Here is a 60,948-nt window from a genome sequence, read left to right on the forward strand (position 1 = left end):
TTCGCCACCTTCAGTAGAAGGATTGCGCCAATGTCTACATCAATGGCTCCTTGAACAACCCACTTCCCCTCAACTTGGCTCCATTGAAGAGCTTCTTGTATGGGAATGAGTTTCGCAGAAGCTCGTCCCCGGTGAGCAAATCCTGACAGACAAGCATGGTGGCGGCTGAGTCTCTCTCGGATCGCTCCAAAAATCAGTATCCAAAGCGCAGGAGAAGATGGAGCGGTGAGAGCTACTTTCTTAAGCATATTTAAACTATAATATTTCAGTTTTAACTCAGTTCATATTTAAACTTTCTTCCAATAAAAGTTTATTAATTTCAAACTTTCTTAATTTCCGTCTTTATATTTTCAATTTCTGTCTATTTTTTTATATTTATTTAAAGAATTTATTTTGATTTATAAATTGCTTTATGTTCCATATGGAAGTGGTATCAAAATTAAGTGTTACTTAAGATTTGAGTAATATATACAAGTATAAAACAATAGCAAATATTAAAGTCCATAGAAAAAGCAAGTGTGTACGAGTTCAGGAGAATGTAGGTGTGAGGGTTTTTGTAAGTATGAGCATGAGAGAGGGAGATGGATTGTACCTTTAGCAACTCCATTTCTTCTTTTGTGGAATGAAATTTACTGACATTCTTGACCTGGTCAATGTCAGCAAAGAGAACTTAGTTAGGCAGAGTTTGATATGCAAAGTATCAAAAGCATTTTTGCATTGACCAGCAAGTTGAACAATTCCAGGGTTTGCCTTATGCTGAATATTATCTTCTTTATTTGGCTAATTGCAATATCCTCAAATTCTTTACTTGGCTGGTTGTGGTATCCTCAAATTTCTAAAAGAAGCCATATTGAGCATGGGAAAGGAAAACAAAAAGTGCATTTAGAAAACCAATTAACTAATATTTCTTGAACAAATCATATATCACCGAACAAAACATTTAATAAAAAATTTAAATATTAATCATAATAACCAAAAATAAAAAATAAAAAGAGAGAATTTTTATAATTTAAGATCTTTGAAATCATATTCATTATATATATATATATATAGAGAGAGAGAGAGAGAGAACTTAAATTTATTAGTTTATATAAATATGCACATATTCCATCACAAAATCAAATATTACTAATTCAAGAAAGAAGAATCTAATCAAAATGAATTTGATAATCAAAATAAATGTCTTCTGATTCAAAATATTCAATTGTATCTTCTACTTCTTCTTTGTTAATCATTAAACTAATCATTAATTTTCTTAGTTTGTCACTTATTTTTAAAGAATTTATTTTATTTTTTAATTGACAATATTTTGAATAAAGTCCTACTTTTCTGCACTTATAACATTTTGGTGTTTTCTTTTTAAAATTTGATTTGACAAGGTTTTTGATTTGTTATTTTTTTTATATCTTTCTTTTGAACTTTTGTTTCATTTGATGACTTAAGACTCTTTATATTATTTGGTTTATTATTTTTGTTTTTTATTTTTGAAAGGGCTACTAAAGTATCGTATCCATAATATGAACAAAAATTTCCCAATTCCTTTTTACTATCTTGTCTTTCCTTTTTCATCTAACTCTTGAGTTTGAGATCTGTACAAAGAGCTAAACCTTCATTATTGATGAATATAATTAATTCTTCATAAATTAATGATTTATAAGGAATTCTTCCATTATGTAAATATCTAATTCTTTTTCTAATCTTTTCTATAAATAATGTGGGTAATCCTAATATAAGATTTTCGTTCCAATAGTGATTTCTACAATATGATCTTGTCATGACTTTGACTAAAAATATGTCTTTATACCATTTGAAATTTTGAAGAGTTGGACATCTAAGATTATTGAATATTTTTTAAGTTCCTTCTTGAAAATAAATTGGATCTCTTATGAAATGTTTATTGTTATTACAAATATTAAAATATTGATAACATCTTCTTTAATAATTTAAACAAATGTTCCTTCTTCCTTAACTACTATTTTTCTTGCATTTAATATTTATTCTATTTTATTTTGATTAAAATAATAATACCACCATCCTTTGAGTAAGCTAGTGAATCATATAACTAAAACACCAGCAAGAGATGAAATTGATAAAGATGACATTGTTGATGTTGTTGAAGAGACAAGAGATGAAATTGATAAAGATGAAGTTATTGTTGATGTTGATGTTAATGTTTCTCTTGATGTTGATGTTTCTCCTACCTTCTTTACCAAAGTAGAAGAAAATAAAACTTGAGAAATTTTTGTTGTTTATTGACTAAGATGTTGGAGAGTATGATTGGTATAATGTAATTGTTGTTGGACTTGTTTAATATCTTTGTAAATTATGGGACTTTCCTCATTTTTAATTCTGAGAATGTTGAAGGGTGAAGTAGAGATGGAATTATTGTCAAAATTAAATTGACAATTATTTAAGGGTGATTGTGATCCTAATTTTATAGTTATGGTTGCAATTCATTTTTTTCTTGATTAATAGATAAATGATTTAATGATTGTTGTACTCCTAGTTCTACTGTTACGGTTGTAATACATTTGGAGAGTTTCTTGAATTTGAAAAACCAATGGAAAAAAGAAATTGTCATTTTAATTTGTTACATGTAATTTCCATATTGTTAATGTAAAGCATTTCTAGTATGAGGAGAAAGAGTTTTGAAATATGCTCTTTTGGCGTCATTGTAAAGTGAGAAAAAAAAAATCATGTTTGATAAAAGCAGTATAAAAAACAAAAGGATTTTCTTATAATTTCTTTTTTTGAATAACATATACTTGGAAAGTACACATATTACAATGAGTAGGAGGCATAGATGGAGATTCTTATTGTTGATAAGTAGGAATAGGAATATTTGGAATAAAATTGATACTATTTAAAATTATATTTGAAGTAGAAGGTCTTGAAGAAAGAAATTCTTAAGAAAAGAGATATCTTGGAGATTGACCAAATTCTATTTAAATAGTATCATATGTGTGTTGTATAATTTTTGAAAGATTTGTTGAAGGTTTGATGGGTTTGAGATTTGTTAAATCTTTTAATTCCCATTGACCTCCATGAATAATTTCATTCCATTTGAGATTTTCAGGAACAAAAAAGCTGGAGTATTATGAAGATTATATTGTAACAATAATGTTTTATCTTTGATGGATTGACATATAACTCTAACATTAAATTGAGTAGTGATTACTTTGTAATATATTCTATATATTATTGCTATTAATTGATCTTGTTCTACAAAATTCATATTTTTTTATCTTAATGTTTAAAGTTAAGCTTGACAAAATACTTGTTTAATTTAAATTCATTAAAAAATTTGGAAAACAATTGAAATAAATATGACTATTTGCAAGGTTTGAATCAATCATACTAAGAAAAAAAAAAGTTGTTGCCCTAGCATCTCTTAGGTAGAAAAGTACACGAATATCTAAACCTAAGTGAAATAAGGGTTTGATGGCAACTTGTACTAATCTTATGTGGACATAATTAAATTTTCTTTTGCGTTGATTAATTGTGTTGACTCAATAATTGTACTTTCTAAATTTTGATTAAGATAAATAGTTTGTTCTTCAGTTTTGATTACATAATTTTGAAGCAATTCAAATTTACTTTGTTGATAAATTGTATTAATTTTCATATGGGATATTGGCCAATTATGTAACTATTTATGATATTTTGACTAGATGTTGATGTGTATGAATATGCAAAATTATCATATGCAAACTATTAGACATAAGAGATTTAGATGAACTAGATGTTGATGTGTATGAATATGCAGAATTATCATATGCGTGTAGAACTATTAGACCTAAGAGATCTAGATGAACTAAATCTGCTAAACTTTTTTATTTTATTTTATGATATTACTCATTGACACATAATACAATCACAATCTTATCATTTATTAAATTCAAATGATTTTTTGAATAAGGACCACCCAATCGATCACAAAAGGACTTACTCTCTTTTTGCCCTTCAACAACACCTTCGCTCACAAAAAATTTAGTTTGAACTAACTTCAAACTTAATTAATGATTACAAACTATTCCAAATCATAATATTACTTACATCTATAAACAAAATTTGGCTCTGATACAATTTCAACCCAAAACATAAAATAATTCATAAATCAAAATAAAATTCTAGAAATAAATATATAAAACAGAAATAAAAGACATAAATAAAGACACAAGCCAAGTTTTGCATCTAAAGTTTTAACTGATTTCATATTTAAACCTTCATTCTTCTTTCATTTCAAATAAACATATGTATGACTTAAAAATCGAATAGCACCCGAACATCTAAAACCTTAATAATTTTTTTTATAAAAAACAAACAAGTATTAAATTTTTAGTTAATAAAAAAAATTATTAAATAGCATAGAGTATTTTATGATGCATGCAAGACATTAGAAGTGAAAGGTATATATTAGAATCCGTATGACATATTAAGAATTTTTAGCGAATAAATTATTTAATTATTTTTTCTATAAAAAAGAGTAATATATATATAAAATATATATATATATATGGAAAGGCAAAGTTTTGAGAAATATAAAAACATAAAAATAATTAAATAAATAAACTGTTTAAATTCATTGTAAAAAAGAATAATATATATAAAAAAAAATGAAAAGAAGATTGAGAGGAGTATGAAAAGAAGAATTTTTAACAAATGAAAAGTATTTTATAATGCATGGATATATATATGGAACTTTCAATATGTGAAAAGAAGTGTTTAGGGATGAAAAATTCTTCAAATACTTCAAAATTTTCAAATTTATAAGTACTATAGATTTTTTTTATAAAAAAAATAGAAAATATAAATAATTTTTAATTATATTTTAATTTTTGAAAATTTAAACATATTCAATGATTCTAATTTTATTTTTTGTTTGCAAAAATAAAAAGTATATTTAATAATTATATAACAAAAATAGTAAAAAAATTGACATCTTTTCATATTTTTAGAATTTTTTTAGTAAATTACAACAATATTTTAATATATACTTATGGTACCTTAATATTCTTAATGTGGAAAAATTATGAATGCAATACTTTCTTGTTTTTAATGATTTTAAAAGGAAAATCTTCTCTATTATACCTTCATTTTTTTTATTTTTTGAATATTTCTATCAAATTTTGAACTTAAAAAAATAAAACAATCCATTAAACACGTTTTTTATAATTATTTTTATACTTTTAATTAAAAAAAAAAATGCAACCAAACATACCGTAAATTAATGGTGGTTACTTCAATGGGAATCTGGAAGCTGCACCCAATAGATGGAAGCATAGGAGCCTTGATGGGGGATCACTTGAAGGCCAAGAAAAGAGATTATTTTTGAGTTTTCTTGTTAATTTGCACTCTCTTTTTTTCAGTGTCTTAATGCAATCATACGTGTAATAACGTGGCTTGTATTCTAAGAAGTCACATTTGTCAAAACTAGAGCAAGAAAAAGATGGTTGTGTATTTTTTTTTAAATCAATTCATATAATAATATAATGTGACAATGATTTATGTAACCTGACCCACAAAAATGGTTGGTATGGTTCAATCTTTTGGCACGTCATTCACGTACGTGGTCCCTAATGTTTTTCCTCTGTTTTCGATTTTAAACGTGATTCCTTGCGAACGTGATTTCAAATGAGAGAGAATCTGAGTAAGGTACAAACCCACCTGGCTGCATAGAGTTGGAAGCTACTTTTGTTTTGCATGGACCTTTTCATTAGTCTGAATGGGTAGGGCCACTTCACCTAAATTATTCAGATATTTAGAATGTTGTGTTTGAATCTTAGAAAATATCAAGGAAAAAGGAAGTGAACTATTATAAATGAATTTAATATATATATATATATATTTTCATTTTCACATACCTTAGGGTCAAATGTTGGAGTTGTCTTCGGGTGTCCAAGTGGGCTCACCCATCTAACCCAATAAATAAGAAAATTGGGGTGCAGTTGCTGGAAGTGTTGAAATTACCCAAAAACTATCATTATTAAAAATAAAAAAGATTTTTTTTTTTTCTAAATCAAATGTTTTCTCTTTTAGTTTTTTTGAGTTTTCTTTGTGAAAACAAAAGTCGAAACTCTTATGTTGTTGAAAAGAATGATTCTCGTATTTATAATTTCATTTATGATTTGAGGCGAGAAAATTGGTTAGTGAAATAACTAATTGAGATTTCTTAAATATTTTAGAAAATAATCCAAAAGTCTTATTTTACATCACCAACAATCTTCCCTACTTTTTTTTTTTTTTTTCCCTTTTCCAACTCATTGTCAAAAAGAATTTCGCCTAATGAACCTATATTATGTTACTCATCATCAATGGTACTTTGATTTTTTTTTTTTTTTCATTCAACCATCAAATTCTTCAATTCTTTTCATCTTTTTGCATCTTTTAATATTCCATTTTCTTTTTACACCAAAAATTCCTATATACTATGATTTTGTAGAAACAATATATAGATTATGGACAAACTTACTATATTTTGAAGGTATTGGGGATTTTTCTTTCAGTACACAATACAGATAGACAAACATAACTTCATTGTATCTTAGAGACATATGTGCTATACTATTGTGCATAATAAAATTGGTGGGGATAAATAACATCCTAAGGAAATCGACATTATATCATGCCTTGAAGCACTCTAGTTTCCAATTTTATTATTTATATTATATGCATCATACCTTCACTATGTGCTACTTCAACTTCAATATTACGATACTCACAATTTTTCTCTAACATTATGAAGACATTATTATGGTAAAATGCCATCATTGTCACCTCTTTGTGAGTTTTCTGTTGATTTTTTTATGGAAAATTTTATATTGTTTGCTTCAAGGGTCAATATGAAAGGCTACATTTTTTGCTAGCAAGAAGAAATTTTTGCAGAAACTTGTGTGTGGCATAAATAAGAGCAAGATGACTACGAAAGTGATACAAAATTCTCTGGAAGATGCATATCTAATGAAGGATTCCATAAGTAAAAAAGTCTTGGCTTTTAAGTTTTATAATTACAAAATGGTTGATACAAGTCATGTGGTAGAATAAGTTCATGAGATCATGCATATTATTAATCAGTTTTGTAAACATAATATACATATGGATGATTCAATTATTGTATCTTCTAGCTATTATTGATAAACTTCTTGCCTCCTAGAAAGATTACAAAAAAAGTCTCATGCGCAAAAAGAGAACATTACTCTTGAAGAGTTGGGTCAATACCTTTTGAAAGTATGAATCTTGCATCATGGAACTAGCTATTAGAGGGAGGGTGAATAGGTAGTCCTTCTTTTATGGCCCAAAAATTATATTTCTAATATTTTTATTGATTCTTTGATCAATACGTGTGTTTAATAATTAAAACAAAGAACAATCCCACAATTAACATATGATATGTATGGAAAGCCTGTTGGGATTTTGTTTATCCTAGACCTTCGGTAACAAATTGAAAATGTGATTCGGAATGTGGTCCACATTCATTCCATCAATTTAGGAATGGGGATTAACATTTGGAACCACACTCGCATCACTACTCCATGTTTTGTGCATGCTCAAAGCAAACTCTGTGATGGAAAGAGTCTTTAAAAAGGGTAGAGCACTAATGGGTTGGGTCCCTAAGCCTTCAATATCTTTCAATCTCAAAATACACCATCTAAGAAGAGGTTGAGAAAGGTTTAGAAGCACCTAAAACCAAAATAAAAACAAAAATAAAGACATCGTTTTTAACCTGTGAGTATGTGAGAATGGCAATGATGAGATATACATTTTCAATCTGTTTTCAAATTCTGCTTATGATCTAATTGTTATTTAAGGATTGTTATGATCATGTTTAGTTAATTTATGTCTTACAATTGGTATCAGAGCCTTGTATGCCTTAGCCTTGTTCGTTTTTGCAATCTATGTTTTTTAATATAAAAAAATACAATAAGTTTTGGTATTTTGGAGTTTATGGTTTTTTTGAAGTTTTTGATGAAAAATATGGTTAGAAATCATTAGGAAATAAGATTTCTAACATTTGACTACATGGGGCATGTCATTTTGACTATAAAGAAGGAATAAAGAAGTAAAAAGAAATAAGAAAAGGGGCAATAGCTTGGTTGGTCTTAGCCTTACCTTCTCCTAGTCGTTGCCCAAGTTTGACTCCTTCAGTAGCAAGCTTGATTTTTTTTTTTTTTTTTTAATGGAAATTCATAAAATTTAGTGTTTTAAGATCTTTTAATTTATAGACTTCTTTATGGATATTTTATGTTCTAAATTATTTATTTTTGTTATTTGTATGTATATTTTCTATGGTTTATAATGCATGCAACATTTAGTTAAATAATTTTGCACGCTAAATTAATTTTTAAAGGCTCTTTATGGATTTAATTTTAAATATTTATGTGCTAATAATATTTATTTCATGATTTTGTGTGTACGATTTATTGTTTTATTATACATGCAATATTGAGTTGAATAATATTAGTACATTGATATTGAGTTTTGTGTACATTACTTATGGTTTCATGCAATTTATATGAGCTTTTCTTGTGAATTAATTAAATGTCAAGTGATCCATATAATTTTAATTAATTAGGGAGTAGCCCCAACATCTTTAATTATGCAAAATTATATGTTAAGTGTTTTAGGATCACATATAGAAAAATGACATGTCGGGTAATTAATCATATTTGATATAATAAAATTTTATCCCACAAGAATTTTTATTATATTTGTATGATTAGTTAGGATGGAATATCAAATTATATTTCTTAATTACCCACGAGAATTAGGAAAGGGAACATAATTTGATAGTTTTATCATAAGGTTCTACATAAATCTAATTGAATTAGAACTTTAGCCCACAAGCAAGTTTCATGTCACTAGATTCATAATTTTGGAACTTGGTTTACATTGGTAAAACATGATATATGGTTATTAGTGTCAATTTTGAATTATAAGCATGTATGTTTATTTTTATGCAGTCATGCAACTTGTGAATTTCTTTGATATAAAATGTGATATTCTCAAATTGAAAGGTGATAACTATGAGGTTTGGAAGGCAATAATTCTCCTTTATTTGGGGTGCATGGACATTGATTATGCTATCAAGAAAGACAAGCCAACCATTACTGACACTAGCACTACAGCTAAAAAGGCTCTTTGTGAACAATGGGAGCGATCAAATCGCCTTAGTGTGATGTTCATAAATACCAAAATCTCTACTGGTAATCGTGGTTTTGTCGATCAGCACGACAATGTCAAGGCATTATTGATGGCTATTGATGAGCAATTTGTGACTTTAGATAAGGCACTTGCTAGCACCTTGATAATGAAGTTTTCATCCTTAAGGCTCACCGATGTGAGTGGTGTGCGAGAGTACATAATGCAGATGAGGGACATTGTGACACAATTGAAGACACTTGAGGTTGAAATGTCTAACTCCTTCCTTGTGCACTATATTTTGAACACTCTTCCACAACAATATGGACCCTTCAAAATATCTTACAACACACACAAGGATAAGTGGTCAATTAATGAGCTTTTGACCATGTGTGTTCAGAATGAGAGAAGACTGAAAATGGAATTGGGTGAGAGTGCATTAATGGCAACAAAATGAAATGATCAAAATCAGGCCAAAAAGAAAGAGAAAGGTAAAATACCGCCCCAAGGTGGAATCAAGAAGGCAAATAAGTGCTTATTTTGCAAGAAGAAGGGGCACATGAAGAAGGGTTGCACCAAATTCTAGAAATAGCTTGAGAAGATAGGTAAACCAAGCTCATTTGTTTGTTATGAATCTAATATGGTTGATGTTATTTATAACACATGGTGGATTGATTCTAGTTCTACAATCCATGTTTTGAATACCTTGCAGGGTATGTGAAACTTAAGGAAGCCAATGCCAAGTGAGCAATGCATTTATTCAAGAAATAAGATGTGTTCACATGTGGAGGCTATTGGAACATGTAGTTTAGTTTTAAGTAGTGGTTTTATCTTGAATTTAGAAAAGACATTTTATATTCCAAGTTTCTCTAGGAGTTTGATTTCAGTTTCAAGAGTTGTACCTTTGGGTTATTTCTTTAGTTCTTATGAGACATCTTTAAGTTTGTTTTATAAATTTAATTTTTTGTAAAATGGTACATTGTTTGATGGTCTTTTCTTTATCAATTTGCAAAACGATACCACTAATAACACTATGCATGTTCACACTGGTACAAAATGATGTGTTATGAATGAAGATACCTCTATGTTGTGGCATCGGAGATTGGGACATATCTCCATATAGAGAATTAAGAGATTAGTAAATGATGAAATACTCAACACTTTAGATTTTATTGATTTTGACACTTGCGTGGACTACATTAAGGGAAAGCAAACAACAAGTCTAAGAAGGGTGCCAAGAGGAGCACATACATATTAGAGATCATGCATTCAGATATTTGTTGTCTAAACATGGATACGTATGGTCCAAAATCCTTCATCTCCTTCATAGATGATTACCCACGATACGTGTATATCTACTTGCTTCATAACAAGAATAAAGCACTAGACGCCTTTAAAGTTTTTAAGGTTGAAGTAGAGAAACAATGTGGAAAACAAATAAAGATCATGAGAATAGATAGAGGTGGAGAATATTATGGTAGATACACCGAAGATGGACAAGCACCTAGTCTGTTTGCAAAATTTCTTCAAGAGCATGGGATAGTTGCTCCATACACCATGCCTAATTCCCCATACTAGAATGACGTGACAAAAAGAAGAAATCAAACATTAATGGACATGGTTAGGAGTATGCGTAGCAACTCCAAGCTTCCTAAATCCTTGTGGACTGAAGTTCTTTAAATGACAGTGTATATATTGAATCAGGTTCCAACAAAGGTTGTCCCTAAGATGCCATTTGAATTATGAAAAAAATTGGAAATCGAGTTTGTGACATATACGTGTTTGAGATGCCTGTCTGAAGTAAGAGTTTACAACCCACAAAAGAAGAAACTAGACCCAAAGACCATTAGTGCGTATTTCATTGGATATGCCAAAAGGTCTAAATGGTATAGATTCTACTGTCCATCTCACAACACTAGGATTGTGGAGTCAAGAAATGCTAAGTTTCTTGAGAATGACTTGATTAGTGAGAGCGATTGATTTCAGGACATTGTTTTTGAAAGAGATCAGATTGATGCTCAACCTTTCACTTCAAGTGATAGATTGATTGTCATTCACAACACCCCTCAAGTTCAAACAGGTGATGGACAACCAATCATTGAAGTTCCACAAACTGTTGATGACAATCTAGTAGATCAAGTTGTTCAAGATTCACCAGAAATTGTTGACCAATCGATTGAGCAGCATGATCCTCAAGAAATGTTGATACAATATTAAGAAGATCTATCAAAGCAATAAAAACAACAATACCTAGTGATTATGTTGTGAATCTACAAGAATCAAACTACAAAATTGGAGCCAAATATGATCTTAAAACATTTTCACAAGCCATAAGTTGCAAATAGTCAAATTTATGGTATGATGCTATGAAAGATGAGATGAATTCTATGGCATCTAACAGAGTCTGGAATCTTGTTTAGTTGTCTGATGGTGTAAAAGCCATTTGATGTAAATGGGTCTTCAATACAAAGAAAGATTCATTGGCTAACATTAAAAGACACAAAACAAGACTCGTTGCTAAAGGATTCACTCAAAAGAAAGGAATCAACTACAATGAGGCTTTTTCTCCTTTATCTAAGAAAGATTCTCTTCGTATCATTGTGACATTAGTTGCATATTTTGACTTAGAGTTGCAACAAATGGATGTGAAAACAGCCTTTCATAATGGAAATCTAGAGGAAGAGGTTTACATAAAATAACCAGAAGGATTTTCCTCTAGTAGTGGTGAACATCTGGTATGTAAGCTTAATAAATCCATATATGGATTGAAACAAGCATCCCATTTGTGGTATTTGAAGTTTCATGATGTTATCTCTTCATTTGGTTCCATGGAGAACATTATGGATCAATGTATGTACTAGAAGGTCAGTGGGAGTAAGATTTGTTTCCTTATTCTATATGTGGATGACATTTTACTTGCAACCAGTGAAAAGGGTTTGCTACATGAGGTGAAACAATTACTCTCTAAAAACTTTGACATGAAGAATATGGGTGATATGACTTATGTCATTGGCATTAAGATACTTATAGATAGATTTCGAGGCTTTTTGGGTCTGTCCTAAGAAACCTATATCAACAAGGTTTTAGAGAGATTTCAGATAAAGGATTGTTCACCAAGTATAGCTCCCATTGTGAAGGGCGATAGGTTCAATTTGGACCAATGCCCGAAGAATGATATTTTGTGGGAACAAATGAAGAACATTTTTTATGCTTATGTTGTTGGAAGCTTGATGTATGCTTAGGTCTACACAAGCCTTGACATTGCATTTTTGTTGGGATGTTAGGAAGATATCAGAGTAATCTAGGTATAGACCATTGGAAAGTTGCAAAGAAGGTGATGAGGTACCTTCAGGGGACCAAATACTACATGCTTATGTATAGATGGACTGATAATTTGGAAGTAATTGACTACTCTGACTCGGACTATGCTGGCTGCATTGATTTGCGAAAATCAACTTTAAGATGTCTTTATGCTAGTTGGTGGAGTTGTTTCTTGAAGAAGCATAAAACAGACTTTGACTACAACTTCCACTATGGAGGCTGCGTTTGTGTCTTGTTTCGAGGCTACCTCGCAAGGTGTATGGTTAAAGAGTTTCATTTTTGGGCTTAGAGTTGTGGATTCAATTTCTAGGCTATAATGGATATACTGTGACAATTCAGCTGTAATTTTTATGGCTAAGAACAACAAAAGTAGTAGTCGAAACAAGTACATCGACATCAAATATTTAGCCATAAGAGAACGTGTTAAAGAGAAAACAGTGGTTGTTGAACACATTAGCACTGAATTAATGATTGTTGATCCTTTGACTAAAGGCGTTCCACCGTTGAAATTTAAGGATCATGTGGATAGATCGGGAATTGGTTCCTTTGTGTGACTTTCATTGTAAGAATGAATGTTATTTTTAATGAAACTCTATTTGTGATGTTTTCTCATATTTGATTTTCTTTGTCTACACTTTTATTTATTTATTGAGAAATATCATTAATGTTTAGACCTAGAATAAACATAGGATTTATTCATTAAGTTGTATGAGCTAGTGTTTAAGGGACGTGATGCATTGTGATACATGGAAGATAATACTCAATTTTAGAGGAACTATCGCCTGATTCATGTGTTTTGTTTCTTGCTATGGTGAATGATGGAATATATGGACCAGGTGGGAGAATGCTGGGATTTTGTTTCTCCTGGACCTTCAGTAACAAACTAAATACGTGATTCAGAATGTGGCCCACATTCATTCCATCAATTTAAGAACGAGGATTAACATTCAGAACCACGTTTGCATCATTACCCTATGTTTTGTGCATGCTCGAAGTAGACTTTATGATGGAAAGAGTCTTTAAAAATGGCAAAGCACTAATGGGTTGGGTCCCCTAAGCCTTCAATCTCTTTCAGTCTCAAAAAACACCATCTAAGAAGAGGTTGAGAAAGGTTTAGAAGCACCTAAAACCCAAAATAATAATAATAATAATAATAATAAAGACACTATTTTTAACCTACGAGTGTGTGAGAATGGTAATGTCATTCTCCCTTTTCAATATAGAGAGAAAACCCTAGTCTCCACCATCTCAGTGCCTGCACACAAGGAAGAGTCATCGAACGAAAAATCTTGGGTGTACGAGAAGCACACTAGAATTACATAGGTCGCACACACGAGAACTGCATGGGATACACATAGGTTGTGTGCACAAGAATCGCACGTGATGTGTACAAGCCATGTGCATGGGAATCTCACGGGATGCACATGTGGATAGCAACATGATAAGAGATTCTCCGATTTTTCTAGGCATGTTCTTCACCACAATGAATTGATCTGGGAACATCCAAATCCATGTATGAGCACATTTTCTTTAGATCTTTATTTTATAATGGTTTTTGAAGCCATTATTTTCCATTGCGTTAGATCTAGAGAGCCTTAAGGATAGATGCATGCACTCTATGAGATCTAAGGCATGGGAATGGAGTAATACAGGGTTCCAAACAAGTACAACCATCAATCTTGAGATGTTAGATGGGAGAGGGTGGTTATACTTCCCTTTTTAATGTGACAACATGGTGATGTGGAGAAATCAATCAAAACTCCAAGAGCACCAAGTGTGTGTTCTGCCTTGATAAGTGTAGACTGATTAGAAGATATAACATTAGCACAAGGTGGAGCGATCAAGGTATTGCGTTGAGGTAGATGTCATTTGAGGTGCGATTCATTGTTTGATGAGAGAAGAGGGCATTGAGAAAAATTGTGTACTTAAGGTTGTTAGGGTGTGCTTGAGTTGTGTCATCTTTCCCGCCTTCTTAAGGAATATGAGTTTTGGCTTGTTTCTTTATTGTTTGATGAATTGAAACTACCTTTTCCTCAATTGTCTTGGCCACATCCATGATTGCGTCCATAATAATTTTGACTTCGATCTTTCATTAAAATTTTCTTTATTCTCTTTTAGTATTACTTTTTGTTTGAAGAACTTGTTCTCATTTTTCTTAGTATTTTATTTTTAATCTCTCTTCATGAACTTGCAATGATCCCACAAGTTGATCAATGATCATAGAATCTAAATCTTTAGATTCTTCAATGGCCATAACAATATATCAAACCCCAAATCTAATTAAAGATTGAAGTATTTTTTCAATCACATGAGTATCATTTAAATTCTTACCATTTCTTTTTAATAAATTCCTAGTAGTCAATACTCTAAAAAAATAATTGAAGATTGATTCTAATTCCTTCATATTTAAACCTTCAAATTCTCTTCTAAACTTTGAAGATGATCTTTTTACATCTTATCAACTCCCTTATGTGTAGTTTGTAATGTCTCCTAGACATCCTTAGAAGTCATTGCACTTGAAATGTTCTCAAAAGTAACTTCATCCATTTCTTGATGGATGATGGTGAGATCTTTCTTGTCTCTTTTCCTCATATCTTTTCAAGAAAATATCCTTTTCATTTAGTGATAGAGTGGTTTCATCTTGTAGCTCTTTATAGCATTTCTCTATAACCTCCCATGTACCTTGTAAACCAAGCAAAGCCTTCATCTTGATACTCCAATTGTCATAATTGTTTGTATTGAGTTGAGGGACTTGAAACAAATAAATCCCACTTGCCATCTTTTTGTATGGCTCTGATACTAATTTGTTAGAGTAATAGCGTTGATAGAGAAACACAAACAATTACAAAGAAGATAAAATTGAGGAGAATTAAAAATTTATTGTATTCTACCACTCTCTCTTATTCACATATTACATAATCACTTATTTATAAATACTCACACTTAACTAAGCAGAAACTTCTAATAATAAAATATAGAAATCTTCTAGAACTTGACTACCCAAAAATAGAAACTAAAATAACCACTCAAAATAAAATATTCTACTTGATTTTTTTATAAACTAATCTAATTGTAATATTTAGACAATTTCTAATCAAGTTTAACCTTTCAATAGATCTATGAAACAAAACTCCTACAAAGACTCCAATCTTCTTGTAGTAGTGGGAGAACTATACCTCTATGTAAAAGTTTGGCCATCATCCTCTGGAAGGTTAGGTTGGTGCATGGTAGAATATTCCCACCCTAATGTGGCATAGTCGGCAACCCAAAAGCTTTAGCAAGGGACTCCTTAGTGACTACTCCTATACTACAACTAATAAAATAGTACAATATCAATCCTCTCTAATGTAGCATAAAAATCTCTTACTATTGCTATATAGAAAAATTCAATAGGATTCATCAAATGCTCTATCCCATACCTTCTTAATATATGCATAGAGCTCCTCATCTTTGACAAAACATTGAATTTTGCCATAACATAATCATACTACATAGAAAACTCTTTTCTTTAAAAAAATATGTCTTGATCTTTTTTTAGCTAGAGCAAGTCTCCTAGGCACTAGAATATTAATCTCTCAACTCGACATAAATTTTCCTTTTTCCCTCTCACTTTCCTTTCTCTATTGATTTTTTTTCAACCCTCTTAATAGTTGCTAGGTCGAAAGTAGGAAGCATGCTTCTAGATCCTAGGCCTAGCAAAAATATATGTCAATTTTAATTTTTCATTTTTCATTTTTTTTATTATTTTTTTTTAACTTCTAACGTGTTTGAAGACATACCTTAGATTAATGGATGTTCTCAAATCCTTTTTGAAGTTCATGAAGAGTACTTCAAAGACTAAGCACCATCCACCAGGTGGCTCTCCCTTTAAATCTTGGCACAAAGAAAAGTGTGGGCTTCTCTTTTATCTTGAGAGAATGGTAGGTAGGGTTCTCTCTATGCAAAATGGAAGATGAAAAGTTATCCTAACCCTAAACTTTAAGATGGTTTACATACACTACTAATGTGCTTAATGACTAGGGTCCATCATATAGGCTTAAATCACTTAATCCAACCAATTATGGCCTATTTAATTAGTTGACCCATTAAGTGAGATCTAATTAATTAATGAAATAGCCTAAGTAGAAACCATAAGCCACTTAATTATAATCGCTTATACAACCTTGTGCTTATGTGTAAGTATTATTATATGCACATATAATTAATTAAATAAACCTAAAAAACATGTATCATTAAAGGATGTGAGCAAGCTTTAATGAATTAAATAGCTCATGTAGAAACCAAAAGCCACTTAATTATAATCACTTGTATGAACCTTGTGCTTATGTGTAAGCTCTCTTATGCTTATACTGAAGCCTTATTACACACGTATATAATTAATTAAATAAACCTCAAAAACATGTATTATCAAAGGATGTGAGCTCAAGTGGGGACCACTAAGATCCAAAAGAAAATATTAGTTCCCTTAGAATCAAATTCTGAAATTAAATCAACATTTCATTAAAAAGAGTGAATTGCACTCCAACATCTTTTGAAAATAAAATCAAGATAAAATTAATTAATTATCAATGAATTAATTTTTAAGGTTTGTTACCTATTTCATTGCAATCAAGTTACCTATGAACCAATGTTTGTAATCTAACAAGAAAATAGCTATCAACATCTCAAGATTACCTCTCCTATCGTTGAGTCTCAAATACATCTATATCATGATCAATTGACATACTTTTGTTCACAAAAGACATGTGTCAAATTCCATTGAAGGAATTATAATGATCATGAATTTCATGATCACAAATGCTTAGGATTACCCAAGTAGACATACTATCTCAAACCCATAAGATATCATGATACCTTTATGGAAAATATCTATTACTACTTTAAACAATTAGTCGCCTAATCCATAGGGAATATATGATGACATGAGGATCTCATCCATAGGTCAAAATCATTAATGACCTATGCACTAGTTCAATACTCTCTCAACATTTAGAGCCATGCAACATACTAGGTTGGAGAAGTCATAACAATTCGATAACCATCTATTCATGACTCGTCATAGTTCCATTCAATGTTTATCCACATACACTAGTAAACTCACTATAGAAAAATTATGGGAAAACTATCTTGGTGACCAAGACAAGTCACCCTACCACTTTGGATGTAGTGCACTACAACTGTTGATGGATTGCAAAATTTTATGAACCCATTGTGAATAACTTAGCACCTTGTAAGGAACCCATTACTTGAATCTTTCATGCAATTCCTATTGTACTCAAGTTATGTGCAATACAACTAATATAGGCATGAATGTTCATATAAATTAGATAAATAATGCAAGTATGGTAGAAAATAAGTAATATAATATATAATGAATCAAATCTTAATATCATGTCAATGTTTTTAAGGACTCTATTATAAAAATACTAATTTTAAGAGTTATCTCAACCTCAAGCTTCTTTTCATTGTTTGTATTACTTTAGATTTCTTACTTGATCTGTTAGTTATAGCCACTTTCTTCACAAGTGACTTGGCTTGAAGATGAGCTTTAGCCTTAGATAGGACCTTCTAGGCCCCAAAATTTGTCCTAACTCATTATAATGTAAGCCCACCACTACACCCCTACACACATGGTTTATCTCCTTGGTTCATGCTATGTATCTTAACCCAATTTAGGCTCACACACTCTTATCCAAATACAATTTAAGTCTTCTTACTCTTAGCCCATGCACTTCTTTATTCTAGTTTTATCTTTATCTTTATTTTATCTTATTTTCACCCTTGTTTTTTATTTTGCATTTTCAATTTGCAATTTAAGAAATCATGTAGAAACAAAGAAAATAAGAGAAGGAAATATGTGTTTTGATTGAGACTTTTAAGGAAGAAAATCAATATTTTTAAGAGAAACAAATCATAATTTTGAGAGAAGAATCAAGATTTTAAAAAAGAAAAATAATTTTTTTTTAGGAACAATATAGAAATTTTTGAAGTGAAAAATCATAATTTTCAAAGAGAAAAGACATAATTTTTGAAGAAAAAAAAATTAAAATTTGAAATGTAAGTTAGGATGCAAATCATAATTTTAGAGAATTCAAATCATAATTTTAAAAACCATAAAATGGCACAAATAAGAATTTTTGGTAAGCATAAAGAAGGAAAATTTGAATTTTGGTTGGGAAAAGGCACAATCAGAATTTTTAGGTATCATGGTAAGACTTTCTTGGAAAATCAGTAGAATATTTTGAAAATGAAATGCATTGGAAACCTTCCATCATGGTTGTTAAACCAAAACTTGGTTAATCATAATTTGATGATTACAAAATAAGGTTTGGAACTAATAGTTTTATTCTAAGTGTGATTAGACAAGAAGATTTCTAAAGAGACAATTAAGAGGATATATTAAGATAAAAGGAAATCAAGAAGAAGAAAACCTAAAAAATATGATATTCTAAGTTAATTTTTCTAAGATCATTTTGTAAGGTTCTTAGTGCAATAGTTTCATATTGCATTGCATTTTTATTTAAGCACCTAAAATCCTCCAAGTGTTTGAATCGGATTTTTCTTTTAATAAGTTGGATGAAGAATCTTTATAAATGAAAACCATATTTGATTAATGTTATTCTTGGTTAAATAGGTTTTCAAAATATTAAGGAGTTTATCTACTTGTATTTCTCCACAAATATTTTGATAAAGATGCAAAAGTTCCAAAAACTATAGATCTCATTTATACTTTTTTTAATGATTTCCATAGAAAAAATGAGACTGATTATTTCAAATATATAACCCAATATTTTGACATGCATTTCATCATTTAAAAGGTTTTTCAAATTTAAGTTTTCATATTGAAATGATTCAAGCCATTAAAGGTCACTTGTGTATCATTTCTTATATTTTCGTATGTTTGATTCATATGTGATCAAAGAGGTCTATTGGTTGGCCCAAGCATTTGATTGGTTCAAAACAATTTCCATGGTAGAATTATGTTTCAATAGGTTGTGGTGGAACCTCAACCAATTGAGTACTGATTGAATTGATTGCTCAATTGGATGAGCTTAGCTATTAGTTGCTTATTGTAGCTATTAGGAACCCAGGATTGCTCCATTCCCAAGCCTTAAAGCAATAGGGTGCATGTAATTCTATTTTAAGCTTCTCTAGATCTAAGCACAATGGAGACATAGTACTAAAAACCAAAATATATACTAAACATCTAGAGATAGAAACTCAAATCTATGATTTGGATGTTCCTAGGTCAAAACCCATCTGATGAAGATGTTGAAACTATGGTAGTTTTCGTAGAACTCGTCTACCAAATGATCTTCCACCTGATCTCTCCCTTCATGTATCTTGGCATAAGAGAATGGTGGACCTCTCTCTCTCTCTCTCTCATGAGGGTCGCTAGGGTTCCTCTCTTTGGAATCTAAAAAATTTGAATATAAAGAATGAAGCACTAACCCCTAAGGGGGTTTATGTAGGTTTTCCTATGGGCTTAAGAGACTTGAGCCCAAATTAGGCTTAGGTCACCTAACCTAACCCACTGGAGTCCTAATTAATTAATTAGTCTTAATGGACTCTAATTAATTAATTAGCTTAATCCATAATTAATTAACCCAATATAGAAATACCATTCAAAAGATCTAGTGCAACCTTGCATTTTGAGAGTTGATTCATCTCGAGACCCTAGGAACTACGAATAACTCTTTTATAAATGAATGAGGAATAAGGAGAATTGATCAAAGCTTCACAAGCCTTGGGGATATAGAGACTTTGAAGTAAGGCTTCACCCCTATCTCTAAAGGGTTTTACTTTAAGTATCTATGACTCTACCAAAACGCCCTTATGCACACTATGAAACCAAGGTTTGGTTAATCTTGGTTTTGATGATGACAAAACAAGGTTTGGATCTAATATTTTATCTTAAGTGTGCTTAGGCAAGAAGATTTCCAAAAATGACAATCACGAAGACAAAACCAAGCCAAATGGAAATCAAGAAGAAGAAAAGACTTCAAAGAAAAGTGTTTTCAAAACCTAAGTTTCATAAGATCTCTTTATAAGATTGTTGGTGCACTAGGTTTTTCAAGCATTTTATTTTATTTGTTTTGCTCCAAAAATCATCCAAGAGTTATTTTGTTTAAAATCGTTTATAATTGGGTGATTTCTTATTTTAAACTAAAACCTCGTGTTAAATAATTTCTAAAATTTGTTTAAAAGGTTTTGAGTTGAAAAAAAGGTTGTTCAACCAAAAAGAGGTCCAATTGGTCAAAGGTGAACTAAACTAAATCAACTAATTGGGTCAATTGGTTACCCTTTTTCGTCAAGGACTGATTAAAGGGTGAAATTTTTTTCTCTCTATTCTAGAAGGGTTACTCTCTCAGTCGAGGCAACCCTTATCCTAGCCAAGGGTACCTTTTTCCCGGTTAAGTGCACCATTCAATCTTAGTTTATCTTGTATGAATTGAACATAAATTATGTACTAAGACTTTGTGAGAATATTTCCCATCTTTATTTATAAATCTTTGAGAAGAAAAATCTAAGTGTGAGGTATCACATAGGGATTCTCAAGTGTGGGTATTACCTGAGGGATTTGCCCAATAATGAGGTATCTCTTAAGGATTGTAAAGGATGCTTGAAGTCAAAAGTCTAAGAGGGTTGATTGGAGCCATAATCCTATTGTATTGCTTGAAGGCTTAATTTGGAAGCCCTGGATTAGTGGAACCTCAAACTTGAGATTGAAGCTAGAGAAGAGAGGATATAGGTCGAGTTGCACGAACTACTATAAAAATATTGTGTTTGCATTCTCTATTCCCTAATCTCTTTAATTTACATACAATTATTTTTTTTCATTATATTTATTATATATTTGCATATAATTATCTCTTACATTCACTTAATTTAAGTTTACAAAAGGAGACCATCATCCCTATTCACTTCACACCTCCCCCCTCCTCCCCTTCTAGGGTGATTACTTTAGGTTGAATTAGCTAATTTTCTAACACACACTTATGAATTATATACCTAAAATACCCTCAAAGCGTGTGACACCATGAACTAGGGAGCTTAAGTGAGGACCACTAGGACTCATAGGAAAATATTGACTCCCTCATAATTTAATTATAAAGTTGACTTAACATTTCACTAAAGAGAGTTAACTACACTCTGCTATCCTATGAACTTACAACAAGTCTAAGCTCGAGTTCGTGACTTATTATTCATTGCATGCAAAATCACCTATGAACTAGTGCCTGTAACCTAACAGGGTAGTGTTATAAACCCATCAAGATTACCTCTCCAATCCTAAACTTACAAATCCTCTTATTATGTAATCAACTAACATATTCTAGCTCAAAGAAGCATATATCAGATTCCGTTAAAGGAACTACTGTGCTCATAGATTTCATGACCGCATGTCCTTTAGATCACCCAAGAAGGCACATTGTCTTAATGCCATGAGGTATCATGATACCTCTATTGAGGATACCTATTGTTACCAATCTTCATCAATAGTAACCTAATCTATAGGGAATATATGACCACTTTAAGGTCTCACCCATAGGTCAAAGCCACCAATTGATTTCAACACAAGCTCAATATCCTCTCAAATTTGAAAGTCCATCAACATAGTAGCTTGATGAATCATGACAACCTGACAGTCTTATGTCATAATTCACCATAGGTCATGTCCAATGTGTAACCATACACACTAGTACACTCGTCATGGAAAAGCCATCTCGACGACAAGACAAACCATCTCTCAAATTAAGAGGTAGTAACACTTCAATCTTTATTGGATTGTCCAAATCCATAAATTGATTGTGAACAACTTATCATCCTATAAGGAACCCATGATTTGTATTTTCTATGCAACTCTTAATGCATCCAAATCATGTATAATGCAAGTGAAATGGGTCTAAACGCTTAAATCAATTTCAATGCATAAAAAGGACACCCAAGTCTCTTACTTTTGGGCCTTAATCCCTATAGTACCTTCTAATGCCCAACAACTAATAGCGAGTTTAGTTAGTTGATCAACTAGTTGACCCCAAACTATGTCTAACGGCTAGTTTAGCTTTCAACTCCTATATGAAGGCCTCATGTTATTTGTTATGCATGACAATGAGTTCAAAATAATACTTGACCATTATTGGAGCCTAAAACCTTGCCTGTTAACTTGCATTCCATCCTATTACACCTCAATCCTAGTTCTATTTGTATCAAATTAAGCCTAATTTGTATAATAGGATTGTTCCCTTCATTTATAAACATTGTGAGGTATTGGAAAGTATGGGATCACTTGGGGAAACTCAAAAGTGGTGTATTTCTTAAAAAGTCTCATGGAACCATTATTCGAGTATGAAGCTTGAAGGCTTAAAAGCCTTGATTGGTAGAACCCTCACTCAAATGAGAGCTTAAGGAGTTAGAGTGAGTGTAGTTTGGGCTGTATTAAATCACTATATAAACAAATATTTATAATTTCTCTTCCATGCTCTCCTTACTTTATATGTAATTGTTTTTCTATTATATTTATTATATTATTGCTTACAATTATCACTTGAATTCTTAATTGTTTAAATTACAAAAAAATGTCATCACCTTATTCACATCCTATCTCCATTAAGGTAATTACGTTATTTTGATTAGCACTTAAAATACTAACAATGATATTAGGAGTTGACGAAAGCATATATATGTTCATTCCCTTTTGAGACTTTTGGAATCAATGTTGGCCAATTAATGAGTTTTGGACAGTCATGTGCTAAGCCTGGATTAAAATCAGAAGATGAAATCTCAACACAAAGACGTCAAGGGAAAAGATAGTTTTGTTGGAAAACAAAAAACTGGGTGAAGTAGAGATAAGAGAGAAAAAAACAAAGTGATTTTGGGGAAGAAAATGGAAGGCACCAACCCGGGGAGGAAGGATCTAGTTCCCACCCTCACAAAATGATTTTCCACCTTCATAAGCATCAACAATAGGAGAAAGAGAGGGGGACATCCGTCACAGCCGACACATGGCAATCCCAAAACGTATGCACCATTTTCAGCATTGAGACGCCACAACTCACAGCCTAATCCACGTGAAGATTTCAGCCTCTACAACGCCACCATATATGACCTCTTGGGATATGCTCCTTCAGTTCTGCTTGCATGTATCCATTCTTTCATTTGCTTCCATCCATGGTTTCACGTGCATGCGTTTTGCTTTCATTTCATATGGGCTTTGAAATAGAGACAGGCACGTGGATGATGGTTTTGTTTATTTATTGCATAAGAAATGTCAAAGCATATAGTTATGTAAGTTGAGTCGGTCCTTTGTTCACATTGAAAAATAAAAATCCTTTGTTTTAATGATTCCCTCATGAGAGTTACATTTAATTATAAAATCATTTTTTCATCATAATATATTTTATTCAGAATGTTACTTCTAATTGACTTTTCCAAATCATCTATGATTTTATTTAATGTATTAATTAAAAATCAAATCGGATCGGTCAGTTCGACCGATCCTAAATCCGGTTCGATTTACGTGATTGAGCCCTAATCCACTCGGTTGTCCTAAATATGGTTCGCTTAACGGAGCACCAGTCCACCCGAAGGTCCAATCGCTAAACCTGGTTCACTTAATTGAGCACCAATCCATCCGATGGTCCAACCATTAAACCAATACACTTAATTGAGCACTAATCAACCCAACGGTCCAACCGCTAAAGTAGCTAGTGAACTGACTCGATTAGTTCATTGATTTAAACAATTTTTTCTTTATTTTTTCATTACTCGCGCTAATGGCATAACATTTATAAACCCAGTTGAATCTGTATTTTTATTTCCAAAATTCATTCGAAGACCCCACTGTGAATAAGCCCAATCACACCTTGATGAATGCCTTTTTATAGGATACTTTCGCAGCCTTTGCTCACTGAATTTCGGATGTGAGATTTGAAGGCTACTTTTTAAGGGCAAAAAACTACCTGCATGGGAGTGGAAGGGTTGAGGTGTGAGAAAAATCCAAGGGTGCACCACTACACATTCTTTCATTAAAAAACATTTAATATATATACATTATTTGAAAACTTGAAAATAGATATAAATATTTATGATTTATCAATATATTATAAGATAATAAATATTAAAATAATATAAATAGAATAACTAATAATTTTTAAAATAATAAAATATATAATTATTAAAATCTAAATGACTTTAAATAATAAAACCTTATTTTATCTTGATAATTAAAACTTAAAATTTAAATATATTTGATAGAATTAAAAATACCAATAATTTAATAAATCTTATTGATATCTTATCTTTATTATAATTTAACTACCCATATTATTTATACATTATAACATTTTTAATAATATATAAATTATATATTTATGACATTATCGATTCGACTTCGTTCAATCACCGATCTAACTATTAATTCGTAAACCCATAACTTTTTTAGTTCAATGATCTATCCATTTATAAAAACATTGATTTTAATTTTTTTTATTTAATTAATTCCTTTAAAATAAAAAGAAAATAAGTGACAACTCTTTAATCTTAAAAAAATAAAAAATAAAAGGTAGTTTTTTAATCAAAGAAGTTTAGTCACTAAGTGGAGTCGGAAATGAAAAGTGAGGTATATTCCCAATCAAACCCTAAAGAAAACCTTATCCATGCTTGAATCTTCCCAAAAGAAAGAAATCACTCCTAAAATTAGGCATCTCCGTGAATCCAAAAATAACAACTACAATCGAAATGCATCAACTAAGATGATTTTCGAGCCTTATATATATACTCCTAATGTGTCCAAATACGCCGATACCCAACCAGTTTTATCAAAACCACTTTGATACAAAAGTTCAAATCAAAATCACTTACTACCAACGATGTATCCAAGTTGTGTCAAAAACAATATTGGACACCACTTCTCAATCTATAATAAATCCTAGGTCGACAGTTATTATGGGAAAAGAATCAAGGATCCCATAATCTGAGGATGATATTTGATTGTATATAGAAGATTAGTTTTGATTGATTGTAACTGATACATTTGCACATAGATTCCTAGAATAGGCTAACCAATGCTTTGTATATATGCATCTTCTTCCCTTAAGTTGATGAATTGAATACACACCAGATTTTCCAGATTTCCAAAACACTGTTCTACTCTGCTGGTTATCCTCTTGGTCAAAAGGGTTATCGGGTTTATGATCTTGAAACTAATAAATTCTTTTCTTTCCGAGATGTTGTCTTTCATGAACATATATTTACGTTCCACACTAATCCACAAGAAGAACAACATGATGTGGCCGTTCATCCTTTACCCCAAACCTCATATGAACCCATAACCACAGAGACAACCAAACCCAAGCCGATGATCAGCCACCACCCTTGCTTTCATCTCTTGAGTCTACCTCTAATGAACGTACACTTGATCTTGACACCATTGTGTCACCTCCAGCTCCTGCTACTCATCATTCTAACCGCATCAAGCAACCAAATGTCCAACTCCAGAATTTTCATCTCTACCACACCGCCAAGGTTACTTCCAGCCAATCTTCTTCCTTGTCAGGTACGCATCACCCTTTGACTCGGTATATTTTCTATGCACAACTCTCACCAAAATATCGGAATTTTGTTTGTGCCATCACCACTCTTGTGGAACCTACAACTTATGAACAGGCAGTATTGGATCCAAAATGGCAAGAAGCTATGGCTGCAGAACTCCATGCTCTTGAACAAAATCACACTTGGACACTCACACCTCTCCCTTTCGGTCATCATCCAATTGGGTGCAAATGGGTGTATAAGATCAAATATAACTCTGATGGAATAGTTGAGTGATACAAAGCTCGGTTGGTGGCAAAAGGCTTCACTCAACGTGAAGGGATTGACTATAAGGAGACCTTTTCTCCTGTGGCTAAGTTAACTACAGTTAGATGTTTACTTGCTATAGCTGCTGTCCGACACTGGTCACTTCACCAAATGGATGTTCAAAATGCCTTTCTCCATGGTGATTTGCTTGAAGAAGTCTATATGCAATTGCTGCCCGATTTTCGTCGATAGGGGGAGATACGTATGGTATGTCGACTCAACAAGTCATTATATGAACTTAAACAAGCCTTTCGTAGCTGGTTCAAAAATTTTCTGCCACCATTCAACAAGATGGTTCCCATCAATCAAGGGCTGATTATTCACTTCTCACAAAGATCTCTAGTAATTCTTTCACAACTGTGCTCATCTATGTAGACGGCATGATCATCACCGGCAATGATGAGAATGTAATCTCAGCTCTTAAGGAGTCTCTCCACACCAAATTTCGCATCAAGGACCTCGATCAATTACGATATTTCCTTGGTATTGAAGTTGCTCATTCTACTGATGGTATTTCGATATCCCAACGAAAATACACTCTTGATATTTTAGATGAAGCAGGCTTGCTTGGGCCAAACTATTGTCGACACCTATGGAAGAAAATAATAAACTCTTGCCCACAGTAGGAGATTTATTGAAGAATCCATCCACTTACAGAAGATTGGTCGGACAACTCATTTATCTTACCATTACAAGGCTAGAGATAAGTTATTCAGTTCACATTTTAAGCCAGTTTATGCAAGAACCAAGAAAGCCTCATTTGGATGTTGTTCATCATCTTCTACAATATCTTAAAGGTGCACCTGGACAAGGATTATATTTTTCTACCAAAGGAAATTTGCTACTAAGAGGATTTTGTGATGCAGATTGGGCTCGATGTTCGATCACAAGACGATCTGTGACTGGATATTGCATTTTTCTTGGAGAAGCTCTTATTTCATGGAAAACCAAGAAACAGACAACATTGTCAAGGTCATCAGCTGAATCAGAATATCGAGCAATGGCTTCCATTACATGTGAACTTACATGGCTCAAGTATTTGTTGGATGACTTGAAGGTAGAACACTCGCAACCTGCCAAACTATTCTGTGATAGTAAAGCAGCACTCCATATTGCTGCTAATCCAGTTTACCATGAACGTACCAAGCATATAGAAATCGATTGTCATGTTGTTCGAGAACGAATTCAATCAGGTGCCATAGTAACTGCTCATGTTCCATCATCTTGCCAGCTTGCTGATTTGTTCACTAAGCCACTCAATTCATCAATTTTTCATTCCCTTCTCAACAAGTTTGGCGTTCTTGACATACACGCTCCAACATGAGGGGCAATATTATGGGAAAAGAATCAAGGATCCCATAATTTGAGGATGATATTTGATTGTATATAGAAGATTAGTTTTGATTGATTGTAACTGATACGTTTGCACATAGATTCCTAGAATAGGCTAACCAATGCTTTGTATATATGCATCTTCTTCCCTTAAGTTGATGAATTGAATACACACCAGATTTTCCAGATTTCCAAAACACTCTGTTCTGCTCTATTTTCTTACAACGGTGTTGAAATAGTATTGAAATGCCTCAAAAATTAGAGAAATTGTTCTTATGTATCAAAATCCATTTGATAATCAACAATGTTTCAATAAACTCCTATACTATTATTTAAAAATCAATATAAAATATATTAGAATCAAAATTATTTGACAACGACCATCACAGGACCCACAAGTTACTATTCACAAGCCTATGAATGTATAGAAAATTTGAAAAGTGATTTCGATCGATGCAAAGACTGATTATTGAAGTACCAATATCGACTATCAAAACTAGTATTGAAAAAACAAATATAATGATAGCTTTTTATCAAAATTTTCATTTTTTTAAGTTTAATTTTTTTTTTCTATTTCTCTAGTCTTAACACATTAAATATCTCATTTCAAACTTTGCATATCGTCATATTTTCATTCAATGCCTCTTTAGATCATCAGTACTTCCTACCTTATTTCTTTTTCTCCTTCTTTTCCTACGTACTCAGTATATCTCACAAAACCTAAACGAAAACATCAGCATGTTAGCTTTTTTCCTATAATGTGTGGCCATATATTATTTATATGAATATTATTTAAGGGTATCAATTGATAGGTAGGTGAATTAATTGATTGGGCATCCAAGAGTCTTATGTATGGAAGACTCAAACTACAAATGGGGAGTTAGAAAATTTAACTCATATGAATGTAGTGTTACAATTTTTGTAACCCCATCTTTATGAAATTTATTTGTACATTATGTTTATGAGTAATGGAGGAAAATGGAAAGGTATAACCTATGCAATTATATAGATGCATTCAAGTTCATAACCCACCATTACCCATTAATTTGTACATAATGGGTGTAAATAATGAGTATAACTCCCATATAGTCTTTGATGGGAAGACTAAGAGATATACAACTTATTATAAATTGAGGTCCCAAGCCACACTCTCATTCTTATGTCTTTTTCATTCTTGTGGTTTATTTTTTAACAACATACACCACACAAGTGACCCATCCACTATATGAGAGTAGTGAGTTGAAGACCTTGACAATAAAATTCACAAGGTGACTCAATCTCACTTCATGGATCAAGGTAAGAATATGATCATTATTTTAGTACTTCCATTTATTTGTTTTATGTTTCCAAAATTGTTTTCAAAAATAATTATTTCCGCATAAAGTTTATGAAAGTTTGGTTAACACAGCAAACTTTAAAACCAATCCAAGCAAAATGAAACAGAATTGAAAAAAAAACTATGTTAGTGATGCACAAAATTAAGACCTACCTCAACCTTCATTCTTCATCTTCAAGACATCTCACTTCTTGACAACTCCACCATCACTAAGTATCTTGGCATACCTAACATTGAGAAGGTATTATTCCTCACAAATTGAACCACAACTTTTTATGATCATTTCTTAAACAATTTGTAAGGAATAATACTTAATGTTATGCAAATCATAACAAAACGAAAAAAAAAAAAAAAAAAAGTCTTTCACATGTGAAAACAAAATACACAACGATTTATGTGATTCAACCTTAAACCTACATTCACGGACGAAAACAAAGAAGAACTTTCACTATTGTTAAAGGAGATTACAACTCTTAAAGTTCTCAAATCCCAAAGCCCCAATTTATACCCAAAAAGAGACTTATTATTTTGATCAAAATCTCTTCCTATATGTTTTCCTAATTAGAAAAGAAGTTTCTATATAGAAAACTAAGTGTATAATTGTCAAAGATACATTTTCCTAAAAAGAAGATCTCATAATAGGATATTTCCTACAACAATAAGAAACCCGCTTTCAAGAATATCTTTTATTAGGAAACTATCAATAACTTTCCAAATTGACTCAAAATACAATTTGAGACACTTTCCAACAATCTCTACCTTGTCTCAAATTCTCAAGATTCAAACAAACTCAAAAGTCTCCCAAGTTACTTTGCTCCTACACCCCATAAGGGCTTTCAGATACTACTAACACCAATTAAGTCCAAACAATACTTTAACTCAACCGTAGAAATGAACTTAGTCATCATATCTACGTGATTGTCCACCATAGGAATTTTTTTCACTACAATAGCACTTTGTGCAATCATGTCCCTAATAAAATACATTCTGACAACAATATGTTTGGTCCTCTTATGGAACATCTGATTTTTAGTCAAATGTATGGCACTTTGGCTGTCACAATACACAACAATTAACTCCTGTTGCAAGCCTAAATCGCTAGCCAAACAACTTCTTTCACTGCTTTTGTGGTTGTCATGTATTCTACTTCAGTGGCTAACAAAGCAATTGTAGATTGCTAAGTTGTTTTCCAACTAATAACACTACCATATAAAGTAAATGCATACTTTGATAAAGATCTTCTTCCGTCCAAATCTCCAACATAATCAAAATCAACATAACCAACAATTTCCCCAAAGATGTCAATACTTCTTTCATATACTAAGCCAACATGTGATGCTCCTCTCAATTATCGAAGTATCAATTTCACTGCTCGCCAATGGATCTTTCCAGGGTGATCCATATATCTACTCACCACACTAACTACATGTGAAATGTCTAGCCTAGTTCAAACCATGACATACATAATGCTCTCAACTGCACTAGCATAAGGAACATGTGAAATGTACTCTTTCACTTCTTCAATCTATGGTGATAAAGCATTAAAAAGTTTGAAGTGAGCTACTAATGGAGTACTCACTAGTTTTGACCCTTGCCTTCCAAAGCGTTCTAACACTTTCTCAATGTACTTTTTTTGCTATAAGTACAATTTCCCTATTTTTCGATCTCTATGAATTTTCATGCTCGAAATTTTGTTTACAACTCCAAGGTCTTTCATTTCAAACTCTCCTTAAATTTGAGTTTTCAACTTGTTAATCTTAGACATATTATTGCAGACAATTAACATGTCATCAACATATAATAATAAATAAATGAAAAAACCACCAAACAATTCCTTTTGATAAACACAATTATCATACTCACTCCTATGGTAGCCCTTACCAATCATAAAAGTATCAAACATTTTATATCACACCCTAGGAGATTGCTTCAAACATAAAGAGATTTCTTCAATAAACAAACATGGTCTTCATTTCCCAAAATAATAAATCCCTCTGGTTGATGCATATAAATTTATTCTTCCAACTCACCATGTAGAAAAGTAACCTTAACATCATGTTTCTCTAACTATAAATCAAATAAAGCAACCATAGCAAGTAACACCCTGGTTGAGCTATGCTTCACAACTAGAGAAAACATTTCATTGAAGTCCACACCCTCTTTTTGTGTGTGGCCCTTTGCCACCAAGAATGCTTTGAACCTAGCATCCTTCACTCTTGGAATTCCTTCATTTCTTTTGATTTTTAGGTTTCTCAACTAGTTTCCAAGTGTGGTTCTTTTGAAGAGATTCAATCTCCTCATTCATAGCAACAATTCACTATGTAGATTCTCTAATAGTGATGGCTTCATGATAAGTTTGAGGTCTATCCCTTTGAATGCTTTCTTGCACACTAATTGCATAAGTAACCAAATTTGCATAAGCATACCTTTGTGGTGGTTTAATCTGTCTTCTCATTATATCTCTAGACAAACAATATTTTTGTTATTGTGGTGCATTTTCTTTATCATCAAGAAGTTGCACTTTTTCTTCATTTGGTTTTATTGAATTTTTTCTATGGTTTTTGAAGCTTTAGTCACAAACTCCATATTTTCTCTCACACAGGGGTTGTTTTCTGTATGAAGTTGCTCCTTCCTAGGACTCAACATTGCAAACTCATTAAAAGTCACATTCCTACTAATAAGAAATTTGGAGAATTTTGAATCTAGGCACCATAGCTTATACTCTTTCACTCCATCAACATATCCTAAGAATATGCACTTCTTTACCCTTGGTTCCAACTTACCTTCATTCACATGAGCATAGGTAGGACAACCAAAAATTCTTAACTTAACATAATTAGAAGGAAAACCAAACCATACCTCTTAAGGAGTCATTCAATTAATAGGAATTGAGGAGATCTATTCACAAGATAACAAGCTAAATTTACCACTTTAGACCAAAATTCCTTTGACAACCCTACATTCGAAAGCATGCATCATGCTTTCTCTAAAAAAGTTCTAATATTCATATGTTTTGCAACACCATTTTGCTATGGAGTATGTCTAACTGTGCGGTGTCTCACAATACCTTCATTCTTGCAAAACTCATTAAACTTTTTCCCATAGAATTCCATGCCATTGTCAATTCTCAAGCACTTGATCTATTTTCCGATCTGCTTCTTGATCATGACTTTCCATTCCTTGAACTTCCCAAAGACATCATTCTTATGTTTCAAGATATATACCCAGACCTTTCTAAAGTAATCCTCAATAAAGGTCAACATATATCTTCCACCACCATGTGATACAACTTGAGAAGGGCTCCAAAGATCCAAATGGATATAATCAGTTCTCCAACTTTTTGTCCATCAAACAAACCTCGTTTGCTTAGAATTGTCAACCTTCTCTTACTCATATGACCAAGCCACATATGTCATAATCTAGTAGTCTCTATAATTGATTGTGAGGTTGAAATTGTAGTTGCACTTGTAACTATGCTATCCTGCAATGTTTAAGGACCATTAATTTTTTTGTCTTTCATAATAACAAGAGCACCCTTTGAAATCCTCAAAACTCCACCTCCAGCTTTATATGTGCATCCATTGGAGTCAAGTGTCCCTAAAGAAATCAAAATTTTCTTCAATTATGGAACATGCCTTACATCAATTAATGTCCTTATAATGGCACCCTGCATCTTAATTTGAATTATGTCTATCCCAATAACCTTACAAGCTACATCGTTTCCCATGAGAATCTTTCCACCATCTATGAGTTGGTACGTACTAAACCAATCCCTATTGGGAGACATATGATAGGAGCACCCTGAATCAAGAATCCACTCATCACTTCAGTTTGTAATAGTAATTGCAAGAACATCTGTAGTATCTAAATTTTCTTCTGCAATTACTACATCACTAGAATTAAAAGTTTTTCCCTTTTCTTTTTCTTTACAATCTGGACAATTTTTCACATAGTGCCCTTCTTTGTTGCACTTGAAACATTTTTTGTTTCCCTTGGACTTTGATCTAGATTGACCTTTTCTATCATTATTTTTCTTTAATGTTCTCCCTTTGACCACCAAACCTTCACTTGAGTCATCTTCTCTACTTTTGAACACTTTATTTTTCAACTCCCTTGAGTTCAAGGCTGCTCTAACATTCTCTATATAGATAGTATCTCTACCATATACCATAGTATTTAGGAAGTGCTCATAAGAATTTGATAGGGAACACATCAAAATTATGGTTTGGTTTTCATCATCAATTCTAACATCAATATTTCTCAAATCCATTATAGTTTTATTAAACTCATCAAGGTGGTTTTTAATGGATGTACCTTCTTTCATCTGGAGAGTATACAACCAATTCTTTAAATTTAAGAGATTTGTAAGAGACTTCGTCATATACAGACTTTCTAACTTCAACCATAACTTGGTAGTTGTATCTTCTTCTACAACCTCACGAAGCACCTCATTACCCAAGCACAATAGAATAGCACTATGCGCTTTCTCCATAAGTTCATCATCAAACATCGTTGTTGGTAGAGCCTCTCTATATTTTAGTGCTTTGTACAACCCCTATTAAACCAATAAAGCACGCATCTTAACGCGACACAAACTGAAATTGTTTTTTCCAACAAACTTCTCAACCTCAAACTTTATCACCATTCCAAATCTAATAACCTTAGCTCTAATGCCAATTTGTTGTGCAAATCACGACAAAGAATAATAATAAGAAAAAAGAAAACAAAACACACAATGATTTACGTGGTTCAGCCTTAAACCTACATGCATAGGCAAATACGAAGAAGAACTTTCACTATTGTTAAAGGAGTTACAACTCTTAAAGCTCTCAAATCCCAAAGCTCCAATTTATGCCCAAAAAGAGACTTACTATTTTGGTCAAAATCTCTTACTATATTTTTTCCTAATTATAAAGGAAGTTTATATATAGAAAACTGAGTGTATAATTGTCAAAGATACATTTTCCTAAAAAGATCTCACAATAGAATATTTCCTACAATAATAGGAAACCCACTTTCAAAAATATCTTCTATTAGGAAATTATCAATAACTTTCTAAATTGACTTAAAATACAATTTGAGACACTTTCCAATAGTTAACAACAACTAAAATGTAATTATTATCCAAAAGAATTAAGGAGTAATCCCATGAAGTCAATATGTCATACCCTATATTCTAAAACTAAGGTTTAATTATAATACAAAGTGGCTAACTCATAATTTTAAATTTTGAAATTTGAATTAATGGTTAATGATGTAATGTTCGTAATATAGTGTGTTAATCATTTATATTTCATGTTCAAAAATTCTAGTTCTATTATACTCTTGCAACCCAAAGATTTTTTTTCCCAATATTTATTTACTAATTATTGAATATAATTAATTTTTTTATTATTTTATGATTTATAATTTTAAATTTCTTTTTATTTAAAAGTATATATTACATTGTCCAATAATGAATTTTCAAATGTGCCTTGTATGATGTCTTGACCATGCAAAAATTTTACTACGGAAAATAGGTCATTTTTAAAAGTTTCAAAATTTGAGACAAAAAGTTATAGATTTTGTTGTTTCTATGTTGGTAATACTTAAAATAATTGTTCTAAATTTTTATCTTTGATAATTTTATTTAAGTGAACTTTTTTTTTGAATGAATTCAATAAAAGCTATCAATTTATAACTCAAATTGAAAAATCAAGTTTTAATTTACTTGAAATATTTAGATTTTGAAGGCATTTTTATTGTATCCAAATGGGAGTTATTTCATTATTTACTTTGTAAATTTAAAATAAATGGGGGTATTCGGGTATTTTTATATTCAATTCAAATGATAAAATAATATATAAGGGCATTTACTTAAATGTTTAAAATGTAAGTATAATTGTAAACATAATTCTGAGAATAAAACTATGTTAAGGTGTTGAGAGTGAAACAATGCTATAGTGTTGAGAAATTATGCACCACACCCATCTAGTACACCACTCAAATTGCACAACTCCCTTAGTTAAAATCTTACACACTTCTTTTAATGCAAATATAATTGTAAATATAGTTATAAGAATAAAACTATGATGAGATGTTGAGAGTGAATAAAGTAAAGGTGTTAAAAAGTGGCACATCACACTCATCCTACACACCACTTAAATTATGCATCTTCCTCAGTTAAAATCTTGTACACATCTTTTAAACATCTTGTACTTCTTACCTTTAAAATGGATTTTATGTACTACCAAACTCATCCTATGCATTAACCCTCTTGCACACTTACTTTAGTTGCATAACTCTTAGATAAAATCTTGCACAATTTTCTGTAAACATTTTATGCACCGCTTTTACTCCAACCATCTATACACTTTTTTTATTCAAACATCCTACACACCACCTTGTGCAATCTTTTGTTCAACTTCTTGTGCATCTCATTTTTCCTTTAAATTATTTTTGTACACTTGACAACAAGAATCCTATGCACTTTTTTCCCTTACAATTTAACTTATCACACTTTTTTTTTATGCATCCAAAACTTTGTTTAAGATTTGTAATTTATCTTTCCACATTTGAGGATCTTTTGAAATTTTTTTTGTTTTAAATTATGCTATACTAATCTATGAAATTTTCACACATTTAATTGATATACAAACTTTAACGATATCAAACCAGACTTAACTTAAAATGGTAAAAATTTACATCTCATTTATTCCACCCAAACTCTAAAAATAATGATGTCTTTTTTCTTTTTATTTTAGAAGACTATACAATACCAAAACATCCAATTACATTCAAAATACATAAAACACAAGCTCTCTTAATCGCATAAGAAAGTTTTGCTTGGTTTGAAAAATACTTTTATAAGAAAGGAAGAGCTACAACTCAATAGAAAAAGGTTTAGTAATGAAAGAAAATTTTATAAATAATTTTTTAAAACACTTTGCATATCATAGAACAAATCTTTCATTGAAACATAAGTTTCCATCCAACATATACAAATATGTTCATATTATTCAATAGTTAACACATCATACACCTTCCTTGAAGCTTTTGATATATGTACCTAAAGTATATGTACTTGTAAATTTTGGGGTTCTCACGTAGGGACATGTGCCCATGCCCCTTCGTACATCTATGCATGGATTTTTTTAGGGATATTTTTAGGTATTTCACCTCAGGGTACTTTACCATAGTTTTGCTTGAGACTTTCCCAAGGACCGTTCTCCCTTATTATTATTTTTTTCAAACCACCCATCATGGTGCCTTAAAATTGGTTTTTTTTTTCTTTTCTTAAGTGCCTTCAACTCTCTCCATACTGCACATCATACATATTCAAGTTAGTTTCAACAAAATAAAGCATATTTTATTGTAGTAAAGTATATCATAATCATAAGAAACAAGTTTCAATCATTTCATTCAAATGTCATGTATAATCAAGATTCTTATGTACAAACATAATTTCATACATCAAATCATTTCAAAAACATGATGTACATTAAATACTCTTATACATGTTTTTTTTAGCACCCATCATGGTGCCTTAAAATTGGTTTTTTCTTTTGTTTTTTTAAGTGCCTTCAGCACTCTCCATACTGCACATCATACATATTCAAGTTAGTTTCAACAAAATACAGTATATTTTATTGTAGTAAAGTATATTATAATCATAAGAAACAAGTTTCAATCATTTCATTCAACATTTATTTTATTCAAATGTCACGTATAATCAAGATTCTCATGTACAAACATAATTTCATATATCAAATCATTTCAAAAACATGATGTACATTAAATACTCTTATACATGTTTTTCTTAAGAAACTAAAAACAAGGTTTTTAAATAAAAACTTCTCTACCTATTTAGAAATTGAGTAATTCTTTCATTTCAAATCTTTGCCATTACTTCTTTATCATTGTAACTTCTTATTTTTTTTTAAAAATGCTTATCCTATTTTCCTCTCTTTCAAGCTAAGAAATTTATATTAGAGAAAAATTTTAAACTAATAATTAGTTGACTTCATGAAACTAGTGTCAAATGTTTAATCCTAAAACAATATACGTCCACCATTTATTGATTTTCAACACATGTTCCAATTTTAAATGAATCTTGAAGAAGGCTTCTACTATAGTTAAGTAAAATAGGGAAGTTAGTTGGATTTTCAACTAAACAAAATTAAGCAAATAATTTACTAAGCTGCCAATTTACATAACATTGGTGTTGCAAAAAATTTCATTGTTATTAACCATCTTTAAGCTACTTTTCTACTATTTTAACATGCTAGTTATCTAACTAATCTGTTTTTTAATTAATTAACTAATCAACTCATTAATTGAGTTGTTAATCCTCATTAAAAGACTAAACAACTTATATTAGCTTTTAATAATCTTAGGTCATTACATAATACCACAATAATACTAAATCTCAACCATTAAAAATATATTAAAAGGATACACCATCTTTTTGCTAATTGAGCCCAAATTCTAACATTTTTCAAACTCTTAATTTACTCTCATGCATAGTGCTAATAAAACCTATATTACAACATCTTTGCAATTGTTTTCTTTGAAGAAAAATATCTATCACAAGCCTCATCATGACATCTTTTTAAAAAAGCCTAAGTCTTATCCTCTAGAATGCATCTCGTAAAGATTTGATCATGGTAATAATCATACAAATATGGATCATCCTAAATATAATGTTTAAATTTTGATAGAAAGAGTCTCTAATCTTCCATACTACAATCTATAAGAATCTATCTAGTGACTAGGTAATTTAACAATGTTTGCATACTAAAAAAGCTTTCTCAAAATCATCAATGCATTTTAAGGAAATTCTCATTAATCAACTCTTCTTCCTAGACTTCAACAATGATTCTTGACAAATGGTCAACTATAACATTTTTAACTCTTTTCTTATCTCTAATCTCAATATTAAACTCTTGAAACAAAAAAATCTAAAGCATAAGCCTTGTTTTGGTATCTTTTTTTCTCTAATCGATGTTTAAAAGTCAAGTGATCAGTGAAGACCACTATGGAAGTGCTCATCAAGTTTGATATGAATTTATCGAGGGCACATACCATTGCTAAGAGTTCCTTCTCTACTGTAGTGTAGTTATTTTATGCAAAATTCATCATCTTAATCACATAGTACATTATAAAAGAATTTCTTTCTTTCTTTTATACAAGAAAAACTCAAATAGCTAGATAGTGATCACACATGAATTCAAATAATAGACTCTAATTAAATGATCCCACCATTACTGGAAATGTCAATTTCTTTTTCAACACTTCAAATTCTTTTGTACATTCAGTACTCCACTTGATTCATCTTTCTTCAACAATAGAGCACACAAAGGATGTGCTATTTTTGAAAAATACCTTATAAATTTCATATTAAATCTCATAGGACCAAGGAATTGCTTTACTCCTTGACTATAGATAGATTCTAAAGCTTTGAAATAAGTTAAATCTTTATTTTATCTATCTCAATCCCCTTCTTAAATATAACATGTCCCAAAACAATTTTCTTATTAACCATGAAGTAACATTTTTTCCAATTCAACACTAACCTTTGTAACACTTGATATAAGTTTTTTAAGAATTTACTCAAATGTAATCCCAAAGATGGTGATATCATCCAAAAATACCTCCATTGTCTTTTCTAAAAATTAGAGAAATTATTGGTCATGCACCTCTAAGAGGTTGTCAATGAATTACATAACCCAAACAATTTTCTTTTATAAGCATAATGTCACGGACTTAGTCGTTCACTAAGCTCGTGCGGCACTTAGGCAAGTCAAGACGCTTGATCTTGCTAAGTCAGCCTTGATCTCCAATGCTTAGCTTGCTCGGCTAAGACACTCGCGACTCAAAGGCTTAAGAAGCTTGGTAGGCGATTCCTTAAAGAATGAAAGCTCTTTATTACTCAAAGAAGCTTTTACAAGTGCTTGGAAGCTCACTTGCTTGGTTAGGAAGTGATTTGGGTGGTCTTTGGCCAAATGGGGCCCTCACCTATTTATAAGCACCAAGGGAACTCTCTAGAACCTTGGAGGGTCCCTTACAAATCAAGAATATTCTAGAACATCCTACCCTATTCTATGTACAACCCTATGTACAAGAACATACAAGAGATTCCTAGAAGTCTCTAGAAAGCTTTGGACTCTTCCCATGCCTTCCCCCATAGTGTAGAGATGTGTGGACATCTCTAGGCATTTTTAGAACCTTCCACACTCTTCCCACCAATGGCTTAGTGTAGATGGCTCCAGGAGTCTCCAGAAGCTTCCCTCCTCCTATATAAGCCCATGGGGAGGGTCATTTGAAGCATCTTGTGACAATAAGCTCTAAAAAGACATGTAAATATCATCTTGTCTTGATCCTTTAGTGTAGTATCAATTTGGAAATAACTTGAATATCATTCTAGAAAATAATATTATACTCAACTACTTTCTCCAAAGTCTAATCCAAAATTGAAAAGGAAAATGTTATTTCTTTATCATAGCATTGAACTTCCAATAGTTTATACAAACTCTCAAACCAATAGTTAATCTTGTTGATATAACATTTCCCTTTTCTCATATGACCACAATAATCTCATTCTTTTTTGGAATTACTGAGTTAGACTAACACAACTACAAATAAAATTTAGATAAATTATTCTAATATATAATAACTTGATGATCTCAACTCTAACCACCTCTTATATATGAGGATTGAGTCTTTCCTATGATTGATTAACTAGTTTATGTTGAGATAGAGCCCTTAAAAGCATGACATGATGTAACAATAGATAGAATTCATTAATATTTATATTATAATTGTGGTTTTCCTTTCTCTCTCTAATTTATGCATTATATATGTTGAGAATTCAAGTTTATCATCTTATGCATTCTACATGACTTTGTGCATTAGAAGTTGCATGGAAGATCAAAGTCATGGGTTCTTTGCAAGTAGATGATTTATTCATAGTTGGTTTATAAGCTTAGGCAATCTATTTGAGACTATAGTACACTACCTATAAACCCTCCATTTTGTCCTCTTGGCACATGTTTTCCCATGTTTACCCTCTTGTATCTTATGCTTCCTCATTTGCACTTAGGATTCTTTTCCAAGCTTTTTTATCGAGTCTCCATTGGTGGTCTACCTAATGTGATTTCTCAATGACCTCTGATTTTAGTTTAGGATTTTGTTTTATTTTTGTTGATTTTTAGTGCATTTATGTTTGGTTTTGTTTTTCTATTGCATCATTTTTTTACTATTAAGTATTGGATTGATTTTTTATTTTTGATTGTATGAGATTGATATTTTGATATTTGATTGTATGTGATTGACATTTTGATTCTTGATACACATGATTGATATATATATATATATATATATATATTAGATATGCATGTGATTGACATTTTATTTTCTAATTTCATGAAATTGAATTTTTATTTTTGTGGTCATGGGATTGATTTTTCGTTTTTTTTAATTGCATGATTTTGGTTTTTTTGGATTGTTTAGTTGTATTAGATTGATTTTTAGTTTTGAGTTGCATGTGAATTAACCTTGATTTTATTTTAGCATGTAATTAGCTTCTTTTTTTTTTTTTTTCTAGTGTATGATTTGCATTTTTATCATTAGTGAATGAACATTTTTTTTTTTTAATGTGAGCTTATGTGAGCATGAGCATGTGAGAGTTTGAGATTCACTTTAAAGAAAATCCTATAAAAAGGAATGGTTTCTTGCATGTGGGATTTTCCCAAAAAGGGTATTTTTTTAGAAAATGGAGAGGTCTTCATGTTTTTTATGAGGAGAAGAATTCTCTAGAGGGATTTTAAATTTTTTTAGTGAAAATTGATAAGGAAAAAATAGAAGATTCTAGAAAAGAGTATAAAAAGGAGAATTAAAAATTTTTAGAGGGAACTTTGGAACTTTTGGGAAAACTTTGGGAGCTTTAGAGATTTTTAGAATTTTTTTAAAAACATGAGAGACTAGTGAGTCAAAACTTTTGGCCAATGAGAAAATTCTTCCATGAGAAAATTCTTGGAAGAGATTTTAGCCACTTTTTCCACTTAATGAAGAACATTTCTTGAAGAAGGTTGATGTAAAATTAAATTTCCTTGAAGAAGATAACAAGTAAGTTTTTTTTTTTTTTAATTTTAAAATTTTCTTTTGAGATCTCTCCATCCACATCTTCCTCTATTTAATTATTTTTATTATTTTTTTATTCACATGATCATAGAAATTTTAGGATATATTTGGGTGTGGATATATAGGCCACACATGAGTGTTGTTAGATTTGTTATTTAGGTGCATGTGTGATTGAATCTTGATAATTGATGAATTAGAAATGAGATTAGATTAATTTTCTTTAAATTCTTCTTTACCTAAATAAGTCATTGGATAATCTCATGATGAATAGCTTTAGTTGAATGAATTTATTTTGATCCAAGTCTCTTTGATTTTTTACTTTTAGTTAATGGATGTTTGTAGTTAACAATAATTCACATTCACACACTTACATTTTTTCTTGATTGTTTGTTCTTAAAACTTCATATATTTTAATGCTTTTAAAATTGTTTTCAATCTTTTCTCAAATGAATTCAATCTTCAAATTTCACTTTAAAATTAATCTTAGGTCATTAGGGTTGAAAATCTATTTTCAAAAGACATGCTATCGATTTTAATCGGTACATACTTTTCATTGAGATTTTCAAATGAATTTCAATTTTGAAACACATGAAAATAAATTTATGACTCCACATTAATGTCTACATCATGGACATTAACTAGGGAAGTGGTAAATCCCTACAATAAAGTTGTCCAAGAACATTGTCTCTTTAATTGGTTGATTTGTTGAACCATTAGAATGAAATGTTTGATTTGGATTATTTAGGTGCTCTCAAAAATTATTATTATGATTACATGATATTATATACTTCCTAGATATGTCAATAGAACTTTGTTTGAGAGAAAAATCATTTTTTAAATAGGAGATTTTAATCAATCTTTCAATAAGACAATATACACCTTGTTTTGGACACTTGGAATTTTTATGTAATATTAAATTAGTAAATTATCTCCTTAATTCATTTTAATATTTTTATCTTAATATATACTTCTTGAATTTAATTTTAGATACCTGAAACAGTCAAAACCGATCTCCTAAATAGGAGAAATAATTTTTATTTTTCATACCTATAGCACAAGTTCTTTTCTAGAGCTAAGAAATGTTTATTTAATTTTAAATATGTTATGTGTATAATCATGCCTTGGATTTATTTTTCATGTACACTAAACATATTGAATAAGTCATAAATTTTGGTAGGATTTTAGTACATCTCTAAGTTAACTAAAAAATTAGTATTTTTTAAACAATTTAAAAATGCTCTATTTTGGACCTATTAAGACTTTGTGAAAACTAGTACTAAATGGGACATCATTAAATAATTTGGCCTATTGGATTATAATATAGACACATAGAAGATGTTTTTCAATTTTTTTTCATAATGAAATTAAATTTATAGATAGTTTTTTAGCATTTATTTTGCAAACTCTTCTGTTCTGATCATATGTTGATTATTTTGTATTATGTCCCTATTGTGATTTAATTTTGTATTAATTGGCATCTAATTAATTAATTTGGGCTTTTGGATTGTGATCTAGACATATTGAAAGTATACTATATTTTTTATTTTGATGAAATAATGCTTCTAGGTATTTATTTAAGAATTATTTTGTGAATGGGTATTCAGCCCAATTGATGATACTTTGTATATTTTTTATAATTTGATCACCTTTGTGTATGCTTATGAGCTCTTTTGAATGTTGATTCACATTGTGGATGTATTTACACATTAGTTAAACTTTCCATTAGATTCAAATTCTTCATTTAATATTTTAGTTGGGCTAATTCTTGGAGACAAACATATGTTAGCAAATTTTGAATTAGTGAACATGATTATTATATCTTTTATTTCTTGATTGGAGATGTGCTACATATATTGTGGAGTTTAGCCTATGATTTTAAATTCATAATTATTATTATTATTTGTGACTTAAGCCAATTTTTATGAAAGTGCTTTATACGCAATCAATGTACATTTCATCTTTTCCTTATCTCTTTGTTTCTATTAATGTGTAAATTCTATTCTCATGATTGATCTATCTTGCTTTGTTTGATTCCTATGTTATCATATCTTTGTCTCTTGATTTGGATGAAATGCATATTGCATATATTATGAGATTATTGCTTGTAGACTAACTCTCTTGTTTTATGGAAGTGTTTAGTATGTTATTAAGGTACACTCCTTCCTTTCCTTGTTTACGAAATTCTTTGAGTGTGCATGACTTACTTGATTGATCTTTAATTATGTTTTCACCATTACTTTGATATATTCCTTGATTCTTGGTATCCATTGATTTACAAATCAATTACCATAGTTACCTCAATCTAATTAGTAGATACCTATTTTAAGGCTTAGAGGGGTGCTACCTTATGGTACATTCCCAAAGAGTAACCTAACTCTCAGACTTGAAATTGGTTTTCAAAGACATGTTTTTCCAAATAATGAGTCATTTTTAAGGTTTTTTTTTCTCTTCAAAAATTAAACAAAAACAAGTGGTGACTCCAATTGTTACAAAAATAAGTCTTTTTTTTACTAAAAACACTAGTCTCGTCATCAAGTGGGGACACATGTGAAAAATGTGAGTCCATACTACCTTCTAATTGGAATGATGATTGGTCTTGGTCATTAGAATGAGTTTCTTATTAGGATAGAGCCCTTAAGAGTATGACCTAATGTAACATATTTGGAATTCATTATTTATTTAATGATTTTCAAGTTTCACTTTTATCTATCCTTATTCCATGCATTGTACTTTATGAGCATTCTCACCTAACATATCTTGCATTATACATGACTTAGATACATTAGGAGTTGCATAGAAGATCCAAGTCATGGATTCCTTGCAAGTAGATGACTTGTGCATAATCGATTCATGGACTTAGGCAATCCATTAAAGGTTGTAATGCATTACATCCCAATTGGAAGGATGGTTGGTCTTGGGCATCGAGAGGGGTTTCCCATGGTAAGTGCAGTAGTGTGTATGGTTAAATATTAGCCAAAACATATGATGAGTCATGACATAAGACTATCAAGTAGTTATGACTTTACCAAACTACTTCATTATGTTGTCTCTCAATCTTGAGAGAATACTGGGTTTGTGCCCAAGTTGGCAGTGGTCTTGACCTATGGGTGAGATTTTAAAGTGATTATATATTTTCTATGGATTAAGTCACTGTTGATAGAAGTCAATAGTGATAGGTATTCTCAATAGAGGTGCCATGATATCTCATAGGATTGAGACAAAGTGTCGTCTTGGGTGATCCTAAAGAGGTGTATTCATGTAAATTATGGTCATAGTAGTTCCTTAAGTAGAACTTGACATAAACTCTTTATGAGCTAAGATATGTCAGTTTATCACACAATTGAAGGCTCTATAACTCAAGGATAATAGAGGTAGTCATGAAAGACTGATAGTTTTCTCCTTATTTGACTATGAACATCAATTCATAGGGAGATTGAACACAATGGATAGTATATCATAAACCCAAGCACTTTGTCTCGTTATCATTTACATAAAGTACTGAAGTGCAATTGATTCTCTATAGTGGGATATTGAATCAACTTTAGAATTGAATTATGAGGGAGTCGATATAGTCCTATTGTTCCCAATGATCCCCACTCAAGCTCATATACCTTATTAGCACAGTGGCATGACTTATAAGGATTGGATTAGTTCTTAGTTCACTTATGTGAATAAGGGCATTTTGGTAATTATGTAAGGTTGCACATGATTTAGTGAACGACATCTTTGGATTGTGCTAATTGATTAATTTGACTATCCTATAGGGTTAATTAATCAATTATAACCCAATTTGGGCTAGATTAAGTGACCTAATTAGTAACCTTATAAATACCCTATAAGGGTTAAGGTTTCTATCACTATTATCTTCCACCATCCAAAGAGAAGAGAGAGTCCTAGCCTTCACCCTCCCAAACTGCCAACTATTTGTATTCTAAGGAATAAGGTTGAGTCATCAGATAAAAAATCATGGGTTTATAAGACTTTCGAGGACATCAATTTTATTCAACACTTAGAATTTAAGGTTTAGGAACTTCCAAGCCTAAAAGTTAGTATTTTAACCTTAGCCTTTAAGTTAAAATAAAATTATGCAAAATAAGAAAATAAAATAAAATAAGCTTTTTATTGCCTTAGGAATCTTGTTGCACTTTTGGTAAGCTCAAATCTTAGATTTTCCAAAATCCAAAAAATGTCTACAAAACAAATTAATGTTCGTAAAAAATAATAAAAAATAAAATAAAAACCTCTAAAAATACCTTTAAAATCATAAAAACCTAAAATATGCTACTACAACTGCTCAAGAACTAGATGTAATGTTGGAAGGGTGCTTGAGCGCTTGACAATCGCTCAAGTGGTTAGATTAATGCTTAAGCGCTGCTCTTGTGGTAGTTACTCCAAGTACAATTCAAAATCCTCTTTGATCGATTCTCTATAATAAAACTTACTTTTTTTTTTGTTAGGAAACTACCATGGATGCTCTAAGATTGATTAGATCACCTTCGTGTGTCTCAAGGGTCACATAGAATGATCAAATTGCAAACTTTTACATTTGAAAAGCAAAAACTTATGCTTCTTCAAATCGAAGCTTGCAACCAATGTAAAAATTAAAACTAGATTTTTACATTTGAATAAAAAATCCTAAAGGGTGTATAAGCCATCTACAAAACAAATACAATTCATCCAACCATTCAATCATTCATTATATAACAATTAATAATCATTCATTTATTCATTCGTCCCTTTGGGTCATAGGATAAATAACAAACCCTACAAAACAAAAGTAAACCCATCCTAAAAAGGTTCTAGCATGTTTTTTTTTTTCCTAGGTCAGGGCTCTATACCAATTATAAGGAATCTTGGATTACTTTGTTCCTTAACCATAGATCTCATTAAGTGCATGTTGTTGAGAATATTTGGATTTCTCCATTCCTTACTGTTGAGAATATAATTCTTGTAGGGTGCATGCAAACTATCCTAGGCTTCTCTAAATCCATCGTAGTAGAAACATATGGCTATAAAAATCATATTAGAATAAAGATATAGAGATATGGTACTCATACCTGGATCTAGATGTTCTCAAATCAATTCCTAGTGGTGAGGATCATGTCTTAAGGTCTCATACACCCCAGGTCTTCAACCTGCCATGATCTTGGCACTCCAAAGTGTGGGCTTTAGAAGAGAGGAAGTTATGACTCTCTCTTTCTCTCTTTAGAAGTGGAAGACAATTTTCCCCTAAAGTGATGGAAACCCTAACCCCTAAGGGGGTATTTATAGAGTTCCCTTACTGGGTTTAAGTGACTTGAGCCCAACAAGTCTTGGGTCACTTAATCTAATCCAAAATGGGTCTTAATTGATTAATTAACCAATCAAGATCATCTAGTTAATAAATTAGCCCAATTTAGAGACCCTATGTAACACCCTTATGCATAAGAGTGAACCTAAAGTCAATCTAACCTTGATAAATTGTGCCACCATGGTATATAAGCTCAAAGTGGGGACTATTTGAACCTATATGAGCACTAGCTCCCTCAAAATCCAATTCTAAAGTTGACTCAACATTCCACTAAAGAGAATCAACTGCACTCAAATACCCTATTTAAAAACAATAAAACAAAGCTTAGGTACATGACTTACCATCCACTACGTGCAGACTCTCCATGAACTAGTATCCATAATCTAACAAGGTAGTGTTATCGCATATCAAGATTACCTCTCAAATCCTTGAGTTATAAATCCCACTTATTATGTGATCAAATGACATAATCTAGCTTATAAAGGGCATATGTCAAATTCCAATTAAGGAATTAGTATAGTACCACAAATTTCATGATCACTATCCTTTGGATCATCCAAGGAGACACATTGTTTCAATCCCATGAGATATCATGATGCCTATGTTGAGAATACCTGTTGCTATCAACATCCATCAATAGTGACCCAATCCATAAGAATATATGACCACTTTATAATTTCACCCATAAGTCAAAGCCTCCTATTGATTTTGGCATAGGCTTAATATCCTTTCAAGGTTTAGAGTCCATGTAGTATAGTAGCTTGGTGAATGATAATAATTAATAGCCTTGCGTCATGATTCATCATAGGTCCTATCCAATGTGCATCACATATACTAGTGCACTCATCATAGGGAAACCCATCTCGACAACCAAAACAAATCATCCCTCCAATTAGGAAGTGGTGCACTATAGTCTCTATTGAATTACCTAAATCCATGAACCCATTGTACACGACTTATCTACTTATAACGAACCTGTGGCTTGTATCTTTTATGCAACTTCTAATGCACTCAAATCATGTACAATGTTAGAGACATGAACTGAATGTTTAAATCAATGTTAATACAATAAAGGGATAGCAAGGGGACAGTTAAGTCTAACTTTGTTACATCATGTCTTATTTTTAGGGGCTCAATCCAAACACATGCAACTTTATTAGATTTATTATATCCTAGTAATGGAAGCAAAAACAAGTATAAAAAACTTTATAGGATCTAGCATTGAGGGTTTAGATGTGCTTAACTTAGATTTAGATGTTCCTAGATCGATTCCTATTAATGAAAAGTACAACAAAAATTGTAGAAGATTTCATAGACAGAGTCTTACATCGTGATGACTCTTTCTTGAAAATTGACACAAAGATGGTGGAGATCTCACAAGGATGGAAGCTATGGATCTTTCTTTGTGGAATGCATGGGAGAAAAAGGAATGGAACAACTTGAAGCCCTAACCCCTAAAGGGGTATTTATGGGCTTCTTATGGGCTTAAGTGACTTGAGTCCACCTTGGGCTTATGTCACTTAATCTAACTTAAAAAGAGTCTTAATTGATTCATTAGACTAATTGAGCTCCAATTAATCAATTAGCCCAATTTAGAGAGATGGTTCACCAACCCTTATACAACCTTATGAAATTAAGAAAACTCCCTTATGCACATAAGTGGACCAAGAACTAATCTAACCCTTAAAAATTGTGTCATCAAGGAATATAACCTTAAACGCAAACTACTAAGACCCATAAGACAATATTGGTTTCCTCATAATCTAATTTGAAGGTAAATCAATATCCCCCTATAGAAAGTCAACTAAAATCCAATACCATTGTAGGGAATCCCTGATCTCTCTATTTCTTATCCCAAGCTCAAGTTAGGTGCAGAAAATTTTATTAGGATTCTAGATCCTAAGCAACAAAAGTGAAAATAACACTTTTAATAATCAAATGATCTAGATTTGTGCATTAGAAAACTCCACCTATGAAACTCCCAAACCAATTATTTTCCATGAAGAGTAGATTTGCAAAAATCAAAAGCCTCATAAACCTAAAATCTTCTGCCCAATGGCTTAATCTCGACTTTGACACTCGAAATGGTGAGTGTTTAGGAGAGTTGAGGTTAAAGCTCTCTCTACTCTTTGGAGGTAGAAGACGACTAACTAGAAACCTTAACCCCTAAGGGGGTATTTATAGGGTTCCCCACTAGTCTTGAGTGACTTGAGCTCATTAAGGGCTTGAGTTACTTAATCTAGCTTAAAATGGGTCTTAATTGATTAATTAACCCAACAAGGTTGTCCAATTAATCAATTAGCTCAATCCAAATATACTGTTCACTAACCCCTATGCAACTTTACGTAATTACCCCTTACCCGCATAAGTGAACTTACAACTTATCCAACCTTGATAAACCATGCCATCAAGGTATATGAGCTCGAGTGGAAATCATTGGGACCCATAAGAGTATCAGCTTCCTTAAAAGCTAATTCTAATGTTGATTCAACATCCAACTATAAAGAATCAACTGCACTCCAATGCCGGTAAATAACAATGAGACAAAGTTCAGGTTTGTGACCTACTATCTAGTACATGCAGACTCCCTATGAACTGATGTCTATAATTTAACAAGATGGTGTTCTAGCTTATCAAGATGACCTCTCCAATCCTTATGTTACATATTATCTTTATTATGTGATCAATCGACATACTCTAGCTTTAAGGAGCATCTATCAAATTTTACTAAGTGAAATGTTATGGTCATTGTCTTTTAAATTACATGTCCTTTGGATCACACAAGGAGACACATTGTCTCAAACTCATGAGATATCATGGTGCCTTTATTGAGAATACCTGATGCTACTAGCTTCCATCAATAGTGGCCAATCCATAGATATGTGACCACCTCAAGTTCCTACACAAAGGTCAAAGCCTCCTGTTGACTTTAGTATTGGCACAATATCCTCTCAAAATTGAGAATTTATGTAGTATAATAGCTTGATATATCATGATAATCGATAATCTTACGTCATGATTCACCATAGTTTTTTTCTAATATGTAACTATATACACTAGTGTACTCACCAAGGTAAACACATCCTAATAACCAAGATAAATCATCCCTCCAATTAGGAGATAGTACACTATAGTCTCAACTAAATGGCTTAAATACATGAACTAAATATGTACAACTTATCTACTTACAAGAAACTCATAAATTGTATCCTCTATACAACTCCTAATGTACCCAATTCATATACAATGTAAGATATATGGGTTGAATACTCATATCAATGTCAATGCATAAAAAGGATAGCTTAAGGATAGTGAAATTTAATTTTTTTTTACATCATATCTTGCTTTTAGGGGCTCAATCCCAACAACCCTACATATATTACAACAAAACACAAGGTCCTTAGGTTCATGACCTACTATCTATTGTATGCAACATTTTCATGAATTGTTGTCTATAATCTAACAAATGTTTTCATTGCATTATCAATTGATATGTCCTAGCTCACAAAGAGCATATGTCAAGTTCCACTTAAGGAACTACTATGGTCATAGTTTACTTAAAAATACTTCCTTAGGATCACCCAAGGAGATGCATTGTCTCAAACTCTATGGAATGTCATGGTACCTTTATTGAGAATATTTATTGCTACTAACCTCCACCACTAGTGACCTAATCCATTTATATATCACTTTAGGATCTCACTAGTAGGCCAAAGTCATATGAAACTTTAGACAAGTTCAATATGTTCTCAAGGTTAAGAGACTATAGATGGCTTGATGAAATCATGACTACCTAATAACCTTACACCATGACTCATCGCAACTCCTATTCAATGTGTAACCATACACACTAAGTGCACTCACCATGGGAAACACATCCTAATAACCAAGGCCAATCATCTCTCCAATTAAGAGGTAATGCATAACAACCTTCAATGGATTACGTAAGTCCATAAACCAACTACAAACTAATCATGTACTTATAAGAAACTCATGACTTAGATCTTTTGTGTAACTCTTAATACACCCAATCATGTACAACATAAAAGATATTAGGCAAAAATGCTCAATAGTGTAATGCATAGAATAGGCTAAATAAAAGTGAAAATCGAATCATATTAAATAAATAATAAATCCAAATTAGTTACATCATGTCATGCTTTTAAAGGTTCTATCCTAACAATGTTTTCTTAAACTCATAAGATATCATAGCGTCTCTATTGAGAATATTTTTTTTCACGTGCCCAAACCACTAATCACCCACTCCATATGGAATATATGATCACTTTAAGATTTCACCCATAGGTCAAAGTGACTGATGACCTCAATAATAATGCAATATTCCCTCAAGGTTGATAACCCAAACAACATAGTAGCTTGAAGAAGTCATGACAACCTAATAGCTATTAGTCATGACATTTCGTACGTCATGCCTAATATATAACCATACAAACTAGTACACTCACCTTGAGAAACTCATTCTCGATGATGAAGATAAGTCATCCCACTAATTGGTAGGAAAGTTACTATGGCCTCTAATGGATCACCTAAGTCCATAAACAAACTCATCAACTTGACTTGAACCTCTTATGTAACTTCTAATGTACCCAAGTCATATAGAATACAAGTGATTAAGCCAAAATTCTTCGATATGATCAAATAAAAGAGTAGGATAACAAATTGAAATTGATATCACATGTAACAAAATCAAAATGTTACATTTGTCATTATTTTTAAGGGTTCTATCTTAACATTAGATGCATTAAATAGTCTTCAAAGGAGTTGTGCCACTTTCCTAGCATAAAAAGTGCACCAATTTAATGAAAGGGAGAAGTGGTACACCATTTGGTTTTCCCTTAAGGTACGCCAATTTAATGAAGAGAGGGAGCATACCAACTTAGTGAAGTTAGGTTGCCCTATCTTAGTGAAAATGGGTACATTAACAAGGTTTCCTTTGAGGTGCATCACTTCAGTGAAGGTGCATCAATTTAATGAAAATAAGTGTGCTCCATCTTAATCTTTTTCCCTAAGACAAGTGCGCCAAGTCTTCCTAGTGCACTAGAAGGGTCTGCCCACTTATCCTGGTGCACTTAGGGGTGTGCTAACATTCTTTTCTTTTTGATACTCAATGTTTTTCAATGCCTTTCCTTTCACTTATCTAGATTATCCCAGTTTTGCCTGAAATGCACTAAAAAAATACATCAATCCAAAAATTGAGGGCCTTAGCAACAATTCTAGTTAAAAGTTGATTTTAAGACTTCAGACTCATCCAAATAGGTTCAAATGACTCTATCAAGATGTCATGTTTGTGATCTCATAAGAACCTTTGTATATCATCACTTGTTTTGACAATGCTTTAACTAATAAATCTCACCAAGTTCTAGACATGATGTGTAAAGGGACCTTTGTTGAAAATGAAACCAACTATGGCTATGATTGTGCTTAATGATTTTGTATCATGTAGAAAAACTTAAAGACCTAACAAATCTCACCAAGTTCTAGACATGATGTGTGAAGGGACCTTTGTTGAAAATCAAACCAACTATGGTTATGACTGTGCTTAATAGTTTTGCATCATGTAGAAAAACTTATAAGCCTAATTATGAAGAGAATATCTAGTATGAGAATGACAATGTTAACCCCATATGGAAGGAAATATCTTCAACCTCCTCTAGCTACAACATTATCATTCTTCGTCTATATAAGTATTCCAATTGATTAACAAAATTTAGAGAATTAGAGCCAATTAGATGAGTCAATTAGCTCTAAAGTAACTAATGTTGAAATAGAAGCAATTATTGCCAAACTAAGGTGGTGTTTGTTTTTTTACTTAATTCTAAATAGAACCTTAATGCTCAATAGTGTTAAATATTAGGTTGTTTGTTTTTGTAGTATTTTATTTCTATTAAGTATTAAAAAGTAAAAAAAATCAATATGTTATTTTTTCTATTTAGAAAAAGCTACATATTTTGGCTTTTTCTATTTAGTAAAAAGTTTATAATAAGTCATAAAAAAGTAGAAAAACAAACAACCTAAATTCTAAAACTAAATTGCTTTAAGCAAAAAGCCAAAAAAACAAACACCACCTAAGTGAAGCCAATGCATAGATTTTTCAAGCGTTGGAAGAAATCAAGGCCAAGTTAAATATCAATTATTCTTAAATTGAAACTAATGGACAAATTATTGCATTAAATTAAATGAATTTATTAACAAAGGCCTTCTAACTAATCCATTGAGTTTTAACCTTGAAAATTTTGAAGAAATCATGCATAAATTAATCTACAATGAACCCATTAATAGTGGAAGGGGTCACCATTGACAAACTCAACTTGAGCACACTATGGATATTCTAAGTGAGTCCCTATTGAAGGTAAGATTGATTCAATAGACTTTTCAATTCAAGACTTACGTAGGGTTCCAATCATAATCAATTTTTAGGTATAGGGTCTAGTTTTATTTATTGGCTTTAACCATTTTTATTTTTATTTTTTTCAGATAGTTTAGGGTCTTTAGATGATCATAAATAGGCTAGTTTATCCACTCATCCAAAATAAGGGGATCATGAATGTGACTTTTACTAGCATTCAAATTACTTTATTTATTTTTAAAATATAAGTTTAATTAAATAAGATTTTTTTGAATACTCATTTCTGACTTGGGATATTGACTGGAAGGTGGGGGCTTGTTTGGAGGGTGTCAAATCTGAAACCAGATTAATAACCAAAATTATAAATGGGATAGGTCCCAGTAGAACATGTCACACCCACAAAAACTTATTTCGTATTAATTGGTATTTAGTTATAGGTTAGGGGTTGCATTGAGTGAGAGCTTATCCTCTCAATCTGGTAGTCAAGACTTCAGGGCATAAATTCAATTATTTTATTTTGTTTTCACAATTACTTTGACTTGAGAATTAATATAGATGTATAAAACAATTCTTCAAACTATATTGATTTTTTTATTTTTTATTTTTTTTGTGGAATTCTTGATAAAATTGAATTGTTTTTTAGTAGAATATAAAAGTTAAAATTTTTAATTTTTATTCTCAACTTATGATTTTATGTTTATTTTTATTTAAATTTTACATATATTTAACTTAATAAAAAAAATTAAAATCTCACCTAATTTTTAAAATAAATTACAACATTGTTTTTGAAGTTAAAATTAGCTTTTAATCTCAATATGGTTAAGTTTGGTTATCAGAAAAAAAAATATTAAAAAAAATAATTTTCTCATATTTGATTTTATTATAAAAAATGCAAAAAAAATAAAAATAAAAACGATTAAAATAATTAAAAATTTTACATATATATTTTTAAATATGTAAAAATAATTTATTAATTTTAGATGAATTTTTTTATTTTTCTTCATTTTTTTTTCTTTTCCTTACATTTTCCTTCAAACTTTACGCAACCAAACATAACTTAAAAATTTATACACATATTTCAAAGTAAAAAAATGTTATTTTTATAAAAGCTCTACATATTTTAATTTATATAAAAAATCATTTCATATTTAATAAATTTATTTCAATTACAAACATTGCCCATTATGATTTGATTTTAGCTTTGACTACGACATTTAGTTCAAACCCTCCCCCACCCAAAAAAAAAAAAAAAAAGAGAAAGAAAAAGAAACGAACTATCAAGTAAGAAAATTAAATTCTCACCTAATTTAAACAAAAATTTGAAAACATGTGGTACTTTGAAATTAAAAATAAAATAAAATTATGAAGAGCAAACATGGGTAGGGGATATGTCTGTCCTGCCATAACTATGTATTTATATGATCCAACTGCCAACTAAGAAACTTGACCCAAATTTGTAAAAGACTTCGGTTGGTTAGAAAATTGGAGCTGGTATTTGGAATCAGGGGCCTAAATATTTAAATATGGAGTCTTGAATTTGTAATTGTAAGTTGTAACGACTCAATTATGAAAGCAGAGATGGGGTGGGGGGTAGGATCCAAAGTCCAACCGCACATCATTCCATCCAAAGACTCTAAAACAACCAACCAATTTACAATTATACACATATCAATATACCGAAGACTTATTGTATGATTGGATCACCGCCACTGCCCCACACACACTACTTTATAAATTTTGAATACCCTCTTCTCCCCTCGCCGTTCAAATATTTATTATGTACTTAATGCTCTCATTTTTCTTATATTCCATCTCTAAAAGACTCATTTCTCCCTCTTTAAGACAATTAATTTCACATTTTTTTTTTTCTTCATCCTCTTTTTACTTTTTATGCCCCCTAATTTTCAACAATGGTGTCCCTGCACACATTTCACATGTTTTTCTACTTCGCCAAATTGGCTACGTTATTGATTTTTTAAAGATTATTATTTATGTGGATATTTTTATTATCATATGATAATTATTTGTAAGGTTGATAATGGATGATTATGGTAAAAGTCACTTTATTTTTGTATTTTAGTGTAATTTTTACTTATCAGATTGGAGATAATATTTTATTTTATGATTGAATGTGTGATAAAAATGGTTAGTAATGGAATAGACATTTTTACATGTGGCCTTAAAATGATATGAATAAAAAATGTGATTAATAAAAGTTAATATAATGATTCGTGTCTAACTATGTAGATATCGTCGGCTTTATATGATACCCACATCGAATAAAGAAAAAATGAAAAGTTTTTGTTGTTACATAGGTATAGTATTTTTTTACCCTATTCATGTGTTTTAAAATCGTTAAGACTTTTTTTTGTTAAAAAAAAAAAATATCTAGATGGTTACAATATGAATAAAAATAATAATATGTTAATATTTGATGTGAAGCCAAAATAAAAAGAGGCTATTAAAATAATAATAAAAAAAAGTACTAATCTCTTTAAGTAATTTTGATAATAATGTATGTTGTCTTAAAAAAGAAAAATGTAAACCAATGAAAAAGAGAGAGGGTTGGGTGATGACGTTAAGAAGCCGTTGAAAGGGCCGGTTCCGACTGTTGCTTAAAATCTACCCCCACGTTTCCTTTCTTCTCCACCTTACGTTTCGCTCTCTTTCTCTCCTTCTCTCTACCATTTCCAAATTATTCCTTTATAATCCAACCCTGATTTTTGTTTCCAGGCCTTCTCTCTCCTCCCTCCTCCTCCTCTTTCTCTCTCTAGACCACCAGCTCTTCTTCGTCGCCACCGCTGATGGAGTCGGAGCTTCACTTTCCAACCACGCCGTCCGACCCCGACACTCCCCGAACTGCAACCACCGCAGTCAATCGTACCCTCCACCTCCTCCAATCTGACGACCCTGATTCCCAAATTCAAGCTGCCAAAGAAATCCGCCGCCTCACTAAAACATCCCAGAAGTGTCGGCGGCAGCTCTCCCCCGCCGTCAGGCCGCTTGTCTCCATGCTCCGACTCGATTCCCTCGACTCTAACGAGGCCGCTCTTCTCGCCCTCCTCAACCTTGCCGTCAAAGATGAAAAGTATGTTTTCTTTGTTTGATTTTCTTTCGTCGAAAATTTGATTCTGAATTTTTGTTAGATTTGATTTAGTTTCTCAGTTTTTTTTTTTTCAAATGAATTTTGTGAATGGTTATATTTTTTTTTGTTTTTATTTTTTATTTTTTTTAGAGATTGGGAGCTGATTCTCTCTCCTTTTGCTTTAATTTTCTCTCGCTTTACATCTTTTCTTTAAATTTTTTAAATATTTTCCGTGGAAAATCATGGAAAATGGATGTAATGAACCCATTCTTTATTCTTTCTCCTTTCCCCTCTTTTCGTTTTCTCTTTGACACTGATTGGCTAGCGAGAAAACATGGGAAAACAACAGAAAATAGGTATTTCCTTTTCTTTTCTTTTTTTTGGCTCTAAAAGGGGTAACAAAATGATGTTTCCAATTTTAATTTTCTGGCCGTTGTTTAGGATCCATCAATACTACTAATTGGTTAGTTGAATTGAAAATTTCTGAAACCAAAACAATTAAACATAGCAATTATTGCCATCTTCTTCCCTCAATGTTCTCAACTACCAAACACTGTGCTAACCTTTATTTTTCTAGAAATACTCCGTGTATTAGATATAGAACGATTCATGGTAGATCAACGTGGATATGATTTGGATTTGGTATTCTCCAAAATTCACAATTTTTGTTTTATTTTGCAATTGTACGATTTTGCTTTTATGGCTTGCGTTGCATTGAAATTTAAATTAATTCAATATTGAATGCTCCCAAGCATTGGAATCAAACACAGCCCTAAATTATTTGGTTTGTTGAAAGTTGGTAAGCATTTCCGAATGCTCCCATGTCCAGCTTTGCATCCATTAAAGGCTTTATGAGATTGGTGAAGAATTGGATGCTTTGTGGTTAAAGTTGGTTGGATTCGAAGTTGTTTGTTGTATGATTCACTCTTTAATCTTTCCTTTCTTTATTTTTTCGCTTTCACTTTTTCTCTTATCTTCTCTTTGAAGTTAAATACATGGGTTCTGTTTGGTAAGAGGGAATAAAATATTCTGTTCTTTTTCTCTTTTTTGACTCATTTCTTTTATAGCGTGTTTTACCTTTATTATTATTACTATTCTGAACTTGAAACCCTATTTGATGACTAAGACAAGGTTGGAAAAGAAAGATAAGCATTGGATCTTAGATCTTTGATCATTGGTGACTCGATAACAATTCGCTAATCAATTGGGAGCTATGCAACTATATGGATTGTCTTGATTCCCTAATCAATTGTTCTAAGCTAAGATTTTCATTTTCTTTGAGGGTAGAATGACATAAAACAGCAGACTTGCAATTTTATATTTCACAAACACCAAAAAGAGGGGAGGAAGGTGAAGCATATAGCTATAATATTAATGAACTAGACCATATGAAGTTGCCAAATATATTTGTTTTGTCGTTAGTTCTAATAAATTGGTTGAATCATTAGGTATTATGCTCTTGACGGATTATTATTACCCTTTGTGATTATAGATGATTGCGCTCTAAGTTTTCGTAGAGCAACATACAAATCAGAGTATACAAGAATTATTCATGTTGCATTCTTAGCTATAATCATGAATGAAGTTGATTCCTTTCTTCCTTTCTTCCTTTTCCTTTTCTATTTTAGTATGGCTGAGGACCATGTGGCAGTCAGCTTTAGCTATTGCATTAAAGATCAGACGACTTGTCTTGTTCCTAAGATTTTAAACATCCATCCTGCTTCCCAGAAACGGGAATTTAGCCTGACACTTATGTCTTTCAAACTCACTGGTCAATATCCCTTTTTGGGATTTGTATAAGAACAAAGAAGAAAACCCCATTCTGTCTTGTTAACACCCTTTCCATTGAATTAATAGGAAGTTTTTCTCCCTTCTCTGATATGATGGAAATAGAACCTTTGGCTGAAATCATGATTGAAGCATATTGCTCTGTGGTCCAGTGGTATTCATAGAAGTGGTGATACCTGCCTGTGTGATGCCAGAGTATTTCTGTTGTTAGAGGCCTGAGCTCTTCTTGCTCCATTTATGTGAATGGACATGGATCATTCCAGGTGTATGGGATCTTGTTGCATTCATGTTACCCCTACCATGTAAGGAGAAGTGCTGAGACACATTGGTTTGTATAAACTTTTGTAAGGAAAATTAGCATGTAGCTTTGCACATTTTATGTACTTTGCTTCTATATTAAGGTGGGAGGGTCAGCCACACCAACTTTTAGACTGTTGTCCCCAAAAGTTCTAGTGTATACATCAAGACAAGTGAGATTGGAAGATAAAGTGAGAAGAATGAAGGAATGAAATCTACTGCAAGTAATCCCTAAAGAAAGAGAGCTATGGGGCTTGCTGGGTAATGTTTTCAAAAGCACTTCTCAGAGAATAGTTTTGGAGAACAATTCTTAAAAATAGTTCTGAATTGTTTAGAGGCAAAATTCCATTTGGAAATTCAAATGTGAAAAATTCTTTTCTCAGCTTATTCCCCATGAAGATACTTTGAATTTATGTGCATTCAAAATATTCTCTAAATTTTCAATTATTTCTAAGAATGCTTTTCAAAGCTCCAAAAACTCTTTTTAGTTGGACATTTATCAAGCATGTTTTTCAAGTTAGAAAACTATTTTCTCTTCTTTAGAGTAAAACTGTTTTCAAAAACAGTAGGTGCAGAAGTAGATTGATTAAATCGGAGTAGATATTCTGGGAGCCTCACTTGTACTTTTTTCTGATTGATAGTTACGAATATGTGAACATTGGGTAAGCATTTCAAAAACATCTTGCTGTACCCTTAAAAAATTTTAATGGGTTAGAGTATTGAGGTGAGCATGTGCTTTTTCTGTGGGCATGTTATTTTTCTGTAACTGATAAGTTATTCATGAGAAGACCCAATTACATGAATGAAATATACAACTCAAACGGAATGAAATATAATTTAGTCTATTCCGAATTTGTTCCAAACATGCAATATAAATTAGTTTAGAGTTCAGCATTTTACTCACATAATTTTTGAATAGGCACATCAATATTATCTTTCTTAAATCTTTTCCACTTTAAATGTTTTCTGGGTTTCAATTTAATATTCTTATGTTCTTTATTTTGATACAGAGACTCGAGGTTGACAGGAATTTATGTAACCTCTTTTGCTAGGAGATAGCACACACAACAAGAATGCTGTTCTAGTTGACCTCTGAAATTTTGCTCGTTAAGATATTTTCGTGATTTTGCTTTTGTTACTTTCTTGCAGAAATAAGGTCAACATTGTTGCCTCTGGAGCCCTAGAACCCATTATCAGTTTTCTTCAGTCGCAGAATTCAAATATGCAGGAGTATGCCACTGCATCTTTGCTCACACTGTCTGCTTCTACCATTAACAAGCCAACCATAAGTGCTGCAGGTGCAATTCCTCTCCTTGTTGAAATCCTTAGACATGGAAGCCCACAAGCCAGGGTCGATGCAGTGCTAGCTCTTTACAATCTCTCAACATATTCTGATAATATCAGCATCATTCTTGAAGCAAAACCCATCCCTTCAATAGTTGACCTGCTTAAAACCTGTAAAAAATCTTCAAAAACAACTGAAAAATGTAGTGCTCTTATAGAATCTTTGGTGGCTTTTGATGAGGGGAGAACTGCCTTGACATCTGAAGAAGGGGGAGTGCTTGCAGTGGTGGAAGTTCTTGAGAATGGGTCTCTCCAAAGCCGGGAGCATGCAGTGGGGGCACTATTAACAATGTGCCAGAGTGACCGATGTAAATATAGGGAACCAATTCTTAGAGAAGGCGTAATCCCTGGTCTCCTCGAGCTCACTGTTCAAGGAACACCCAAGTCCCAGTCAAAGGCACAAACCCTCTTGCGGTTACTGCGGGACTCTCCTCATCCAAGATCCGAGCTGCAACCTGACACTCTAGAGAACATCGTGTGCAACCTCATCTCTCAGATTGACAGCGAGGATCAATCTCGCAAGGCTAAGAAGATGCTAGCAGAGATGGTGCAAGTTAGCATGGAACAAAGCTTGAGACATTTACAGCAAAGAGCTGTAGTGTGCACACCGACTGATCTTCCTATTAACAATTGTACTTCAGAAGTTTCTTCAAAATGATGGTTTTGGGTTGTCAGCTGTCTTTCTGCATTCGGGGTTTGTGAGATCAAATTTTCCATGTTAGAGAAAAACAATAAGATATAGAAGAATGCCAGTCCAGGCCATTGTGATGGTACCGGGTGACTGGTAAGTGTCAATAAACTGGAAGCTGTATGAGGTTGAGAGTGTAGTTATATAGTTGGTTTATAAAGAAACTGTTGTATTATCTGAAATCAGAAAAAAAGTTACTGTGGAGGCCAAAGCAGGAGCTTACTGTTAAATGCAATTGCTTTGAGATTCTGAATTATTCTCTCTTTGGTGTCTTCTGGAAAAAGGTGATGTGTTGTGGCTTTCGTCCCCTAACGATGGAGTTGAATTGGAGGAAAGTGATTTGAGTTTTATTTTGTGGCCCGGCTTGTTCCACGAATTGACTGTGACTCCCCCTCCTACGTTCTGTCAATGTCCAGTTGGAGTTGAAGATTGATTATCCAATGGGGTGGGTCAACATCATTCTGTTTGATGAATGGCCCAATGGATGTTAGCTTGTTCGCTCCCCAACCATTTTTTCTTTTCTCCCATTCTGGGAGAAAAATGGAGGGGTGTCCAAATTTGTTGGTCAGACTGATTGACTGGACCAGGTACTAGGCCGGCGGCTAGGCGGCTAAGCCTGTATTCTTGCACCAATGAGACGCAGTTAGGCAGCTTGAAGACTTGGGAGGAACCCATCGAAGGTAGGGAAGCTTCTCATTCATTGTTGAAGTGGGAGCTGCCTACTGCCTACCTAATAAGGAGAGGCTTACCAAATCGTTGGTTTCTTTGCATATCCTCCCAACTCAAATTTAATTAATCATTTACAAAAACCACATGGCCTTATTTTCTACTTACAACATCCAATCCAATATTCCTACCAAGGAAAATGGCCTCTACTTTTTCAATATTATAAAATATAACTTCAACATGATGAGTTCGTTTGGAGAAAAACTTCCTGATGTGATACGGATATAAATATTTTATATTTTTAAAAGGGGTTGAGGAG

At 31.8% G+C, this 60,948-nt stretch overlaps 1 protein-coding gene across 1 annotated transcript; it reads left to right on the forward strand.

The window, feature by feature from the left end:
• The first annotated feature begins 55,289 nt into the window (after positions 1–55,289).
• LOC100241519 (U-box domain-containing protein 4-like) lies at positions 55,290–60,219 on the forward strand. Its single transcript, XM_002273873.4, has 2 exons — positions 55,290–55,849; positions 59,081–60,219. Exons 1-2 carry the CDS (start codon positions 55,566–55,568, stop codon positions 59,931–59,933), a joined length of 1,137 nt encoding a protein of 378 aa, XP_002273909.1. The 5' UTR covers positions 55,290–55,565; the 3' UTR covers positions 59,934–60,219.
• Positions 60,220–60,948: the final 729 nt, after the last annotated feature.

This window comes from Vitis vinifera, chromosome 14, assembly GCF_030704535.1.
Source record: "Vitis vinifera cultivar Pinot Noir 40024 chromosome 14, ASM3070453v1".
Classification (NCBI taxonomy): Eukaryota; Viridiplantae; Streptophyta; class Magnoliopsida; order Vitales; family Vitaceae; genus Vitis; species Vitis vinifera.

Bases quoted from the DNA above. Each gene is read 5' to 3' on its own strand.
- LOC100241519 (XM_002273873.4), top strand. From the start codon at position 55,566: ATGGAGTCGGAGCTTCACTTTCCAACCACGCCGTCCGACCCCGACACT. The intron at 55,850-59,080 runs GTATGTTTTCTT...ACTTTCTTGCAG, and splicing joins CTTGCCGTCAAAGATGAAAA to AAATAAGGTCAACATTGTTG.